This window comes from Megalops cyprinoides, chromosome 8 (assembly GCF_013368585.1).
Source record: "Megalops cyprinoides isolate fMegCyp1 chromosome 8, fMegCyp1.pri, whole genome shotgun sequence".
Lineage (NCBI taxonomy): Eukaryota > Metazoa > Chordata > Actinopteri > Elopiformes > Megalopidae > Megalops > Megalops cyprinoides.
Genome location: NC_050590.1, coordinates 25,194,369 through 25,266,457, shown reverse-complemented (window position 1 = coordinate 25,266,457; position 72,089 = coordinate 25,194,369). Strand labels below are relative to the sequence as shown.

General features: G+C 40.2%; 1 protein-coding gene across 1 annotated transcript; it reads right to left on the bottom strand.

Annotated features, from left to right (window-relative positions):
- Positions 1-20,648: 20,648 nt before the first annotated feature.
- On the bottom strand, positions 20,649-62,241 carry LOC118781585 (C-Jun-amino-terminal kinase-interacting protein 1-like). The gene is made up of 12 exons (XM_036534550.1): positions 62,111-62,241; positions 46,686-46,797; positions 37,632-37,874; positions 30,488-30,569; positions 28,752-29,651; positions 26,218-26,293; positions 24,630-24,802; positions 24,258-24,361; positions 23,906-24,022; positions 21,805-21,875; positions 21,291-21,389; positions 20,649-20,924 (listed from the first exon to the last, which is right to left on the bottom strand). Exons 1-12 carry the CDS (start codon positions 62,191-62,193, stop codon positions 20,852-20,854), a joined length of 2,133 nt encoding a protein of 710 aa, XP_036390443.1. The 5' UTR covers positions 62,194-62,241; the 3' UTR covers positions 20,649-20,851.
- Between the last annotated feature and the right edge of the window lie 9,848 nt (positions 62,242-72,089).

Genomic DNA, 72,089 nt, shown 5'->3' with positions numbered 1-72,089 from the left:
CAGGTCACACTCAGTGCAATGATAGGTCTGAAATTCCTACCCCAGAAGCAGCTCTGTACCACCCTCACATGAAAAGCATAGCTCACAGATTCCCAAGCTTGACCCTACAGCTCCCATCATGCTTCTGATTGGAAGGGACATGATGCAAGTCCACAAAGTGAGGAAACAAATCAACGGCTCACCTGACTCCACCTATGCCCTGAAGCTTGACCTGGGCTGGGTTATTGTGGGAACTGTATATTTACGGGGTGGTCACAAACCAACCACTGTTAACACCTACTACACTAACACTAGAAAACCAACATCCTTCCCTCTTTCAGCCCTGCCCCAATCATTTTGTGGTGAAAGAAAGATTTGGCAACACCTTTCAACCTACTTTCTCTGAACAGTGCCACATCATTACACCTACCTGCAACAAAGATGACCACCTAGGATGTACAGTCTTTCAGAGGACAAAAGAGGATGACACAATTTCTCCCTCCATCAAAGATGGTGCCTTTTTGGAGATCATGAAAGAGATCGCCTACCGAATAACAGAGCACAGGCTCTCCACTGTCTTTTCTCACTCAGGCACAACTTAAATCGGAGGGCAGACGTGAGAGATCACTTTGTGTCATTTATGGAAAAAATCTTCCTGAACAATCATGCTGAAGTTGCCCCCCCCCCCCTCAAAGAAGATGGAGAGCGCTGGTATCTCCCCATATATGGTATATACCACCCAAGAAAGTCAAACCAGATTCAGGTAGTATTCTACTCCAGTGCCCAGCATGACAGAGTCTCTTTGAATGATGTCCTCCTGTCAGGAGCAGATCTTAATAACTCCCTCCTAGGAGTGCTCATCCAGTTCCGTAAGGAGTCCATTGCCATTACAACAGACATCCAGTAAATATTCCACTGCTTCCTGGTAAGAGAAGAGGACAGGAACTTCTTGAGGTTCCTCTGGTACCGGGACAGTGACCTCACCAAGGATATTAATGGAGTATTGCATGAGGATCCAAGTCTTTGGAAACAGTCCATCTCCTGCAGTGGCTATATATGGACTCCATAGGTCTGCTCAAGAAGGTGAAGAAAAATTTGGCTCTGACGTCCACCAATTTGTCAAGAGGGTCTTTTACTTAGATGATAACCTGAAGTCACTGCCCATGCTAATGAGCTGAAGGACCTTGACCTCGGCACTGACACACTTTTCATGCAGCACAGTCTTGTATGACCCCCTGGGCTTTATTGCACCAGTGACCATCCAAGGCAAGGCCTTACTACGGGAACTCACTGTCAAGACATCTGATTGGGACATTCCACTACCCCCAGAGGGACTGGGACTCCCTTAAACAGCTTCAAGATCTCTACATCCTGAGGATGTATACTCCTGTCTCCCACTCTCAAGCTAGTTGAAGATTTCCATCTTGTAGAACCAACCCTGGATGCAGAAATTTGTCCGGAAGTGGCTGTATTCAAAACTACAGTCTTGCCATCTCACCTTGGGTCACAACACACCGAGAGATTTTCTAATTGGAAATCCCTTATCCATGCCATTGGTCGTCTGATGCATGTGGCAAACCACTTCAGGAAACCGCAGTCCTCTGGTGGAGGCAACTGTAATTGCTGGCATTATTGCCAGAATCCACACTCTGTCCAAGAGCTCTCCCAAGCAAAAGAGGCCATTATCAGAGCCATACACAGGAGACATATCCCAGTGAGCTTTAGTGTATCATAAATGGGAGGGATATTCCTGAAGATAGTTGTCTGAGGAAGCTGGATCCCTGCATTGATGAAAAAGGCCTACTCTGGGTTGGAGGACGGATCGCTGAGGTTAATCTGGACAGAGATGAAAGGAACCCCTTGATCATTCCAGGCCGCTGCTATGGCTCAAGCCTTCTCATTTGTCACTATCACAAAGAGACCCACCAAAAGGGATATCTCTTCGTTGAGGGAGCCATACATACAGCAGGTCTGTGGATTGTAGCTGGAAAGAGATGTATAAGTAGTGTCATTTACAAGTGTGTCATCTGCCGCAAGCTCCGTGGCTCACCTAAGCCACAAAAAAATGGCCAACCTACTAGCAGACAGGCTTAGCACTGAACCTCCCTTTACAAATGTTGGTCTCTTAATGTGTTCAGTCCCTGGTCTGTCTTCACACGCCGTACCAGAGGAGGATACTCAAACAGCAAAAGATGGGCTGTCGTGTTTACCTGTATGAGTATCAGGGCCATCCATATTGAAGTCATAGAGTCCCTCATCACTCCAATAAATGCCCTCCGCCGGTTCATGCACTGCAAAAAATGCACTACTAGAAAGAAGCCACATTTTCTTTAATGTGGTAGAAGTCTCTTGTTTCAAGCAAAAAAATCTGCCAATGGGGTAAGCAAATTTTTCTTGGTAAGAACTCTTGAAACTAGCATAAAATTCTAGCCACTGAAAAAAACTAGACAAACTAAAATCCTTTAGTTTGGCTTGTTAGACGCAACTACAATGCAAGTATTTTGAATAAACTTGCTTAAATTGAGTAAATTTGTCTTTTAAGTCACCTGAAAGTAAGTATTTTATTCTTTAAATTATCTTGTATACCACAGGACAAATACTTATAATGAGATGTTATTTCTTAAAAGAAGATGAATATAATTAGTCAAACTGTCTTGAAATGAGATATCAGAGGCTAGTTGCGTAGTTTTACATAATACACCACCCATACGATCATTCTTCAGGTTACATGCCCAATGGCTAAAACAAATGCATCTGAAAAAAAGATGTTCTTGTGTTGTTCCCTTACCTATCTAGATATCTAGAGAGAGATAGAGATGAACTGCAGTTTTGATCAGTCTTTTTCTATTTTTGCTCTCAAATAGCAACAACCATCAATCACCCTCCCCCCCACCCACCTTACATCACAGTTACATCCCACTGTCACCTATAAGAACAAGGTGATCTCCAAATCCTTTACATGATATCCACAATATCTATGGTATGTGTGCTTAACAGGCTAATCTCCTGTAAATTCAGCACCAGGCTAATCTTCAGTAAATTCAACAAAGTGCTTATTCACTCTACTTCTAACATTAGAGTCCATTTAACAAAGAGTTATATGAATGATAGACTGGCTGTATCTTCACTTTGGCAAAGCAGGCCGACAAAGCGGATGAAACTAAAAAGAAACTAGCCTATACTAATATCAATGTGAACATAGAATATGCTGTCGAGAAAAAGAAAAAAGAATAAAAAACAAAACAAAGAGTAATACAGTTATTAGAATGACTGTCTGGGTTCACTCTGGCAAAGCAGGCTAACTTGATATCATTTAAGATGCCAGCAAAGAGAATGTGACAAAAAAAGAGACTAGCCGATCACTGTGACTATAGAACTCACTGTTGTGGAAAAGAGAATTAAAAAAAAAAAACGAAGACTTACACAGTTAGAATGACTGGGTTCTCGAATCAGTGCAGCAGTTTGTAGGCTGTAACTCGATGAATGATTTCCAATCTGAAATTGCTTTCTTGTATGAGGGGGTTGCATCCCTCTCATGGATGGCATCACTCAGTATTTCGGTCTGAAGAGCAGAGAGCAGTGTGGTGATGCATTTTGGGTATGTCAAATGAAATGTGTAATAGCACCCCATTAGATGTACAGTGCCATGCAAAAGTTTGGGCACCCCTGGTCAAAATTTCTCTTACTGTGAATAGTTAAATGAATAGAAGATGAACTGATCTCTAAAAGGCATAAAGTTAAAGATGAAACATTCTTTTCAACATTTTAAGCAAGATTAGTGTATTATTTTTGTTTTGTACAATTTTAGAGTGGAAAAAAGGAAAGGAGCACCATGCAAATGTTTGGGCACCCCGAGAGATTTGAGCTCTCAGATAACTTCTCAGACCTTAATTAGCTTGTTAGGGCTATGGCTTGTTCACAATAATCGCTAGGAAAGGCCAGGTGATGCAAATTTCAAAGCTTTATAAATACTCTGACTCCTCAAACCTTGTCCCAACAATCAGCAGCCATGGGCTCCTCTAAGCAGCTGCCTAGCACTCTGAAAATTAAAATAATTGATGCCCATAAAGCAGGAGAAGGCTTTGAGAAGGTAGCAAATCATTTTCAGGTAGCTGTTTCCTGATTTGGTAATGTAATTAAGTCATCAGAAGATAACCTTTCCTGCGACCTCACCACAAAATTCAGTGTCAGAAGTTTGCAAAGGAACATCTAAACAAGCCTGGTGCATTTTGGAAACAAGTTCTGTGGACAGATGAAGTTAAAATAGAACTTTTTGGCCGCAGTGAGCTAAGGTATGTTTGGAGGAAAAAGGGTGCAGAATTTCATGAAAAGAACACCTCTCTAACTGTTAAGCATGGGGGTGGATTGATCATGCTTTGGGCTTGTGTTGCAGCCAGTGGCATGGGGAACATTTCACTGGTAGAGGGAAGAATGGATTCAATTAAATACCAGCAAATTCTGGAAGCAAACATTACACTTCTGAAAAAAGCTGAAGATGAAAAGAGGATGGCTTCTACAACAGGATAATGATCCTAAACACACCTCAAAATCCACTATGGACTACCTCAAGAGACGCAAGCTGAAGGTTTTGCCATGGCTCTCACAGAATCTCACAGAACTAGAAGCCTTTTGCAAGGAAGAATGGTCGAAAATCCCCCAAACAAGAACTGAGACTCAAAAGCTACAAAAAGTGTTTACAAGCTGTGATACTTGCCAAAGGGGGTGTTACTAAGTACTGACCATGCAGGGTGACCAAACTTTTGCTTCGGGCCCTTTTCCTTTTTTGTTATTTTGAAACTGTAAAAAAATAAAAGTAATCTTGCTTAAAATATTGAAGAAATGAGTCATCTGTAACTTTATGTCTTTTGGAAATCTGGTCATATTTTACTTGCTTAGCTATTCGCAGTAACAGAAATTTTGACCAGGGGTGCCCAAACTTTTGCATGGTACTGTAAGAGTCCTTTGTGGAAGAGATTTCTGGGGAATGTTGAGACAGGAGTGGAGTCAATTGCCAGCAGGCAATTTTGCTCACCCAACAGCACAACTGGACAGCCTAATGATTGGTTTTGGAGGAAAGAATCAAGCTTCTCAGAAGGCCAGAAAACACAGTAAGCAAATGGAGAAAATTAGACACCACCACTTAAGCAACACAGGTCAAGAGGCAGGGGTGTACTGTGGATAATGGCCCAGTTCTTCAAAACCTTTTTAACCACTACATCCATGGTATAACCTGTGCCTTGAGGGCTATATTGCTTTGATAAAACGGTTGCCAGCACTTGTTGCATTTATGCCCATAATAATTTTCTACACAAAAATGTCTTTAATAATGGTCCCATCTTCATCCACTGTAAAATTAAAACAATTTTAATTGCTTAGAAAGACAAGGGGTTGTTAATTTTATTGGCTACAGACCAAAATAAGCGTGTCCAAACTTCCAAACAGTGATGTAGACTGAATGTATTACTCTAACGTTAGCCATCTGTTGAGAGCAAATAACAGTTGTATCTCCCAATTTCACATTGCTTTTTAACTCTGAACACTCCTGATTTAATACTAAACTTAGCTGAGTTACTGGCAAAGATAATTGATGGGAGAGTAGGCAGGTAATGTGAAGTTGAGGTTGTAGCGCTACGCGACGCACAGTAAAATTTTAGGTAACCAGTTAAAAGCATCATAGGTGGGCCTGTACTGTGAATACTGACCCTCTCTGAACGTGTCCCAGCCAATCACAAAACTGTACTTGACCCAACCATGTATAATGAACCCACACAAGGCTACCACTGATTGGAATTTCAGCTGCCCCCACTTTCAGTCAAACCAGAGGTTGCACACACATACACTTGGAACCAGATGGCATGAATTATTTAAAATATATACTTTATTGATAGTTCATAAGCCAGACCCTCCGTTTGCAAGATACAGAGTACAGGATCAAATAACAGGGAGGGGATACCCCACTCAGTGTCTTAAGAAAAAGGCTACCACACATAATAAATAGGCGCAACACAGCAAAACCACCCCAAAGTCACAGTCAATATAAGGCACTACTTCAAACTACAGCCCACCCCACACAACATAACCACCCGGCTAGATGCGCCCCCCCACAATCATATCCAGCCACAGAGAATAGTCTGGGGAAAGTTACACAACAGGCACTGACAAAGACAATACAAAACATTTAAAGAATAGTTAAAAAGGGAACTCTACTATACACGTTCAGACCCTCCCTTGGGTCGTGGCGTTTGTGGACTGCACCTCAGAGACGGGAGCTTTGTCAGGTGTATCAATGGGGAGAGATCGCTAAACTTATACCACAGCAAGCCGAAGCAGGGCGAATAATCACTTAGCAGCGCAGCGCTCCTATCCCGACCCCACTACCTAAACTACGCTCACATTTACTGTCCCTGCCCTAACTAACTATCTTCGTTGGCGGTAGCTCTAGCAACTGCGACCGACTTAGAAACGACCCCAAAAGCCCTGCAGCGCCACACACTCGTCCCAACACCCCTGCTGTTCCCTTATCTCTCCCCCCTTAAAACCACCTCTCAGGTGCGCCTCCTTACTCTGATTACTCCTCCACCACTGTTCAGCACCCCCCATACCATGCCCACAATCAGTTGGCTTGTTCACAGTTCATCACACATGTAAGCACTTTTGCATTAACAACTGCATTACTGTCATTACTGCTTTAAGTCTCACCGTCAAAATGTGGAAAAGAGCCTCGCGGAGGCAACTTCTTGGGGACTGCACTGGCAGACGGGAAGAGCTAAGGCAGGGCAGTGAAAACTGCCATGGCATGCTCCACTGGTTTAAAAGAAAACACACATAAAGGCAGTGCATTAATAAACATTCAATGTGAGATCTCAAACTATTAGGTTTAAGATGTATGAATTGTGAAGTCACCACCATCCAAAGTCCTTGGAGGCTTCATGACTTTTTTCATTACTCTGTAAAACTTCACTTTACTGTAGGTTTCCCATCTATCCTTCATGTTTGCAATGTAATATGCATTCTTGGGATTTATTATCCTGCGCAGCTCATCCATAATCTGAAAAACATATCCACACATACTTTTAAAAATCAGCAGAAACACCTGCAGCTAGTGCTACTCAAACAATTGATGACTGACCTCCCGTCTAAATAGAGTTCTGTAAAGCTCAATGAATATGAGAAACATGGTGTTAAATTACTTCTGAGGAGAGCTGATAATGTGATGACAGCAGAGTGTTTTTAAGGGGAAACTGTTTTGGTAAAACTACTTACATGATCCACTTCTCTGAAACACGGGTAAGCCTCTAGAATCTTGGTTGGTCTGTCTTGCTCCTTCAGTATCTGAAACAATGAAGTGCCTTCTGGACTGGAACTCCAGATCCAGAAGATGAGTAACTGCAGCTTTGTTTGGCTTCTTAGATTTGTACATCTCTTGGAGAGTCCAGTAGTGTCTTGCCTGGGTTTTCTCGCTGTCCAAGCCGCCTCCTGAACCTTCAGTGTAGGCAAAAAAATGTTGTATTTTAGAAGTCCTATTAATACGTTTTCACTTATACAAAGCCATTCTGAGTAAAAAAATTACTATATGCTGTGTAGAGTAAGTTTGACTTGTTTGTGCAGCTACCTCAACTGTTCTGAATGGAAGTCAAATAGCAATCATCCACAGTCTTAAATTTCTCCAATATGCAGTATTGGAATAAGTGGATGAGTGAAAACAACGCCTTAATAGGGTTAAGGTTCAAAAACACTAAACTATTGCTTTAACTAAACAACTGCAGTAACATAATGTCCATACACAGGCCTACAACTCATTCTGTGGAGTCATAACAATATTAAAATACAATTTTGCATAACAAAATTCTAGCAATGTGTATTTCCATGTGGATTATAATGATATTTTCCCAAAAAATCACTTCTGTACAAGTACACTGAGATGCATGTACAGTGTAATATGCCTGTGCATGTTTCATCACTGTTGTCCTTCAGCTGTTTTGGGGTGCTTGTCCTAACCAGCGAGTCTTGCAGAATGACAGTTGATGCACTGGAATTGGCATCATCACTCCTACCAGAATAAGCACTCACATCAGCATCCTCTTCCCAACATTGTATTTTGGCAGGAGGACCCTTGCATTTCACAGGACTTTTTACATTGGAGAGTCTCTTCAACAGCTTCTTAGAAACATACTCCTTCAGGGTACAAATAATGCATTTTAAAAATGTACAGGAACAAGGTTCACCATAAACTTCAAATGGACACCGACAAAAATGGTACGCACCCACTCTCTGTCGGATGACCTGTCCTTGATCATCGGGTATTATTCAACTAAGCGCTTTGCCATGGAGATTACTCCGTGTTTTGTCGGATAGCAGCAACCCTCAGAGGCTCATGTAATCGTTTCAGTAGGATGTGCCTCTCCCTAAAATGTAGGAGTGAACACACATCAATGAAGACATATAAATATTGACATATATTTACTATACAGAGGTGTATCCAAAGTGACTACTAGAAATACACTCCACAAAAATACACTCAACATCACATTTATTATGTACAACAACAATAATAATAAAAATAATTACTATCATTATTATTATTTCTGTTATTAACCCTTTTGCACGTAACTTATTTTATGTTATGTAGCGCGCATGTTACGTTATATGGTTCATTATGTTTTCATTAGTGTTTTAAAAGGGTTCATACACATTTTTACCAATAAATATCCATGACTTTTCCATGACTTTGAGGCAAATTTTCATGACCATACATTCTCTGAAACGTCTGCGTAGACATGAAAAATAAGAATAAAAATCCATGTCAAAATCTACCACAGTATATTTTAACTAAAATTAATGACAAACTATGTGGTTTGATACAAAATAAACATTTATTTAAGTAACGCTGACACACCAGTAAGATGTCTGCAGAATAAAATGTGTCAAACCCTGAGTAAACTCCATTGTGTAGCCCTAATTAACATAAATGACTGGGAGGCAATGATGTTTGAAAAATAAATAAGTAAATAAAAGTGTCCAGTAACACTGACATTAACTTCAGAAGGCATCAGTGTGAGAGAGAAACTGTCACATGTACGGTCACACCAGTGTGATCAGCGGTTTAGCGCGTATGTGTGATTAGAACACGAGATTGGAAAAATTCTAGCTAATTTTACCTGTGAGGAAACAACGATTTAACATTAAAAATATAGCAAATGTGGTGGTGAAAACTATGAAAAGTTTAAAACACTAATGAAGACATAATGAACCATATAACGTAACATGCGCATTACATAGCATAAAATAACTTACGTGTGAAAGGGTTAACCAATATACATTTTTCTCAGTCGATCTTAACTGAACCACATATACTCTATTATACAGGTATTTGTGAAGCAACTTTTCATGACTTTTCCAAAACTTTCTGGGTTTATTTATTTTTCCAAAACTTCTCCAGGCCTGGAAATTGGGTATTTAAAATTTCATGATTTTTCCAGGTTTTTCATGGCCGTACGAACCCTATTTAAGAATTTCTGCATGCCTGGCTGACATCTCCAAATGGATGTCATCCCACCACCTGAAGCTGAACCTCAGAAAAACAGAACTGCTCTTCATCCCAGCCGGCCCTTCCCCACTGCAAGACCTCTCCATCACCATCGATGGCACCACAATACCATCCTCTCATTCAGCAAAGAGCTTGGGCATCATCCTCGACAGTAACCTGGACTTCAAGGAGCACATTGCTCGCACGTCACGGGCCTGCCGATTCCTCCTCCACAACATCAGGAGGATTCGTCCATTCCTGACAACATAGGCGACGCAGCTCCTTATTCAGGCCACAGTTCTCCCTTGACTGGACTACCGCAATGCTCTCCTCGCAGGCCTCCCAGCCTGCACCACCCAGCCTCTGCAGCTCATCCAGAACGCAGCTGCCCGACTAATCTTCAACCTCCCCAAATTCTCCCATGTTACTCCCCTGGTTAAACCCCTCCACTGGCTTCCTGTCACTGCCAGGATCAGATTCAAGACCCTGACCCTCGCCTTCTCTGCAATCAACAGGACAGCCCCTACCTACCTTCAAGAACTCATCCAGCTCAGCAGCAACTGGACGCCTCGCTCCTGGTATGGTCAAGGCAGGAGGTACACGTTCTGCTAGACATCGGCATTTCACCTACATCGCTCCCCAGTGGTGGAACGAACTCCCTGTCCTGTTACGGACAGCTTCTTCACCCCAGTCCTTCAGACGGGGTCTGAAGACGCACCTCTTCAGACTCTACCTGGACTGACCCAGCACACAATTGCTGCCCCCCCCCCACCCAATCAGTGCTGTTGTAAATTGCTGTGTTTTTTTAATTGTTTCTTGTCGCTGCCTTTACTCTGACACTCATTGCACTGTTTGAAGTTGTTGGAGTTTGCTGTTTGAAGTTTGAAAGTTTATCGTATTAGTTGCCCTATACGCTGTAGTTGTACAAATCAGATAATTTGAGTGCAATCCACCCCTGTGGATTGCAATTGCACCCCACTGTATTTTCTTCTTGCATCAAGTCTGCATAAAACTCAAGTTGTTTTATGTTCTATGTGGATAACTTTTTTTTAGAGTTTTTAGAGTATAATAAATAGTTTTATATGCACCTTTTCAGGAAACCTCAGATGTGGCACCACAGGAAATGCCTGAATTTCATGAAATAAGATCAAAATGCCTCTGATATTGGACTCAGTTTTGATTATTGGGCAATGAATGACATATGGGAGTGAGAACCTATATTTTAAACTTAATATTCAAAAGAGTTTTATTTCTCTAGGTTTGTAGTTGCTCAGTGGTCCAGTTCTGCACTGCAAGCCTGAAAATTATTTGTAGGGGAACAGTATGTCAAATGTATTGATGCAGCATGACAGCATTCCAGCCTTTTATGCAGGTGTTTATATGACACACAGAACATTTTAGACAATTTTAGTGTTCAGAACACAATGAACCATATCTAAACTCTGAAGAGTCCTAATTGTCTCTTTCTGGTTTAGGAAAATTTGCTAGATTACCACACCTACATAACATAGCGGGTTAGGTTTTAGGAAGTTGAAGATTTGCTTGACAGGTATGCTTTCAAAAATACACTAAACAATTACTAAATAAACGCAAAACGTACACAAAAGAACTAACCGCTTAACTGCAAGCACACACCTCAGGGGCAGAGCCGATGGCTCATTGCAGAGGGGTTGAGGACCTGTAGTGGGCCCTTACTGCGCTCATACACCAGCAGCGATAACAAGCGACAAAGCGGCTGGAACTCATTCATTTCCAATGGTTGCTGGGCTACACCGAGCAATGTGGCGACTGTCGCTCAGTGTCGCACAGCAACCATTGGAAATGGATGACTTCCAGCTGCTTTGTCGCTCATGGTCGCTGCCAGTGGGAGCGCAGGGTTATACAGCCTGTTATGGGCTGTATGGAGATGCAAGACAGATCAAAGGGGAAATTTACGGAGACGGAAGGGCAGAACGGAGAGAAACGTGGATTACAATGAGGTGTGCTATTTCAGCACACCTCATTGCGTGAGACCACTTTTAAAAACTGCAGCTCCGTCAGCAGTGATGGCAATGGGAAATAAAACAAGAAAGCTGGCAGTCGCCTAGTTCCTATACGTTGGGACTCGAACAGAGGGCGTAATTTTTCTGTTTGTACACTTACAGAAGGGTACTGGACAGCAAATAAAGTTTTCTGTTACTCTATTGTGTCTCTGCTCATCCAAAATAGTTAAATATCGCGTCTCCATCAGCAGTGACGGTGATGGGAAATAAAACAAGATAGCCAGCGATCACCTAGTTCCTATACGTTGGGACTCGAACAGAGGGTTTAATTTTTATGTTTGTACACTTACACAAGGACACTGGATAGTGAATAAAGTTTTCTGTAACTCTATTGTGTCTCTGCTGATTCAAAATAAATATTGCGGCAAGAATCTTAGCTTGGGGTTGGTTGAAACCTTCCACCCTCAGTCTGACTTTTTATTTCATTGCCTCAATCAAGACACACAATCAAACTGTATTCAAAATATTTAACAAAACAACAAAAATGCATGTTCAGTCAGGCAGATTGGGCCCAAGGTGGGCCCCTTTGTAGATGGAAGAGCTGTGGGCCCGGGGCAGCCACACCCTCTGCCCCCTGGCTCGCTCCACTACAGACACACCTGTATTCAATACAGTCTAATTTGACAGATATGGCTCCTATGTCAATGGCGGGTATCTATCTCAGACATTCCTTGTACTCACAATAATAAGATTATTGAATCTGAATTGATTAAATTATTAACACTCTATGGGATCGTACCATCCACAAATCACACAAAGACAAACAACATTTTTAGGAATCAAAGCATCTCATCTAACTTACTTTTACTTTAATATTTTCACATGACTTCTTCTTTATTCAGTCCCATTGTAGTGGAGCATGGGATTAAACTGTGATGTGATTAAACATGTGATTAAACTGTGATTAAACTGTTATTCTGCTGTCCTTGTGAAAACACAAGGACAGCATAATAAGCTTATTTTAAAGTGCAAAATACAAACAAATCCTTTTAGAAAATTATTTTGTGATTCTCTACATTGTTTTCCAGGGTTTTCATGCATTTAGCAAGTAGTTTTGAAAAGAAAAAGACGTTTGTGTGTCTTTTTGTGTCTTATGTGTCATTTGTATGCCATAAGGGGGTAAAAACCTTATTTTAGCATTGTTATGGCTAATGGAAACACAGGTGAGTGCATTTTCAGTGAATATCAGTAGGCTTTATAATAAGGGAAGAGACTGGTGCTTATAAGAACAGCTGAAATGAAGAGGACTGAAAATGTAATCATGATACAGGACAAAAAGTACATTCAATAGGGTTAGGCAGGTGGCTGTATATATAATACTGAATTGATAGCACCATACTTGTAAGAGCACCAGTGTGGGAAATATTTCCATAATAAATGCTGATATAATGAGCACAAACATATACTGCCATTTTGTCAGGGTGAAAAGGTGGGTTTTCAACTTGTATCAGAAAGTAGACAGTGACCCTGCTGTCCTGACTGTTGTTGGCAAGGGTGGAGAGATTAACACTGCTTCCAGGAAGGAGTTACTAGGTGACCAGACGAGTTAATCTGAGCGTGCATTTAGTGCACAGATTGCATGCATGAGGGTACTGTTCCTATTACTGCTCCATAACATAGAACCAGAGTTTTGAATTTTATCTCAGTCATATATTATGGTTATGTCTTGGTTGTGGTGTTTAAATACAAATTAAATTGTTGTTTATCTAGAGTACCAAATAGTTGGGTGGGTGGTGAATATAATATGTGGGAATATATAGGTATGCCTGAATATAATGTATGGGACATTTCAATAAACTATTTAGTGTATTTATATTATATTTAGTATATTTTTAAAGCGAGAACATTTCCTTTTTCCACTGCAGCTGAAACCTCATCCTTTGGAATTATATTCAGACTTCTTAGATAATTCTTTAACCCTCTGGAGTCTGAGGCCTGTCAGCCACTTTTGAGGTAGTTTGACATGCCTATTACTTTTAGTTCTTTTGGATTATTTGAATCACACACATTCTTACTTTTTTAATGCTGTTTCTTATCGGATTACTTTCATCACACTGAATCAATGGCATGGCGGAGGCAAACAAGGGACTTTTTATTTACCCCAGGGACCAGATGATGAGCCCCCGACAGAGAGGTATGAGAGGCTGTAGGCATGAAATCCCTGGGGAGCTAAAGTGGAAATACTGAGGCTATAGAGCTAGGAGGAGACGATGGCTAAGGAAGAGACGGTACAGGCCGTATCTTTTGTCTATCATCGTGGGGAACATCTCCGGCAAATAAGATGGATGAGTTAACATCACTCAGGAAGAGAGAGAGTGTGTTTCGTGAGGGCTGTGTTATGTGTTTCACGGAAACATCGCTGCACGACAACATACTGGACTCCATAATGAGCTTGACCGGTTTTCAGCTGGTGCAAGCGGACAGGAGTTGCAGCGAGAGCAGTAAAAGGAAAGGAGGGGGAATCATGCTCTACGTAAACAACAGATGGTGCAACCCTGGACACACCACAGTTAAAGATCGTCTGTGCAGCCCAGACATTGAACTGCTAGCTGTAAGTCTGCATCCATATTACTTGCCTAGAGAGTTTTCCCTGGCCATTGTTGTCAGTGTTTACATCCCTCCTGTGGCTAACGCGGCACGGGCTGCTGACGTCATTGGCTCAACTATTGTGAGACCACAGATGCAGCACCCCAGTGCCTTCATAGCAATCTCTGGAGAATTCAACCAGGTACGGCTGGTATAAATGGGCTAACAGGGCTAAACCCTCCCTATCTTTTACAATAAAGATGAGAATATTATTGTTAAAAAACCTTAGAATAGTTTTTTAAATTTTGGTGGAACCTAGAGCAGCAACAACACCAAATAGTCACAAGAAAAGCACAGAATATATCTAAATGGGCTTATTTTTTACAGCCCAATCACTGGCATCAGCTTCCATTCATCTTCTGTGTCAAGTGAGTGACATTTGTCGTGGCACACCCCCTTGATTTGCTGATCATTTGGGCTAAATTCATTCAGCCCAGTACTCAGAAGTCTCAGGCAGTCACGTGCCAATTAATTTGAATACTGTTTTCCATCGGAAACTATTGAGAGGTATCCGAGAAAGATCATTTACTGTATGTCTGTACTGTCTGTTTTGCACATTTCTTCTAATAATCACATGATCACGGCAAAAGTAGAGTGGCTAAAAAAAGAGTGGCTGTCAATAGGTAGCTAGTTAATAGCTGACATTAGCTATCACTAGCGCTCTAACTAGATAACCTTTTCACTATTTGTCAACCAACGTTAGCTAGCTAGTATTGTCAAATAGCAGTCAAAAATCAGTCAATCTAATATAGTGATGATATATTGAAGGCTTATTTTGTTGGTTAAAATAAGAGGTGATTTTGGACATATCCCTCAAAGCTTTTAAAAAATGGTAGCTAAATGACGGGAAATACTCCGTTAAATCAATCCCTGACTGTTCTTCAAATTTAGCTTATCGATCTAGCAAGTTGAACATTAAAAAATCAGAATGATTCAACTTTTTACGTGGTTGCTGGATATTTTTTGTTTGGATTATACATCAAAGAACGGCCAACAGTGCTTGTGACTAGCCACTATTAGGAACTATTCGAGCCTTTGGGACTTCATCCAAAATCACCGGACTTCAATGACATGGTGATTACCCTGTTTGCATCCCAGAAAGGTCGTCGATGTGAGCTTCTCTTCAAATAAGGTAGGCCCAAGCCTATAGACCTCTTAAAAGACCATCACACACGTTTCCTTTAGCTTTCCTGTCTACATATTGCCTGTCTGTCTTCTATAATGACCGTTATTTTTGCTGTGGTTACCAAATTGTTTTATTCGGGACATGATGTTTGACACAATGTCTTGCAAAACAGTTCTGATAAAAACAGTTGCAGTATCTATTGGCAGTCGTTACAGTTGGAACACATTTTGTTGTGCATCCCTAGGTGGACCCTTTTCTGACATTGTAGGCTACATGACAGAGCATTCTGTTCTATCATGTAGCCTATCATTCCATCATTCTTGCATATTTTGTTTTTGTTAAAAATGGCATGTGCTATTGTGCTACATATTGCTAATGTGTACAGAGAAAAATAGTCAAATTGTGTGTGTGTGTGTGTGTGTGTGTGTGAGTGTGTGAGAGAGAGGGAGAGAGAGAAAGAGAAAGATAGATACAGAGAGAGTTTTTGGCATCAGGCCATTCTTGTGGGTACTTCTCTATAGTGTTGTTGTAGAGCACTTGGTATAACAAGGTATATAGTGTTGTTGCTGTGACTTGGAATCTCGGATGTGATGCTGCTGTTGCTGCAGCATGAACTATTGATGGGCATAATGCATTTGTTAGCCCACCCACCCAATATCACCACCAGCCATCACTGAATTCAACCATGCCCACCTTTAAACAGTTTGTGGATTGTAACACAAGAGAAAATAAGACATTGGACCTGCTGTATGCTAATGTTAAGGAAGCATACAGCTCCATAGCTCTTCCTCCCTTTGGTCGATTGGACCATAACCTGGTCTACCTCAAGCCGACATACAAACCTGCTGTCCAGCAGAGCACCAGAGCTGCTTTGAGGAGGCAGACTGGGATGTGCTCTGTAATTCATATGGGGAGGACATATATGGACTCACAGACTGCATAACGGACTACATCAACTTGTTGATAACGTGGTCCCCACAAAGACTGTGAAATACTTCCCCAACAACAAACCCTGGGTGACCAAGGACATCAAGGCAGTGCTGAACAGGAAGAAGGCAGCATTCAGGAGTGGAGACAGGGAAGAGATGGGGTAGGTGCGGATAGGATTGAGGGAAAAGATCATGGAGGGCAAGGGGCGCTACAGAAGGAAGCTGGCGAGCAAGCACCAACAAAAGAACACCAGGGAGGTGTGGAGTGGCATGAGAGCCATTACTGGCCAGGGAAAGGTGACTGGCCATGGTATAGAAGGTGGTGTGGATGAGACCAATGAGTTAAATCTGTTTTTTAACAGGTTTGATGATGAGGCTTCTGCCCACCCCTCCCACCCACAAGGCCAATCCTGTGACTCCAACCCTCAACCTGTTTCATATGCTCCACCCCTGCATCTCCTCTCAATGATTCCTTGTACTCCGGACCATCCACCTGCACCTCCCTCCCCCTGCTCCCCTCCTCCATTAGGGCTCGCTAACAACTTTACAGCACCAATCACCTACTCTATGGAGGATGTGAGAAGGGATCTGAGCAGGCTATGCCTGGGCAAGGCAGCAGGTCCTGATGGTTTCAGCCCTAGAGTGCTCAAGGGTTGTGCCACTCAGCTGTGCGGGGTTTTCCAGCACATCTTTAACCTGGGCCATCACTGGACCCCCTGCAATTTGCCTACCGGCCACGCACTGGTGTGGATGACACCATCATCTTTCTGCTGCACAGGGCCTACACCCACCTGGACGAGGCAGGCAGCACTGTGAGGGTCATGTTTTTTGAGCTCTCCAGTGCTTTTAAGACCATACGACCTGCCCTGCTCAGAGATAAACTCTTGAACATGCAGGTGGATGCCCAGCTAGTGGCCTGGATTACCAACTACCTCATGGGTGAGCCACAGTATGTGAGGCTGCAGGGATGCGTGTCGGACACAATCATGAGCAGCACGGGGGCACCACAGAGGACCGTCCTGTCCCCATTCCTGTTCACCCTGTACACATCGGACCTTATATAAAGCTCACAGTCCTGCCATCTGCAGAAGGTGTGAGTGAAATCGCCTGGAACATCAGAAAGTCTAAGGAGCTGGTGTTGGAATGAATAACATTATTTAAATGAAACATGTAGTAGTACCAAAGGATGAAGCTACTGAAAATCACTGCAGCCAAATGTGTGATTGTTCTTTGGTTAGGAGATCTCAATTTTAGCACTTTGAGGTATGCCCAGTTTGTTGACTCTCCTTTGGTTTTTATTTTAAATTGTATGATACAGCACATCTGTAATGTGATACATCATAAATGTTTTACAAGGGCTCCTTTTGATAAAGTATACAGATCAAGTCAATTCTTTTTCATGATTGTATGAAGGCTCAAAAATACTTGCAAATACTGTGACATACATAATAAATACATACTTTATGTCTTAATATTGGAATGTATAATGTAATAATGAAGTCTCAACAGCAATGACAGATCAAATAGTAAAAAATAATATGTGTGATACTTGCACCATTCAAGCAGGTTACAGCTATCTGCGCTATAAAAAAGAACAGGACACATAAATTGCTGTTTTGATTTTTTTTTTAAATAAACAAAAAAGTAAAATTAGATAAAAAACATGAAATAAGACTTCACACATTACAGTATGAACTGGTACAGTGTAATATTGTAATTATGTACATTAAGTACATTTCTCTCATTAGTCCTGATCAGTTTTTCTTCAATAAATAATTAGGCATCATCATGCTTTCAGCTGCTGCAAGGAACTTCTTATTCCCACTTTTGAGTTACAAGATATTCATAAAATATTGCTAACAGCTAGTCAACTGATCATCAGTTTGCAAAGGTTGCACTAGGTTACATACAGTAATGTCTAAGATAAAACATGGAAACATATGAAGATCCTTTCCAGACAGAGAACATTAAAATCTCCATTCAAGAAATCTGTCTGGGTGCCAGGACACTTATTGCAGAATTCCAGTTGAACCTGTTGCCAAGCAAAAGAATGTTGATTCAAGCCCATTACCCAAAGTCAGAACCAGCAGGGAGCCAGTGTAAAGGAAGTCATAAGGAATACTGCTGGGCTTACTTATGTGTAACACCTCTGGCATGGTTATTTATCTTTCTGCTGTAGAGACAGCAGTAGAGGCAGTGCAGTTTCTTGTGCTGAAGACCAAGGTCTTTTGGTGTTGCTGTCTAAAATCTAACTTGTTCCAAAATCTGCCACCATGTCCTGGTTGGGCTACAACATGCTACAGCATGGTTGTGTTGATGAGTAACCTCTGGAGTTACACTGTCAAACTTTAAGTCTGATACGGTTTGGATAGGGTTCCAATAAAGGTCAAAATACCTGTAAGCTCCCTTGTTTTAATTGAACTCATTCCTTGGACAGACAGTAATCACACATGGTAATACATTCTGTCTAAAATCTGCAAGCCTCTGCTGCTCAAGGATTGCAGCTGCCCATCCCTGATCATTAGTTTAAAAAATCTGGGGCCTCATTTATAAAACGCTCTTATGCACAGATTTGATCTTAGAATGTGCGCACGCTCAAATCTGTGTCAAAGTTCAGATTTACAAAAACCGTCTTTGACGTGGAAAAGTACTTACCTCCATGTCAGGTTCCAACTTGGCGTACACACATTTCCTTGTGGCAATGTTGGAGTACTGCAGGTATTCACAAATCTAAGAGCGCCAACCAGGGTTTCCGCTCTGATTTTTTCTTGCCGGACCAGTGTCCGGAAAGAATTTATCGGACAAATTTGAAACTTACTGGTCACGCTTCAATAACAGTCTATGTTACAAATGCAAATATAATGTACACCTAGGTTGATGAAAGAATGGCAGCAACCTCAAATCAGACAATTTAATGAACGGTAACGATTTAGTAATGATTGATATGAATGAATGATAGTAATGATTGAGCAAAACCTCAACATTAGCTGCTAAAATGTAGCTAAAATGTAGGCTACGTTTTGTATGAGCATTATGACATTTTGACCAGAAAGTTTTTAATTTATTGTTTTTTTTAAAATAAATTTTACCTGGCAAAATTACCGGCTAACAGAAACCCTGGCGCCAACATGTCGTCTGCTGCCTAATTGTTTCCTCATTATTATTATTATTATTATTAGTAGTAGTAGTAAGAATAGTAGTAGTAGTAGTAATAACAGTAAATGCTGTTATAGTTGTATTGCCAGAACACATTGCTTAGGCTATATGTAATGGTTTGCACAATAATGTTATCAATAAATTAAAACAACATAAGCTAGGCTACTTGTGGGAAACAAAACAAAAACACACATTGGTTTTCCAAAAATACCCCTATTAGCATAACTGACGCATCCTTGAAGGAAATTTATTTAATATAGGCCTACATGTTATGGTTCCACACGTGCAAAACATTTTGGTCAATCTATAGGCTATTAAATGTCCATTAATGCAGTGGTTTGCAAGAGGAAGAATGGCAGCATTGGCACTTCTCCAAGATATTGCGCAATAAGAAGGGAATGAGTTTTTACAGATCAGGCAGACGTCTTTGCACACGATGACAAGTGGCTGATAAGCATGTACTGTTTGCCGAGAGCTATGCTATTAGAGCTTTGTGCCCAGATGACACGTACTTAGTTTTATTGGTAACACCACTGGAAAGGCTCCCAAACAGCATCCCTGCATGTATCTGTACCTCCGCCAACAGGCCTTTGATTTCAGCCTCACTATTTTTTTTTCTTGCAGCTCGCCATTATCAAGTAGAGGACTTGGGTTTTGATTCGAGCTCCTTTATTTGCTTATGAAATTAATTAGGGGGCGTTTACAAGGCGTTGGTCTAAAACCATTCAGTTACGCACAATTTCAAGATCATTTGTAATTTATAGATTTCACATCTGGGAGAGGGGCGTACGCACGTTTTTTGTGCGTACATTCATTTTCTATGAATCACATGTACGCGCATTTCAGAAATGATCTTAGATCAAATGTAGGATCGTTTCTACGCAACTTTTTTTTATAAATGAGGCCCCTGGAGATGAAGAGTACATTTGGGTGAGGGAAATGAAAACTGCCACACATTTTGCTCTCTACTCCTGTGTGGCTACAGGTTTTCAAGACCTCCCCAGTTTTACTGCATAATCTCACATTATCATTTCACCACAAATCAGCTGATAAAGAGCACTGATGCATCATTGAGGAAAGATCTGATGTGTTCTCCACATTTTCTGGAACACACAGGACACAGCACCATGAGATCGACAGTGTTTTTCATCCTACTGCTTCATATAACAAAAATATATGTCAAAGTTTCTTCCATATCCTCTCAATGACATGAACTAAAATTTTATTTGCACTGAAAATTGTGCTGTGAGGTTGACATGACTGGAAGAACTCTTTGATTAATGAACACGCTACCAAACCCCATGGCGTTTTTTGGGCCGATTCATTTTTTATTCAAGAAAATATATCAGCCAGAAAAAAAATTCTCTCTCTCTCTCTATCTCTCTCTCTCTCCCTCTCTCTATCTCTCCCCCAATCTGTTTCTTAAACATCTTCTTTTCATCCATCATGCAACATGAAATAATTCACAATAGTGTACAAGGACATTAAGCAAGGCAGGGTGGGTGGGCTACTCCAGATAGATGTCTTCTGTAGGACATGTGAATTCCACAAATTCCTTGTAGAATAGCTGGAACGCTCTCCTGTTTACAGGGAAAAAGTGGCATCAGTCATCTAAAGGACAATATAACCAAGTGTTGTGGCAGCCATTATTGATACTTATTCATTGAATGATCCAAAAGCTTACATATGAAAGAGAGACTGAGTGTGAGATTGCGGAACTGATGGAAATGACAATTGTTTTCTGTAGGGGTTTCTACAATTAAATATGTCCAAGAACTTCGTCTGTTTTTATTCTTATACAAACCCATACTGAGCTCATTTTAATCACATTTCCACTGTTATGACATTGTCTGTAGAGTGGTTCCTAAATGATAACAGGATTTGTGAGAATGGGTTATTGTGGACTGTCTGAATGACATAGACTGAATATTTGTTTCAGTACTCACCCTATAGACTCTGCCAGAGGTTTTGTGGAATCTTCCGAGACAAAGACATGACATGCAAATCTCTGATCTGCTGGGTGCTTTGTGATGAATCCAAAATACCTGAAATAAACAGGTACTTTATCATTCATCCTGCTCTTGGTTTAAATAATAGCAAATATGCAGAGCCCCTTCTTATATACATCTGCATCAAAGATGGATTTCTCCATGATACCGTGGCAAGTGGGAGTTTTCAAACAGTCAAAGAGCCGACTTGCCAAAGCTGGGAACCAAACTTTAATCCCCTATGACAGTGGCATTACCACACTGCTTAAGTGTCTGCCTAACAGACATGATTGCTTCTGTACAATACTCTGAAAAGTGGTACCTACTATGAGAGTTGAATAGTCATTTGAAAAATGGAAACCTTCTAGTTGTGGTTCTAACTGTTTTCCCCAGATCAGTCGGTAATTTGAGATTAAATCTTCAATGATGACGCTGGGCGTGGGTTTAAAGGTCATTTTTCATCCATACTCACTTGTTATTCTTCGGATGATAACCACAGAAGGAGATGTTCTTAAGCTGGAAGAAGTGACTGCATTTATTACCCTGTGAAAACACAACCGTGCGCTAATGTCACACTCGATCCGGCCATCTAATTGAGACTTTCACAACCCTTTATGAAGTATGAAGTTAACAACATAAATGGAATGTTGCTATTGGCACTGCAGACAATATTTCTAATATGGAACTTCCACCTCTATCTTCAAAAAGATTATTGAAAATATAATAATATAAATGTGCATGAACTGTTGTATCAGTCTATATAGGCTCAGAGAATACATATAATTTATAAATGATGAGTGCCCCACTATGCAGGAGAGGTGAGTCAGATCAAAGAGACACTCAGTGACAAAAGAGACAACACAAGTAGATATACTAGAAATACACACACAATGTGATTGAAAGCCAACAAGTTAGGTACATACACAAATACATGAGTGTGCACGCACACACACACACACACACACACACACACACACACACACACACACACACACACACACACACACACACACACACAGTTACTGGCACTGGTCTACAGAGATGTGGAAAAAAGTGATATGGTCAGATGAGTCATCCTTCACCACATTCTGGACAAGTGGGCGAGTGCATGTGTGGTGTACACCAAGAGAACGGCACTGGGCTGAATGCTTGACCCCTACAGTGAGGGGGTCTGGTGGCTCTGTTATGCTGTGGGGGGAATTTTGCTGGCATGGTTTGGGTCCATGCAAAGTTGTTCTGAGTGATCACCTTTATCCTATGATGTGGCTCTGTTTTCAAACTGTGGTGATGTCACTGAGTTGTACTGATTCGAATTTTCCGCCTAATGTATCAATTGGACCAAAAGTGTCTGACTTTAAAGATTTTTTAAAATATTTGTTTTATTTTTACGCCAATATTGGCTCTGAAAATACAGACAATATTATGATGTGCACCCTAAGTGACAACTCCAGTAATATTACATACCATATCATGCAGCTGAATGCCATTTAGTCAAGCTCTCCCCACAGCTGGAGCCCAAAGGCTAAGCAAGGCAACTTGCTTTTGACCATCTTACAGTTGGAGTGAAGGAGGCAACTGGGTCATAAGGACCCCTCCCCCGGAGTATTCCTCATTGTCGCTCTTTCAGCTCATTTTTTTTGACAGAATATGCACCAAAGGTCTGAGCACCAAAAGAACCTCTCTGTTCCTAAAGATGAACAGGGTCAGAGACTATGTGCAGAGACTACTCACCCCTCTTTCTGAGGCAAACCTCCCCACCCTTCTGCCCCCACCTGAAAGTTCCTGTAACAGAACAGAGAGCAGCAGTTAAATAAAGAGTCCTGAAAATAGAATTGATTAGAAAATAGTTTCTTTCCCTCTCTCTTTCTTCCTACCAAAGCCATCTCCATTCCCTCTAGAAACATGGACCACACTATGACATGACTGTCATGACATGACAGACACTATTTTGCAACAGGGGACATGCAGACATCACAAGGACAGTTTCAACTAACCGCTGTTAAAACTACTTTGTGAGTCACTAATAATTGCTAGTTATACAGCTTGTTATTTCATGGCCATTAGTACTCCATAATGTCCTCATGGGGGCGACATACTCTTTCTGCGATGAGTTCAGTTTTATTTAAGGTATACAAATGGAAGCAGGTTATTGTTGCTCCAAAATCCTCTTTCTGCACCTCTAGCAGCTTTATTTTAATTGATTCTATATGACCAATCATATGTGTTGTTCACAATATATATGCAGATAATAAAATGCAGACCTGGACAGACCACATGCATATACTATGTAATATTGCTGGTACATTTTTTGACTAGACAATTTCACAATTCCAGGTTGAAGGACTTTTGAGCTGTCATAAAACTTGTACTCTCACATTTGGAGAAACCTATGAGCTGATTTCCTAACTGAATATCCAACGTTTAGTCAGAACAAAACCCATCAGAACCTGTAGCCATCCTAGAGATGTATATTTGAGTGCTGGACTCGGAGTTTTGATTATTAAAGTTTTAATAATGACTGGTGTTCCAGATATCAGAAATTTCAAATTGTTAGATACTGTGAGGGATCTTACAATGTCAAAAGCACTGTAGTCATCTAGAACCACAATTTTCACCCCTTTAATGTTGATCTCCAGTATGCAGGAAGAGGGAGGGTTGAACTGGACTGTCATTCTTCTGTTGGTGGCAATCTGCAAATGCATCATAAACAAGCAAAATATTCAAAAACAGCCCTTTGCTTTATATTCAACATTACAGTAACAGGCCTTCTAATACTTATTCTAAATGTTACCATTTAGACACAGTGAAAATGATTATTTCAGTCTCTAAGAAGATACAGAAATGTCAAAAAGTATATTGCAAATCAGCTTCTATCCAGAGAAAAAAAATCAGTGAGTTCCAGCTGATGGTAGGACCATACCATACCTTTTGCATAGCCGCACAGAGAACTTCATTCCCTTTGTGATATGGCACTTGGACAGAGCCCAAGAACTTCACTCGGAATTTTTCCATCCACTCACTACCTCTTTCTGCATGAGGAAGTGAAAGAAACTGTCATATTATCTGGCTCAAAAAAGAATGACCAAACTAAACATATGCCATGGCACAATATGAGTCAATGTATCATTTTCAAGAGGTTAAGTCCCCTGAAATCAAACTAAAACTAACACAAATTGGACACAAAGGTCATCTCTGGGTTTCAGACATGTTGGGAATTCTAGCAACAAAACAAAACAAAAGTAAAAATGGACACGCAAACAGCTGAAGACCAGAATCATGGAGAGTGAGGTACTGTACCTTTAAACTGATCTGGCTCCTTGGTGACCTCCAGGGCATAGTAGGCAGGGAAGATACCATGGGCACCGGTGCGCATGTTGTAGCCCTCACACCAGAGGTCCTCTGCCTGCACCTCTACCAGTATTGGATCGTCCACCTCCAGCTCCAGCTCATCATCATGGCGCGGGATGAACCTGTGGGAAATATGGTCAGGATTGGTCACAGGTCAGTCTGACACTGCCAGCATCTAACCTTCATATAACTGATCGAAGTTTGCTTTGTTTGATATTCATTGTGGTGCTCTAGTGTGTTTTTATGTGACAAATAAACCTCATGGGTTTATACATATCTCCAGAGGTCTGATGATTCAAAGCCAGACATGAAATCTGTTCTACGAATGAGATACATTACCTTATTTACTCAGTAGGGAGCTCTGTTGTTTGATTTAGTACCAGCCTTGTTCAATCTTAATTGTAGAAGAAAAAACAACAACTTTTCATTGATGGAAGATTACAGCTGTGGTTGTCACAACATGGAGCTTTGCATAATTCAACATCCAAATTTAAAATGTGGTTCTTTCTGGTAGACTGGTCTCACACCTGTCTACTCTGCATTGGCTCAACTAAAAATCCAATCCAACCAAGTCAATAGCCTGAAAATTTCAGGGACAGAAAGAAACCATTTCACTTTCTGAATATCATCTGCATGGTTCAGATACCATGGGAGCTAAGCCATCCCTAGGAGATGTTGCCAGATTAAGATCTTAGTGGAACTCTCCCCACTAATCTTCCTTTGGCAGTCTACAATGGGGTAAAGTTTGCATACGTAATCTACATCACAACAACAAGCCAGTGTGGCCTTAATACTGTCCACTCAATAAAATGAAACCCATTAATATAACCCAAAGCACTTGATGCACAACAGAGATTATCATATACAAGTATACATAACCTTTAATTAATAATTACCAAGATATTTTCAAAAAGATCTTGGATTCTCATGTTTAAAAATCAGCAGAATGATTTTGGTGTAAAAAGTTGATATAACTGGCTATGCATGATCCAAAACACCAAACAGAATAATTAAATGTGGTGCAGTTAACACTTGAAGCACAATGCTAAAGCACAAACCCAGTATTTGCATTCATGTCTTTAACCACGATAACCCTTCATAAATTATGAATCTATTTTCGTGCATGTGTTACTAATCCAAATCCATATCCATAAATAAGCACTTCTCAGTAGATAGATTTTATGCTGTTATTTTTATGGACAGTAAAGCTTTTGACCTCTTCTGCATAAGCCTGAGGACTGAAGTTGCACCTCTCTATACTGTGTATTTGTGTTAATACTGCTCCATCAAATGATTGTGTCATATGTCTAGAATTACTATATCATTAGTGTCATTTGCAAAAAAGCACCTATACAAATATATTTCTTCAAATTGCACAAAATTCTATAGCTATGCATTTTTTTCACCTAATTTTCCTTACCTGTGAGGTAGGTATGGCAGCGTCACATATCTGACAGAACACTTGAATCTAGTTGTATTTATGGCTATGGTCTTAGATATACAGTAAAAATGGACAGAAAAGCAGCTGTGATCCTACCTGAAAACAGCTCGGTGGCTCTGCTCCATGTCCTCCCCATTTAAAACACAGGAGAATAGGCCGAAGGACTCGGCACCTGGAGGAAGGCACCTGATGTCACACAATCCATTTCACTCACTAGGGCACCTTAAGGATTTCTACAGCTCAAACCTGCCACTGCAGTTCCAGCCTCTGAGCCTGATTCACTCTTTCCTTATGCAACATACAAGGAAAGCTTTTCTGTAACAAACCCCTCACATATTCTATGTATTTCTAAATAAGAGAACTGTAGTTGAGGTTGTTGCTGTGTAATATGTCTTACATTATTTGCTAACAGAATGCACAAAGCATGTTTAATATTGAGTTCCTATTTTCCAAAAGTGAAAAATTCCTGAATGCACAAATAATAAGCAGGCAGGCTGTCAGTTCTAAATGTGTTAATATAGCCCTCACATCTGAAAACTACTGGTGATTTATGTGTACTGAAAAACATAAAATAAGTCCAAGTGTAGTGTTGTGAGCAAAATTGCCCATATTCACTCACAGACTCTCCCTCCCTCTACTCCTCTTTCTTTGGCTCTCACTCAGTTAACTCCCCTGTGAACCTATGGAGTCTTTCAAGGCTTCCCAAGGTAAAACTGTCTAAAATATTTACTGATTGCAGCCTCATAGCACCGCTCTACAGGAATGTCTTTCCCAACACTGATTTTGTCAGCACATGGACAAATATCAGTTTCAGATCTGTATCATGTAAGGAAGTGAATCTTAAATTCTCTTTGAGCCTGTCATTGGCTTGAGACAGCTATGAACCTGCTGTTTCCTCACTGCCCTGAGTGACAACAGAATTGGTTGTCAGGCTTCACTGGCAGAGGCGAGCCTCTCTCCTTCTTTCCATCACTGAATACCTATGTCCGGGTATATTGGTCAATAACCAATCACAAACTCATCCTGAGGAAATCCTACTTAAAACAACATTGGACATCACATTATAAAAAATATCAACAGAGGCCTCAAACAGTAGAACTCTAAAACTAAGAAATAGAACTGCAATAAATGTCTCACATTAATGAAAATTCACTTACCACACCACAAAAAAAATCCAATTTCTAACTCTGTTGAACAGTACATAATTGATAAGCAGTTAAAAACACTGAACACCCAAACACTCTAAATTTATGACAGGAATATTTTTGAATAATCCAGACTGAAAAGAAAGCATACAGTGCTACGCCATTTTCATGCCCCAGACTATCAGAGTATCATCAGTAAAATGGCACAGCTATAGATCAAAACATTTGACAAACTAGTACAAAAAAACAAAATGACACCATACATATCAATTGCATTGAAAGCAGATTAAACCATGTACCTCCACCAAGTCTTCCTCTAACATTGAGATAAACATGGATGAAAATGCATAAAAAGTAGGGTCACAAACAAAAACCATGCATTACTCCAAGATAAATCTGTTCAATTCAGCATTAGACAAGATGGAATTTTCAAATCTCTTATTCATGTGATAGCAATAGCATACACTAACTGAGGTATGTTCCCATGTTGAGAGCTGCAAATAACAAAAGACAGAGAATTCAGTCATGCAGAAACACAAGGGTGACAACCAAAGTAGGCCACAACCCAGGCTGCCCCTCCTATCAGTGTGACATCAAACCAGCCCAGATGCCTTATTCATGAGAGAGACCTCAGTGCCCAACCACATGACATTGATCAGGAGAGAAGCTAACCCTTTACTAGGAATGAATCTCCAACAAACAAAGGTGACACACCCACTGCTAACGCCTGGAGGCCCCATGGCCATCAGTCCCTTCTCTCCTACCTTCTCCTGTTGAACTCTGAGGCTCTGGTAGAACTCAAAAGTATGTGGGGATTTCTGATAGAGCGAGTTAGTCCTAATCTCTGTGTGACAGAGTGCTGTCACTACAGTTGAGTATGCGCTCTGACTGCCATACCAACGAGCCAGGCTCTTTGGCGTCGCGGTCAAAGTCGCATGGTTGGTACCCCGTAGACCCGGGTTTGAGGCCGGGTGGGGTGACTGCTCTCGCCCTTCGCTACACTCTGTAAGCAAGAACAAATCTAGCATTTCTGAACTTCTGATCCTGTGTTGTCATATGAGGGTCAACATGCTCCCTTTTATCTTCTAATCATTAGAAAATAAGGTAAAATAGTTTTATGAGCCATTGTTTCTGCATATTTTAAGCATTGTCAATACTACAGATGCAGTCGATAATACTGCAGTTTTTATCTGTAAATCACTTGATTCACAGAAGAAATGAAGTGAGACTTCACTTTAAATCTATACAGTGAAATGATAACTTATTATATTTAAACATATATGTTTATGTTAGTATACTATACTATATGATTTTACATGAAAACTTGAATATTTGATATTTGAAAGATGATTTGGAGCTTGAATGAGATACAATAAAAATAACAAATTTCAGTTGATAACTTAAGTATAAGAATTTTTTTGTAATACTTGTGAAAGCATATAAGCATGGATACAAAATTTTAGCTGTTGCTCGTGGTGAACTTACTGGAGGAGTGTGAGTGCCCATTCATGAATACATTGAGGAACTTCCTTGAGAATGTCATATCAGCCTCAGGGGTGGAATCCTCTGAAAGGCAGGCTGCGTCCCGACTCAGTCCCCCTCCCTCTTCCTCTTCCTCCTCATACTCCTCACCAATAGCCGACTCATAAGGTGAAGAGACGCAGTTGTCGTAGATGGTGCCTGAGTCGCTATCATCGCTGTAGCCCTGGTAGCACTGCCGCAAGCTGACCAGCTCCAACTGGGCATGCTCATCCACCACCAGGGTGTACTTGACTGAGTCATAGGAGAGCCCGCTGGTCTCCGAACCGATGGATGTCCGTGGGACCCCTGGGTCCCCCTGGTGAAAGTCAACCCCCTGGGTCCTGGCAGATCCCACTGTTCCCCTGTACCCAGTCTCCCTCACAGTCACGTCCACTGCAGTGACAGATGAGTAGGGTGGGGGAGGGACCTCATCCTCCTCACTGATAGAGGGGTTTATCCAATCAGGGAGGGGATGGTATGGAGGGGGGCCGCCTGCATCGGAGCTGACGGACATATGGTGGCTGTGTCTGTACTGAGTTATGAAGGGTCTCTCCTGCTCCAGGGGGTCTGAGTTCCTCTGCACGGGGGTCAGGTAGATCTCCTCAGTGGGCTCCAGGCGCACATCCGTGTGATAGCGGATGCGCTCCTGATGCCCCTCCCCTGTAGCCCCCATCTTACATGTTGGTGTGGGTGGATGTGCAGGGGCCTGAGTCTGTGAGGGCTTGTCCTGCATCTTAGAGTGTGTGTCCTTCCGGCACATGGCATCTGTGGAGGTGCCTGTGTCTCTGGTCTGGGCACTGTCACTGTGCTGCACTTTATCCTCGTCACTCAAGCAGATGTGGTCATGTGTTGGAGTCAGCTCTCCTGTCACACACATACGCACAAATGTAGAAACACACACATAAACAGGGATTAGAAGTTAGGTAACCAGCACCAGACAGGAAGGATTATCAGAAAAACCCAGATTACATATGATGTGTTACAGTGCATGGAATAGTGGGAAGATTGTGTCACTTTATCATTTATTTTACCCTGGGTATCAGCAATGCTTCAGCCCTGTTCCTTACTAGTTTCTTATACACTATACAGTGAAAGGTGCACCTTATTTAAGAAAATCCTGAAAAAATGGATACTGAACTTGGAAAGGAAAAAAGGAAAATTTGAGAATATGAACAGAACACATTTTGCATTACTCATGACATCAGACCTGATAACATCACTGTTTTTTGTGCTTCAGTGTTGTTTTTTCAAACCATTCTGAGGCAAACTGGTCATAATAATCCATTTATTACAAGGAACCTCAGTGACTAAGGGTGTAGTCATTAACTGAATACAAATATCAGAATTAGTGGGAACACATAAAAGTAACTAATAATTTGAAATATTTATATTTTTATTTTTTGTCTCCAAAAATGAATTTTGTTCAGACACCTTTGCCATTGATCACAAATAAAAAGCTGGAGAGATGTGAATAAAGAACAAATACTAAAATTTGCAAATCCCTTTCCAAAACCTAATACAGCCACACATGTCTTTTTTGAATACTTGGATGTATATCAGGGAATGACATTGATGTAGGCAGTGGGAAGTTCCACAGTATATCTACACTGAATGGGATTGTGTCACATTATATCAGTGGCTATGGGAAAAGCTGAGACCTCTGTGGCTAATGCATACAGTGATTATTCATACATACTTACCTGCTTTGAGGGGTGAGGAAGAATGTGATACTTTATCCTGCCAGCTGTACTTCTTGCCAAATGAGTTGTTGTTTAGTGTATCCTGTGATGCGATTAGAAGAGAGAAAGTAGACTGACTGTGAGAAAAAAAAAATCACAACAAAGTTTTTATACAGTTGAACAAAGACCTTTTTCTGAACCGTGAAGCATATATATAAAGAGAACAAAACTCCTTTGACTCTATCAAAATCCATCCTTGTAAGCATTCTGACCCTGAGAGAACAAACACACATAAAAACACACACATATTCTCACACACACATTCTGAACTTCCACAGAGGGGGGATTGTTTTAATCTCTGATTGGTGATCAGCATGGGGGAAACTGCTCTCTTTCCTCATTTGAAATACCCATTCCCTGCTCTCCTAATCAGCTTCCTCTTGGCCTTGGGAAAATGCATGCCTTCTATATTGCACTGGATGACTCTAATTTCTGACATGAAGTATGGCTAGACTTTCCATTTTAATGTGTTGCTACATTCTATTCTATTACACTCAAACAACAACAAACAGTTTGCCTATCCACTTTATTCCTAGTCGCGCTACTGTCAAAATGATTACATTTAGATTTACATTTAGGCAGACGCTTTTATCCAAAGCAACTTACTAGTGAGGAACAGCAAGCAAGCTACAGTAGTGTAGGAGACCTTGGAGTAAGCTTTAAGTGCAACCTAAACAACTAAACTCTGCTAAATAAGTCATGAAAAGTAGAAAACAAAGGTAAATGAGGTGAAAACACAAGGATGGACAGGCAGAGGAGACAAACAAGTAGTGACAGGAGAAGGAAGTGCGAGGTAGAAAGTGCGCAGAGATGGAATTGTGTAAGAGTTGTTAGAAGTGTTAGGAGAGGAAGTGCTCTCAGAAGAGCCTGTATGATTGAGCTCAGGTATGTCGGAGCAAACCCAGAGGTCACTGTGTAGGCAAGCATGAGAGACTTGAATTTGATATGGGCAGCCACGGGTAGCCAATGGAGCTTAATGAGCAAAGGGGTGACATGGGTCCTTTTGGGCTGATCGAAAACCAGATGTGCCGCCGTGTTCTGAACCATTTGTAGTGGTTTCACCACACATTATGGGTTTAACTTCCGCTGGACTGATGAAAGTTACAGTCTAGCATTGGGCTGAGCACAATTTAGTTAGTCAGTTCAAAAATATGTTTTTTGTGTTTTTGTGTATTGTTTGTCATACCTGCCATACTGATTTTTGACAGACACACATTTTAATAACCAGGTCAAAATGGCCACTGCATTTGCTAGTAACCACACCACATAATGTTATAGTACCACCTTGAAACCATAGCTTGGCTAATACCATTCATAACTGTTAGTAGTATTTGGCCTCAACTCCACTATCACTGACAAAAGCACTGTAGCCGGAAATTTCAAGTGTTTTAACATTAGCAATCACTTCAGCAGTAAACTGTTATCTAGCTAGTTAACAGCTACTGTTAATGAGCTAACAGTAATTACTATGACTAATGACTGAAGTGAAACAATATTTGAAGAGACATTCGAAGACATTAGACACTATACTGAACATGCAACAAGTCCAAACTTGTTAGCTAGCTGTGTTCAGAATCTTATCAGCGTTCTCCTCACGCAGGCAGTCCAAGGTGAAGTACTTTAGCTATGTGTCGGTCAAACAGGGGTGCATGGTGAATACATAGGAGAATAAATCAAGAAAGATGTTTTCATTGTGCGACCAAAAAAAGGAAGATGTGTGTGGTAAGAAGTGATTAAGTAAAATGTGGTAGCCCAGAGTGAAAATATGAACGTCCTGGGTGTCTGGGTTACCAATTTGTTCACTCCTGATATTAATTCCATCACATTTCAGACCATAAATGAGTTGAAAACGACAACTGGAATGAACAAATCTTCTTCCAGAGCAGTTCACATTTCTGAAAGTTGAGGTTGAGCCAAGCCAGTCTGTCAGTAATCCTAACCACTTAGCATGGGTTATGGTTCAAAAAAACAGTATAATGGAGACAGCTGGATGCTCTTGTATCGCTGGTCCAGGGAGGCCACGCTGCTGTTTGTTATGGAAGGTAATTTACAATGTAGCTAACATTAGCGTAGCTGTCTAGCTAAATACCCAGTGAAAAAATTGATCTTTCTTGTAGTGTTGTCACTACAACCTAGCAAAACCATAAATGACAGTTTAACTTCATTGCTTTTTAACTCCTAAGATTTCAATCGGTGATATTCGATCTAAAGCTGATGTGTCGGTGCAGTAAAAACAGTCGTTAAATGGTCATGATTTGCTACTACGTCAATAAAACTTCCTTTGGCTTAATATGTTTCTGAACATAATCTGTGGCCGCTTCTTTAAATCTTCCTCCCACCCCTCAATAAAGGATGGAAGGGGTATGACAACGTCACACCATTTGAGGTTTGTAAGGTTGTGCTCCCACATAATTCACAAAGGTCACTGAATTAGGTAGCTAGCAGTAGAGGATACTGGTTAGCTAAATGACAGCTGTCAGGACCAGCTGGAAGCTGCTCCCATAATTCGCGCAAGGTATCATGGGTGCTAGGAATAAGGTGGATAGCATGCTCTTGTTAAACTACCACCTTAAACAGTTCTCTTTGATCCCTAAAATTGTTGATTATTCATTTTTAGGAAGCATTACACAGATCAGGACAGGCACATATTGATCCGGCTTCCAAGGAGTAGTGGGTTGGCTCTACTTATTGGCAGCTGGGGTGGCAACAGCCCATGGTGCCCTTGATGCCATTCTCCAGGCCAAAATTAACACCCCACTCAACTCCAATTGATGAGTCACCTCCATGATGCCGCTGGCAGCAACTGTGGTCTATTGGCATGGCAACTACATTGGCAATGATGCAGGAGAACTACTGTCAATGTGACAGCAGGTGACAGATGGCCAGACTGTGTTTGTGTGTATGAGTGTGTGCGTCCATGTGTGTGAGTCACGACTGGCCATTGATTAGCACCAGGGTAATTATCGGTTTTTACCTGGTAAAATTTATAAAAACTGATAAATTAAAAACTTGCTGGTCAAAATGTCTGGCAATAATGATCACACAAAATGTAGCTATAACAAAGGCTATCCCTATGAGTTCAGGGAGCTGTACCCTGGCTGGGCTACACTGGCTAAAATTGCCTGTGTTCTGCCCATGTCAAGAGTGCCAGCAGAGAGGGGCTTCTCTCTGTAGAATTGAATTAAAACGGTGCTGCGAAGTCGTCTGGAGGAGAGAGTCACGCAGCTTATGCACATTGCAAGCTGCAAAGACACATTGGACATGTTTGATTTCAAGTCAGCAGTAGAGGACTTTGCTGCAGTGAAAAAAAGGAGAAAATAAAATGTTACCTGGTAGCTTGTAGGCAACATTTGATGCCATGTAGGCTAGCCTTTTTTTTAAACAGGCTACCGATGTTACAGATGTTTCGTAATAGCCTACATCTTAGCCGCTAATGTTGAGGTTTTGCTCAAACATTACTGTTCATTTTGCTTAATTGTTACTGTTCATTAAATAGTCAAACTGATGGACAGGTGGACATTATATTTGGGTTTGTCACAAATAGACTGTTATTGAAACGTGATCGGTAAATTTCAAATTTGTCCGGTAAAATAAATTCTTTCCAGACACTGGACCAACAAGAAAAAGTCCTACCTGAAACCCTGATTATCACATGTAACACTGACAGTCTGCTTGACCTAAAGATGGTGTCCTGATGAGGGCAATTGTGCGTGCACAGTGGTAGCCTATTTGCACCCTAAAGGAGATACTCCATCCATGCAAAACTATTATAATTATTATAATTATAATAGTTATTATATAACTATTATAATTCTGTTTCTTGATGGTTTAGTTAGAGGATTTATAAAAGGTCCAGATCAATTCCCCAGATTATACAAGTAATTTATAATGTCAGTTTTAACTTGCTACATAATAAACTTGCTTTACATGTACCAGAATTATGTTGAGTAGTACCAGTTATTTTTTTATAATTTAGTGTTTATTGAGAGACCCACAATAACTCATTGCAATGCTTTTACTGTGCTGCCTGAATTTGGGAACTATCAAAAGGAAGAGAGAAGACAAGACTGCTCAAGAGCAGACTGCTTTATCACCGAAACCTTAAAGTACTTTTCTTTTATGACAAAACAAAGATTCTACCATACACCTCACTAATATGCAAGATGTCTAAATGTATTAACTTGGAATATTCAAGGGTAAGTCATGTTATCAAATCTATTTGGTAAAAATAGCTGTATGACAGATACTTATGAACCCATAACTTTAACACTACTCCCAAAGTCTCCAAAGCTCCATTCTGTTATATTAAAGTCACTGTTGCATTGATATAGTTTATTCCAGGCCAATGAGTATTTAATCTAAGAGGCAGTGTGAGTGAATAGATGGAAGCAGGGCCCAGCGTATTACACAAGCAGATCTGACAGTTCCCAGATTAAGGATTAGGGCAGGGATCCCACACAAGATCCATCATGAAGGTTGTTTTCCTTTCCCTGGTTGTCCTCCTTTTGCTAGCTGAGCTGGATATCATTCTTTGATGACCAGTCATTCATTCTTCCTAATTCCTCTAGTGCCGGTGCTGGCCCAACTGTGATATCAGAAGTAGTGCCTTCTGTGTGTAGGACTGGTGCCGGAGTTCCATTTGCTGTTTCATGACAAGGTCTCCAGGGCAGAGTGAGCCAGAAAATTCAGAGATCTATTGGCTAGATGAACATCACAGGTAGTATAGAATACTTTTGCAAGAACTGTCAGAGATGGAGTGAAAATTGTGAATAAACCAAGACCGTATATATCAGCAATGACCTGTATGAATAAACCTAACCCAAATTCTGTGGCTCAATTGTTTTCAGTCCCAGGTTAATATTGCCCATATTCTCACATACCTAAAAAATCAGACCACAGGTAAAACAGACAAATTTACTGCAGAACCTCTCATACATTGAAAACCTAGACAAACATGTTACACCACCTACATCTATCATCAATGCTATCTGTAATTGTATTTTAATATTATGATACAGTGTGGAGAAGCTAACTGATGCTCCTACACTGTCCCTTCATTCCTAAAATAAACGCAGGGAGATCGCTACGCATAGCGAGTGTGCTCAGGCGTACGATGGGTGCCTCACTAGTTGCTAGCCGGTTTCCTACAGCACAGTAGTTTGGTACCATGTAATGTGGTTCCGAATGATTTCCGGGTTTAGTTTTCAGTCCATTAAACAACTCTCCTTCAGTTATCGTTATATTTAGTTATAGTACTTGTTACGTTTTGTTTAGTTTTGTAGTTTAAGTAGGTACCGTGTACATTGGTTGTTTGTGTTCTCTCTCTCTCTCTCTCTCTCTCTCTCTCTCTCTCTCTCTCTCTCTCTTCCGGATGCGCGGTCTCGGTGTGTGGAGGAAGGCAGCTGCTCGGGGAAGGAGGTGGTCAGAGGAAGCGCGCGCCCTGACTACGTCCCTTTTCTGAGGTTTCGCCGTAGGTTTCGCGCGAACTTTAAGGAAGGTTCATCGTAGGAGTGTAGGGGGGAGGAAGGGATATTGGTAGTTTGTTTTATTAGTATATGTAATGTTTGTTTTATTGTTATTTTGGTTGTGGTTGTCATTTTGAATATAATGTTACCTTTTTTGTTTGGTTAAACTGTTATTCAAATGTAATTCATCCAGTTTCTGAATGTAGACTCCCTAGGACTCCCCTGTTCAGGGGGTGTTCGAGTCTATATAAATATGGTCAGCATGATAGACAGAAAGGAGAGTGAGCCGGTGTCTGTGCAGGCCGGCATGCTGCAGCTGGGTGCAGCTGGTTAATTTGAGTTAATTTTGTTTAAGTTATTATTAACTTGTTCTTTTTTGTTCTTCTATTGGAATTTCATTTTGGTTTTTGTGTCTGCACTCCCTCTATGAGGAATGTTGATGGCTACCATTTTTTTTTGCCGTAAATAATAAATAAAAAAAAATCTTTCCCTGGGAATCCTAAGGCCTGCGTGATTACTGCTGAGCTGGTGTGGCCACTTAGCGTCATCCTGGAGACTCAGGTCGTTGCCTAGGTCTCACATACAGGTGTGATAATATTAAGCTACAAAGTGAATGCAGTTCATGTTCTACAGCATTCCATTAGTAAATGGCAGTATAATACAAGTCATTTTCCTATCATCCATCATTTACTTATCAAACCATACAGCACCCCCTGCTGTTCACTTGCATTCCTGTGCGATTGTCATCCAAACAATTGTCATATGGAACGCATCTTAACAGACAGCTTTGGTGCCTTCCTGATACAATGTCATAACCTACCTTAAAGATTTGAAAAGAGTCTTGATCACTGCAGCAGAAACAAATTCATCTACCCATTTAACTTTCATTTCCACATTTAGCACAAAGTCTTTTCACAGGACTACATAACACTGGAGGAAGACTAACTGGGCAATTAATATAATGATTCCCTTTCTACCCCCTACACATGACAGCTCTACTCTCCATTTCTGCTCATAATGTGCCTCCATGAGGATCTCAGAGCTATCAACTTTCAAGGACTCCTAGCTCAGAGCTACATGAAAGTGTGAATAAATAGCCTTTTTGTACACCAAGCCCACTGCTAAATATAGCACAGCGCATATGCAAGCTCACTTCAGAGATGACAGTGTGACAGAGGTGGGGTACTGGGTGGTACAAGGGGGGATGTTTTCTCTCCAATTTATCTCTCTGAACCTTCTCATGTACCAGCCTAAAAACTATTCTCCATGTCTTCTTGTGTCAGGCTCTGACCCAACAACTGTGCTTTCTTCCATGCTTACTACTCACATTGAACAATTATCATTCTCTGAATGATACTCTGTCTAAATTGATTATGCTTCCTGGCAGGAAGGGAATCTAAATTTTAATGGTTTTGTTGAATACAAAAAACACAGACAATTCCTGCATTCATATGCACACCATAACAAACATTCTCTACAGGATATGAATTGTTTCATTTTCAGTTGGGTAGTATATGTCTCAAAGTACTCTTCTCCCTCACAGTTAAATGCTAGTGCTGATCCATCTGTTTGTATTCTGGTTGCACATACAATTTGAACAGGAGGATCTGCCAGAACAGAACAGGTTAACGACAGCTCACCTGACTCCGAGGCACCTGCGGAAAGAGGTTAAGGGTTGTGGGTCTCTTCGGCCGGTAGGTATCCATGGTGACAGAAGTGGGTTCCTTCACTGGGGGCTCCTTGGTGGGCAGAGTGACTCCCTTGTTATGAATCTCATCCACAGCATCGATCAGGTCCAAATGAAGCATCTCTGCCTGCAGCTTGCTGGATGCTATCCCGTCCGCCTTTCTTGCCCCGTTATTGGCCTCTTGCATCACATGACCCTGGGAAGATTGGGCGGCAATGCTTCAGTCAGGAGTGAGCTGCTGGCTGCAGCAGCCGGATGGGGACTGAGTCAGCCAATCACAGTTCTACATGATCATCAGTCTGTAACCCATTCACTGCTGGTGCCATTTCTGTGTATGGTGCTGCTCAAAACACCATCAAGTCAGACAAGAGGAAGGCAAAAACACAAGGTCATGAAGCCTTTTGCCTTTCACATGAAAACATACTTACACCCTTCACCTGTAAATGTTTAAACAGTTTGCTTTCACATGTTGTCTTCAGTAATTCATGACGGGTTGGAATTTTTGTTCTGAGAGATTCTGACACAGTTGGGAGGGAGTGATTATCCTTTTTACCCATCAACCCTTTTTCCAGGCTATACATGGAAAACAGGGATGGGCTTAACTGACACTTAGAGTAAAATGTACTGTTCAGATTTACTGCTATTAAAAAAGGGCTGTACATGATTTTATTATATATTAGAATGTGACTGGAATCGGTATGGTTCTTTACACAAACAATACAGGAGAATTCAACTAACTGAGCGGCCTAAAACATTTGAGCTCATATTCCTGTTCATTAAAATGGCACTTAATTGAAAGTAATTATTATCAAACATAAGTTCTGTAATTGAACTACTATAAAACATATAGATCATGTAATTCATACTAATGACAATTACATACTGCATAGTGGCTGGCTACAACTTGTCAGTATTTGCAGAGAAATAAGCCTCAGCATTCCCTTGACCCAAAAACACACATCCTCAGAAACACATCAAGAATGCAGTGGCAATGTCACACCCTTTTAGTGAGAGAGCACTGTGTAGTGAGTGCTGTGTAGTGTTCATCTGGATATTCCCTGACCTACTCTGCCTCACTCAGACTCACAGAAAACACACCGCTCACGAGACTGTGTTTAGTGTGAAGCATTGAGCCCTCTGATAAAGCTGGGGCTGTCCCTGATGAAATGCGATAAGCATCAGCCCCGCTGGGCTCTGGTGTAAATGTGTGACATTTACACCAGACATTGACATTGTGACTTTTGCCCATTCTGAACTCCATGCCTCTGCTCTTGTTCTTTAATTCTCACTGTCAGGGTATTGTCAGAAGGGGACCACATCACCAAGGAAACATACTGAAGCAGAACTGCTTTGCTAATTTCCTAATAATAATGAAATGCTGATTAGAGCATAACAATTTTAACCAATTATTAAGATCTTGAGAAATTAACTGAGAGATTTTAGAGGAAGGTGCCTAAAACAAATGAACCAAAAATAGCTCCCCGGCAGATGTCTTCACAAACAGCAATGGTATCCAACTTCACAAACAGAACATATCTAATGCCGTATTACTAATGGCTGTTCTTACACGATCAACTAAATCAAACTAAACAGAAAATGATTCATCCCCACTGTAGATTTAACTTTCCTTCATGGTGTTTCACTCAGTGATGAGAGAGTGGGGTTTGCTTGCATACACATTCCTCACTCAGTCTCCACATCCCGCCGCACCAGATTTTGAGACAAGTCTAAAAACCTAGCATCCAGTCACTGAATTCCAGCGTCCCTCCTCCACAGCTCCAAGGGAGCAATCCCTACTGTACATATGTATCTTTCAGATTTCCACAGGTACAGGACATGGTGTTCAATAGCTGAATAGCAAAACAGAAACTATTCCTACTCAAAGGCACCAGTGAACAAACCAGTTCCACCCATTGTTCTTACTGAGTAAATATGTTTTTAAATATGTACAATCACAGACTGAAAACCCTGTAAATTGCATTCGCTTTTGATTCAAACTCAAACCTAGTAGTAAAACAGCACAGCTATGCCCTTAAAATGGATGAGGAGACAGACACACAGACAGACGTGGAGGGAAATGCTCCTATCCTCCAGATGACAGAATGAAAGACATTAATTAATGGCATGCAGATGTCAGCCAAAAGGAAAATGGTTCATTTCAGCCATCAGCCCTGATTAAGTGTGCTAGTGCATTATAAGTGAATGAAATCACTACTAATCCTGTTCTATGGTTGGATATCACAAGAATGCTTGTCTAATCTGTATGTGCAACTATTGCTCAGAAATCAACCCTAATTAGCCAAGTGTGTTCTGCTGCCATTTACCCAGTGGGTGGATTTCAATTTGCCAATTCCAACAAAAAAAAAAAGACTCGTGACACTTCTGTATAACTGTAAGAGCTGTTACTGAATTCTTCTTCATTCACTGTTTTGAATAAATGAGGCCTGCAATGATTAAACTAATCCCCTAATAGAAACAATTGTTCCTTATATCCAGGTCTGTAAGTGCATAAAGTACAAATCTTTTATAAGGCACCTGGCAGGGAGAGGGAGGACTTCAGCAGAAATGCAATGAGACATTATACTCCAAAAACACATGACCTCCTGTTAATGCCTACCAAATACAGCTTCATAAATAGCAAACCAGAGACATAAACATGTCCTTCTTCCCCTCCATGAAAGATAATAATCAATAATATCCCCCTGAAGGAGTACAATGCAACCCTCTATTTTATATGTTGAATTATGCGAGGTCTCTTTAAGAACTTTCGCTTTGTTGCTAAGCGACTGACTGGGGATGGGGTAGGGAGACACTGGTGTAAGATTCTGATGCTCACTTGGGCTGCTTTGGTCCATTAAATGGCCCCGGGGTGATCTGCATCCTACAAGTCTGGGGTCTGCCGCTTGACATGGCATATCCACAGCCAGTGCAATTTGGAAGAGACTGTACAATAATAAGTGAAAATTCTATAATGAAATAGAGAACAGCCGGACGAAATCAAATGTGATATGGCTTTGAATTCTATGCATGCTGCATACAAGAGAAAAATAACTACTCCAACAAAATTCTGAAAATGTGATTACAGTGTCTGATTTTTCAAGACAACAGGGTGATTGACTGGTGTATACATACATCCTTCCAATAAGAGACAGATCACAGTATAATGGCAGAGTCCAACAAAAATCAGTAACTGATAATGTGCAAAGAAACCTAAATAACCTTTAAAAAAATGCAGGCTTTTAAAATACAGGAAACGTGTTATACAGTTTTTAATATATTGTTCATTTGTAATCAAACTTTCAGCAGTTGCAGTTCACCAGATAAAAAATGCATGTATAAATGAATAAATAACTAATAAAATTACATATAAATGACTAATGACAATAAAACCATGCTTACAAAAGGAGAACATGTGTCTTAAATATTTAGCTAATGATGGTAATTCCATAATGTAAAATAAATGGGTAACTTGTGCACTTCATCTATCCCTTAAATCATATACAGTATTTGAAAATATTTAACTGCTGTGCAAACTGCATGAGATATAGGCTCTTGTGCTTCAAGATCCTACACTTCAACACTTAAAGTGTATCAGTGTACACAACAAAATACAGTGAAAATCTGTTTTCGGCAGATTCCTGCAGATACACATAAAACAGCTAAATCCTCTAGGATGCTACTGAGATGCTGCTACAAGGGCTTCCCCCACTGTTCTGGAGACAGGTAAATAATTTCTTAGCCTTCAAATGCAAAGTCATTCCACCACAATCTGCTGAAGCTAGAACAGTTTGCCAGTTCAGACATAAAGCCCATTCACACAGTTGAGCTAATGGCTCGCAGTGCACAGAAGGATCCTACCTCTTCCATTTCCAGGGCCTTCATCCCATTAACAACTTAAGTTTATTAACAGGACCCCTGGCCTGGGATGTCTTGTCAAAAGGGGGGGCATGCAGCCTGTCTGACAGCAGGTCCCCCAGTCCTCGATGCAGATGAGGGGAGAGGGTAAATCGTGAAAGTGCACGGTGCAGGATTACCTCATCTCTGAACTCAGCATCCCCAGTACCCGGTGAGGGTGTGTGAGAAATCTGATCTCATCTATTATTGACTGGCACAGGGGAGAGTGCATCACAAGCAGCAGACTGGGGTGGAGTCTGACAGTGGGCTTGCTTGTAGAACAGTGAGGAAGGTGGGGAATGCCAAAAATATTGACAGAAGTACCCAGAGGAGACTGCATTTCTGGGATAACGAGACCTGGGAGAATTATGCTGTGGGAAAGCACAGACTGGAAGGGCTCACAAGGTAGTGAGCTAAATCAATGTTTGAGTATGTCTACATAAGAAATCTGAGTTGTGAAGTAAGCTGGTTGAACATGTGGCACATGACATTGGGAAAATGGCATTTGTAGTGATACACCACATACATAGTATGCATGGAAATACAGTCAGAAGTGGGTTAAAGACGTGATGCAACATAATAACATTTTATTACCCATTGCAGACACCAAGTTACTCTTCTAATTATTTCATAAAGATGGGTCTTCATCAGCCAGGAGAAAAGGAATGTGAGTGAATCAAAATGCTGGCTGAGGGAAATTATCGCAACTGTCTTTTACCTAAGGTACACATCATTAGTCAACTTGCATCACCATTTGACATTAGGTTTCATTCAAGGTTCTGGCTTGACAGTATGATCTCCTTTAGAAATTAAGCACATCATCCATATGGGTGGATGATAATACTCTACCACCTGCTACCATCTGTCTATTTGAGAGAAACCAAATGAATACTTGTTAGACAAAATTTTACATGTTTAAAAGCATGAGTGACCTATTATTGGGCATTACGTGAAATATCAATGGGAAATTGATCCTTGTCATATTGATACTGACATGTATTGTTTCATTTAAGCCTGGTGTCATAAAAAGTGTACATCCAGCAGTCGTTGTGTCATATTAGGGTTTCTACATAAAATCACATTAGACTTCAAAATGGATTGCCAGCTGTACTGACTTCCCCATTCACTATAATGCAATAGCTATGTTCTTGAAATTAAAATAAGAAGAAGCCATTCATTTATAAATTAAAAAAACAGCCTCCTTCAAAGTGAGCATTTTGGAAGTATGTCCTTTGAGACATTTATGCCAGTAACTGTACTGAGGTTTTGAATCTGAATAATTTCTAGGGAACAACATATGAATTAATAACTATATAATTTCCATAGCTACATTAGCTAACCAAAGGTCAGGGAAATGAGCTGTGGTAGATGAATACAGAAAAAAAGCAGCATTTTCCCAGGAATGCAAAGGAAGCAACAGCATCTCAAAGATCTTAGTTAAAAATATTTACAATTCTTACTGTAAAATAAAGCATAACATACAGACAGAATCACACCAAACAAACACTAATTAAGTGAGCATCAAAGAAGATATGTAATCAGTGGCCTCTAGCAGCAGGCAGCAGTGGGATAGCTTCATCTGAGATATAGAGGAGTCACTGTCACCCTTGACTAGGCTTCCTCATTTCTGCAATTCATTGCAAGAGAGCATGTGAGCTGGAAACGATTTCTCAGTAATTAAAATCCCTGTTTCTGGAGACCTGCCACGCTCACTCAGCTTACTGTCAGTCCTTTGTTGTTAAATATAAGGCAGAAATTTACACACAAGCCAACATATGTTTGAGCAGAAGGAGTAAGTGGGCGGCAGTGTAGCATAGTGGTTAAGGAGCAGGACTCGTAACCGAAAGGTTGCCGGTTCGATCCCCGCTGGGACACTGCTGCTGTACCCTTGGACAGCTGAGTAGCTTAGCACAGTGTTTCTCAATCCTACTCCTGGCAGCTGACTCTCCTGCATATCTTCTGTCTATCCTTGCTCTACCTACCTGACGGAACTCATCAGTGGCACCTGATTTAATCAAGCAGCAAGGATAGATAGAAGGTACACAGGACAGTGGGCTGCCAGGAGAGGTTTGAGAAATGCTGGCTTAGCAATTACGGAGATCAGACGAGTTAACTCTTACTGTAAATTTCAATGAAGAATAAGACACACCATTCTTACCCATGGCCACAGCTAAACTATCAGCAGTGAAACTGTCACAAGACATGATAGAAATGATCTGTTTTCTACAGGTTTATAGTGCTATATCACTGGATACACAATTGCTGTCTGTTCCCAAAATACTTGATCAGTATGTTGACAACTGTGCAGCCCTCAATATCAGTCTACCTGTGTGTTTACATTCTCAACCTGTAAACGGTCAGTTTCTCCATGACCTTTTTATTGAAGATCAAATGACTCTCCAGTGAAATATGTCAGGCACAGATGTACTGATTTGGTTAAAGTCTACTGACTTGAACTCTGTGCTCTAGCTACATTTCCAAATCTCTTTACGTGTACTTGACTCCCTGGACACTATAGCAGTATGAGGATAAAAGGAACCCTCATTACAATAACCAGTGATACATTTTATTACACATTCCAGTCAATACATAACATGTCTTTAAAGACTGCCTCTCACCCCCAGGTTTGATTGCATAATCTTCTTGCTACCAAGCAGACTGGTTTTAAGACTAATACTGCTACGACTACTACTACTATTAATAATAAAAATAATAACATTAATAACAATCATAATTCAAACACATACCATTATATTCCATGCATGATCAAGAGTCTATCCTTGTGAATGAGAATCCGGTTTTATGCAGATTGATCTACTCTGTTCTGACATCAACAAAGCGCTTCTGGGCAAACTGTGACTACAAATGGCCAGCATTCCTGAAATTTGTTTCATCTAGATGCCATATCCCCTGTGTCTACATCCAGACTACATGGTGTGATTGTATGCCATTGCTACTGCTACTGTGAGCCTACCACATGGCATAGTGCTGGTGGAGTTTTGCATAAATACTAGCAGAATCATGAAGATGAATATTACTCAGTGATTTGCATTTACTTGTAACTATTTCAGTCCCATGTGCTGCAGTCACTCAGAACAGAGATATTGGTGTGACCATGGCTCTGCACATCTTCCTCTTCACTTTGTCCACAAAAACTGTTCTGCTACTTATTCCACAGTTGCCTGGGAATGACAGAGAATTGTGCTGTTGCTATACCAACTCCAAGAAAAATGTGCCTCAACTCTTCTGAGCCATTTGGTGTTTGGTGCTTGGTTACACTTCAAAGTGATAGTTTCAGAGCTTTTATGGAAGACATCTATAAAAGTTTTCCTTTACTGTTACTGCAAACTATTTACCTGTACCCAGCATTGCAGCAATCATCACTCTCTTATAACCTTACTAATGTTTCTGGATAAGAACTAAAGATTCAATAGAGTTACTTTAAATAATGATTCTAAAGCAAGCTATGCAAGCAAGCATATGTAATGATGTATGTGACGACAGTATATATGTGACATAAATTGTTCATGAAACTGTGCTGATTATTAATGTAATTTTGACTTTGTTAAGGCAATATGGATGTAGAGTGTATGTGCAAACCCGTCAGTGCAGTGTAAGTAATGCTGTACAATATGTATGAGTTCGAGTTCCACTGGCAGAGTAATTTAAGGGTTGCATCCAACAAATGAAGGTAATCTGTGTGGTTTATCAGGAGTATCTATTACTCGCAGTTCACCTGCAATGTATGAGGTCAGTTTGTCACATTGGTTTTCTTGTGGAGGGGGGATATAAACACTCCACCCAAAAGTGGCCAGTAGGTGTCACCGTGGAGATGGGTGTCAGATTGTTTTGAAAACCTTGAAACAATTTCCGGCATAATTGCTTCGAACGTTTCAGCGTTTCACAAAACCTCACTTTGCCTACCACTATTGAAAACCAATAATTTATTTTAAAACCAAACAGACAAAGAAACCAGCCTATGCAAGCCCATAGCAGGGCAGGGAAAACGTGAACCTTCCCTGCTCCCCAGCCATGCCTGCATTTAATCAGGCTTCCAATAGCAAGGTGTGGCTCGTTATCCAATAAGCTGGTTCCCCCACAAATTAACACCAGTGCACACAATTAAGTGATTAACAATTTACAATTAGGTTCAAGGGAGAGGTGGTAAAGGCTCTCCTTCACAATACTATACAACCACTCTTTTCAATTGACTAGCAAAATAAAAGTTTTAGAGACTGTGAAAAAAAATTAAATCTATTGGACAAATTCTAATTATCGTGCTTTTGATCAACACTAACATCTCAAGGCTGTACAGAGCAAAGTGTTACAAATGGGGCAGCAAGCCTTTGGAGTTTCGCAAAACAGTATTGCTAAACAAACAAATGATTGCAACAATATGCTTTGGAGTCCAGCAACATATGTTTTAAATAGTAGGGGTTTTATTTAATCATCACCTAAATTAAAAAACATCAAGGGGGTGGTATTTGTGTATATATGAAAAGAGTGAATTAAGGTGAGAGCAATATTTGAAACTGTAAACATTTCTCAGATCATAGTGGCAAAAGTTTAATTAGACCCCACACTTTAGTTACCCCACAATAAACATACCTCTGTCATGTCAAACATGTTACACATCAGATTCATTTCAGACTCTGCCCATCCACGTCCCCTCAGAAGTGCACTTAATTGAACGCTTATCAATGGGGATACTGAAGATAGGCAAATTAGAGCTATAAGGTGTTCAAGAATTCCTGTGGAGACTCAGTTTTGATATCTAAAATGCAGTTATAATTTGGATACTGAGCTGGGCCAGTTGTAAAAGTGTCTGTACAGGTAGGCCTTGATGTGCAAGCTACACTAGCAATGTAGGAGTGCCTGAAAAACTGTAAAATCAACAATTAAAGTGAAGCACAGTTTCCAGTAATCTCTACAGTGCAAGCATTCTCCTTGACATCCAGGCTGTTGTTATTGTACAACAGTGAGTACAATAGAGTACAATAGTGTTACCTTAGCACTGATGCTGTTGATAACTTGACTCAGCTGCTGAGTAGGCTCTAATGCCGATATCATTTTGTTCTTGCTGTGTAAAAATACAGGATACTGTACATTTTACCTTGATGTCCACACTGTTGCAGTTGAGGCTCATGCCACAGCCATCAGTGATTTCTGTGATCTCAGACAGGTCCTCATCTTCAAACTGATCCAATCTGATGTCATTTGTCAGCCTGAGGGTATTAGACACACAGATTTACATGAGTGTGTGAATGAACTTTACTGATATATGAATCTCACAGTCATCATTAACCTATTTTTTACACTTTTCTGGAAAAAAAGACTTTGGTAATTTGTGGTAGATGCCATAATTAAAGCAGTAATAACACTTTCAAGTCTAAGCCTCTAAAAAAAAAAAAACGCTCTGCCTTGCTGCTACTGAAGTGTTCCTAGGCAGACTTCTGTAGATGCAGAGTCTGTTATAAAAATACACCGTCCCTGATATTGATTTTCACTGGACAAACTGCCAGATTACATTTGTCCAAGTTGTCTGTGTAGAACCCCAGAGCTGTCGGTGGGCTGAGTAAGAGAGAGCTGGGGTTTCCTGAGCTGTCAGTGGAGGTACGCTCATCAGGACCTAGAGGGTGCTGTCATTCAGTTGGGCTTAACCAGCTCTGACGGCCTGTGGGGGGACTTGAGGAATCTGACCTAAAACAGCCCACACTGGCGCAGCTGAGCCCCAGCTTCAGTCAGCCATGGAATAGCCTGGGTGGACCTCAGCTGACTCGGCAGTCAGTCTGGAGTCAGGGGTAGCAGTCAGGACACAGAGCTCACAGCTGAAGAGTCTTTAATCATACCGCCAGGCAGGACAATACTATTGTACCCTTGAGGCAGAGTTCACCTGAACTGTCTACAAGGGTCCAAAACAAGTTATGGAACATGTCAGAGCCCAGTTAGTCACCATGGTGTAAGATGTCTGTTAACCAGGCACATGTTAATAAATGATAATGTGTCACTGCTTTCAGGTTATAGAGATGCTGGGATGAATCTGACCTCAGTTGTGGCCTGTAGCTCTAAGGACATCCTAAATTTGAGTTCAGCCGGGATCTCTTATTCTCCAAGTCTCACCTGACCTATTGTTGAAGAAATAATTCAGGCGGAGCAGTTGTTCTGATTCAAAGGAGCAAAGCTTTATTCTCGTGCCCGTACTGGGAGAAAGAACACACGCACGCTGGACAGGTGATGTAGTCAACTCTATTATAAAGTTACAAACATTGTCCTATATAGGGTTTTCCTTCTACAGCATACGTGACTCAAGACACGGGACATACACACCCAACATGACACAGGACATACACACCCAACATGGTAGGGCAAGGTGACCCAAAGACTACAGGCACAAGCAGCTAACTATCATCCCCCCGTCGGGAGAGGCCTCGATTATTTCAGCATTGTACACTACATTATACAACAGGGTGAGCAGTAGATTCCCAAGAACAACATTCACACTCACATTATTCTTCCACACCTACATTCACTATTAGGAATAACAACCATGTTTGGAGTCATGTAATGAAATACAGCCATAAAACCTTTTATACATCTGCTTAACACCTACAAACGCGCTCATTTTTGAACGTGTGGGCAGAAAAAAGTCTAAAATCCAGATTGTGCCACGACTGACGAAGATAAATATGTCCATTTAGCAAAGACAAGGATATGAAAGAACAGTGTAAACTTTATACATTGTGTGAAGGATAAGATGCTCACAAAGTCTATGGGGAAGTAATGGTGTATTCAACCAACAGGTTCAGAAAAAAAAGCTGTTGCTTTTTTTCTCTTCTATTTAGAATTTTTGTTGATGCCATAAACCAACTAGGTTAGTTCACTGAGCTGTCCACATTTGGATAATGACTCCACAGTGTCCTTTACCCCATTACAACTGTATAACGTGTTTTTATTTGAATCACACGAGCTATTCATCTATTTCATGTAAGCAATACTGACTGGAACCAGTGAGGTCATTAAAGACAATTGATCTCTTCAAGAGGACCAATTAACAGTTACAAGGACAGACTGGGGAGGAATTTTTCAAACTCTAAACAGCCGGGGGATGGTGAACCTTCTTTTCAGGTCTCTAAGCAATCCAATCCCTCTTGATTATTTAGCACAAATAATAAGTGTTCCAAAGCTGTTCTAATGCTGTTTAGATGTAGAATAGATTTCTTACTCCATAGCACAATCAATGTACTGTTGCTGCTTCACACAACTGACTAGCAGTGTAAACAATAAACAGTGTGTTTATTTCTGTTCTATATAGGCAGCGCACTAACAACAGTAGTGCATCAAGCTTCAAGTGTATAAAATTCATAGAGAAAAAACTCCCTCACATACCCAGCATTGATGATCCAAAGGTCTGTTAAAATACCTTTGCCAGAAAACAGTTTCCTCCAAAGAAACGCAACACTGTAGCAAAAAGTATACATTCAATTAATTAAATATGTGCTCTGTGGGGATGGCACACACACTAACACAGAAAGCTGCTTTTTTAAACTAAGACTTGGTTTGGAAGTAAAGATAACACTGGGTGTAGCAGTATATCCATGATACATGGAGATGTAATGACCTGAAAACAATGTCCAATACACAACAAATGCTGCAAACATGTAACTGGTTACCAAGAGCTGCTTTAAATCATAATGTTACAGAAGAATATGAGTAACAAGTAAAAAGTAAAATGGAGTGTTTATATCCCCCTTCACAAGAAAACCAATGTGACAAACTGACCTCATACATTGCAGGTGAACTGCGAGTAATAGATACTCCTGATAAACACACAGATTACCATTCATTTGTTTGGATGCAACCCTTAAATTACTCTGCCAGTGGAACTCGAACTCATACATATTGTACAGCATTACCTGCACTGCACTGATGGATTTGCACATACACTCTACATCCACATTGCCTTAACAAAGTCAAAATTACATTAATAATCAGCACAGTTTCATGAACAATTTATGTCACATATATACTGTTGTCACATACATCATTACATATGTACAGTGCATTCATAAAGTATTCAGACCCCTTCACTTTTTTCACATTTTGTTATGTTGCAGCCTTATGCTTAAATCATTTAAATTCATTTTTCCCTCATCGATCTACACTCAATACCCCATAATGACAAAGTGAAAACAGGATTTTAGAAATTTTTGCAAATTTATTAAAAATAAAAAACTGAAATATCACATTATTCAGTATTCAGTATTCAGACCCTCTATGACACTTTAAATTTAGTTCAGGTGCATCCCATTTCTCTTGTGTCTACATCTTGATTGGAGTGTACCTGTGGTAAATTCCATTGAGAGGACATGATTTGGAAAATCACACACCTGTCTATATAAGGTCTCTCAGCTAACAATGCACAGTGACCTCTATAATTCTTACATGGAAGAAGTTTGGAACAACTAGGACTCTTCTTTGAGCTGGCTGTCCAGCCAAACTGAGCGATCCGGGTAGAAAGGCCTTGGTAAGAGAGGTGACCAAGAACCCGATGGTCACTCTGGCTGAGCTCCAGAAATCCTGTGTGGAGATGGGAAAAACTTCCAGAAGGACAACCATCACTGCAACACTCCACCAATCTGGGCTTTATGGTAAAGTGGCCAGATGGAAGCCTCTCCTCAATAAAAGACACATAAACGCCCATTTGGAGTTTGCAAAAAAGCACCTAAAGGACCCTCAGGCTGTGAGAAACAAGATTCTCTGGTCTGATGAAACCAATTCTAAGCATTGTGTCTGGAGGAAATCAGGCACCGTTCATCACCTGTGCAATACCATCCCAACAGTGAAGCACGGTGGTGGCTGCATCATGCTATGGGGGTGTTTTTCAGCGGCAGGGACTGGGAGACTGGTCAGGGTTGAGGGAAAGCTGAACAGAGCAAAGCACAGAGATATCCTTGATGAAAACCTGCTCCAGAGCACTAAGGACCTCAGACGGGGCCAAAGGTGGACCTTCCAACAGGACATTGACCCTACGCACACAGCCAGGACAAAGGGTCTGAATACTTACTTCAATATGATATTTCAGTTTTTCATTTTTAATAAATTTTCAAAAATTTCTAAAAACCTGTTTTTGCTTTGTCATTATGGGGTATTGATGACTGATGACTGATGAGGGGAAAAATTTTAGCATAAGACTGAAACATAGCAAAATGTGAAAAAAGTGAAGCGGTCTGAATACTTTCTGAATGCACTGTAGTTTTATTCTATCAACAGACACCCCAAATATGTTATACCTCCACATCACTTGTAATATTAATCATATTGTAACCATACCCGTATAATTTTAATCATATTTAATTTATGATAGTTCCACTGAATATAATAATGTAAGGACAATCAAATTGTCATTTGAAAATTGTAAATGCTCTTCAATTCTACATGAGTCCTTGAATGGAAGCCACTTGTGTTCCCATCTCCTTCAAAACACTAATGCATGTATGGCATAACTGAGCATACTTAATGTGTGTTACCAAATTCCAAAAAACTATTGATACATGTGTCTATTCTCAGCTTCTTAACAGAGACACTAATTGCATGTTGAAAAGTGAAATATTGAAAACCCAGTGTGTACTCTGTCAGTGTCTTTTGTTGCTTTTTTTTCCAGCATTATGAGTGTAACATCCACAAAACATGCTCAACAGACCTATCCTATGCTGTACTTCTTAATATGCACTTTTCCTCCCTCAGTATCAACCAGATTCAACTTACTGGATATCAGCATCCAATTCTACACATATTTTCTGACTTATTTTCAATTAGTTTTGATTCACCTGCTATTCCAGCTTTTTGTACCACAGAGGTAAACCTATGTCGGTATGCTCAGGTCCAAACCACCCTCCTTCCCCAAGTCACATTCAGCTTCTCGCTTTCAAGGGCATCCCTAGTCAACACTGTCAAACAGACAGCTGCAGACTGGCAAAAGAACCAGACACGCTCAAGGTCCCAGGAGCACACTGCTGTCCCACAGGATGCAATGCACCCTGGACTCTTTTCGTGTCCAGACACATCCCTACCATTTTTCCCATTGGTCCTCCATCCAGCTGTATCCTTCCTCGTTGGACTCTATGGTGAAATTGAGCCATTTCAGCTGAGCTGATCTAGGCACTGTGTCTGATCAATTAAACAGGCCAACTGCATCACAACTGCTTATCCTTAGTGCCATCAGGGCTTCCAGAGTCTTCAGGTTTTTTATTATTGTACTTATGTAACATTATTAGTAGTGGTAGTCATAGTAGTATTTGTGGTATTTAATGTTTCTCCCCTTTCTCCAGCTACTAGTATTTTTTGCTTAAACTAAACCAGTTGCATCAAAATTGCTACAAGACTATGGAGAAAAGTGCTGTCCTATTCAAAAAAAGAATAATTGCTCAGCTTCAGTCTTGGCAGAAGGCACTCCTCTAAAAAAGCCTTTATTATTAGTGGCCCAGGCTGATACAGTTCAGGTTGCCCCTCTGTCCGTAAGCACTCCCCTGCCAACATTGTGGAGTGTTGCTGTAATAAATGGGCCTGGTGCTGTTTAAAGATCAGCTCCTTCATTTCAAAATGAAAGGCCCAGGAGTTCAACAGCAACCAAAGCAGTGAGGACCTTAACCCCATACAGTCCTGCATGCCGCACTGACCTACATGCCTCTTGGACACCTCCCAGGGTATGGCAGAGTGGAGCTGCAGCATGAGGGAGCTGCTGCCTATTTGTAGAGCATTGCCTCAAAGTGAGTTTCTTTGCGTGGAACAGAAAGCTGTGTGAAGCATGGGAGGTTATTCTGGCTGGATTTTATTTTGTCTGACACCACCGAGCTTGTTTGTATTAAATCTGGGGCTATACATAGAAGGGGAAACACTGACTTGAAGCCATTAGGACAATCCCAAATTAATATCTAGAGACACTAAGCAGGCATGGCAAGTCAGTGATTTCAGCAAGCGAAGGAGATGTAAGAAATTACAGCATTCTGCTCTAGAATGTGTATTCCACCGGACAAGATCTAATTTGAAGAACCGCGTCATCCCAAACGGGTTGATTATCATAGAGACACTGACAGGATGGTTCACACCTCTGCCTACCCCCTAACAATGGGGTCAAGCGAGACGGTAAACAATTATAGAAAGGGACCGGGAGTGGGCAATCGAGAAGCTTGTCAGACGGGTATCCGGACTTACTCAAACAAATGATATCCTGGCTTACTCAAAACCAGCATTCATTATCATACAGGTGACAGGTCCGGTTCAGTTACATCAAGAACAACCTACACTGTATATATTGGAATTGGTTTTAACAATCAGGGTTCACTCCGACACTGCTTGAACCCAAAGTCAGTGCTTTTCGCTGTTTTTTTTACTGAATTAAAGACAGACTTTTTATCAACATGCATTCTTATTCTCCATCCTCTCTTTTTTTCTTATAGGGAAAATAATAAAGAAAGGGGTTTTTAACAATGGCACTGCAGCCATGTGGTGGTTGGAAAATACTGAAGAATATTTTGCATAAATGTCAAATCAGAATTTCAATTCACTCTCTGTTAAGTTCACAACTGCTACATTTTCTGCAATTTATTTAGCTGTTATCCAGGGCAACTAACAGTGTTTAAATAGTTTTTCTCGTATATGTTGAAGTCATTTAAAAGTATGGATTTTTTCCTATCAAGGTAAACAAAACAGAAGTTGAGTCCAAGTCCTTTCATCCTTACCTCTGCTATAAACTGCTTCCCACTGGAGAAACCCTGGTGTGATGTCCACATGTGATGGTTTGGAGGGCGCTGAACATTGCCTGCAAGCCACTGACACATGACCATGGCACCATGACATCCAGCCAAATCTGCTCTATGACGTCAGCGTCCTCTGAGGTCAATAATTCGAGCAGAGAAAACAGTACTAACATTGTCTTTCTTGAAGTACAGCCTTGTGTGATTCTTAAAAGGGGCCAATGATGGGGCACCCAATGGCAAAAACTGTGACAGTAAACAGGGTATGACATCATTATGGCCTCTGCTTGTCCATTCAAATATTGAATCCAGAGATGAGGCAATATAAAGCCTTGCCCTGTCACAATCAATGATAGTAAGTGTGTGCTTCCTGTGACTCCTCTCATATGGCTGTGTGTACTGAATTTTAGGGAGAAGCTTGGGGGGTTATAAATGAACCTTTTTAGGGCTTCTGTGTGCTTTCTATGTCCAGCTAAACACTCTGAATTATTTATATTTAGTAAGTAGAGACTCTCATTTGGGGCAACATCCTGTGCTTGTACATTTCACAAATTACTCATTTAAGCAACTGGATTTAAGAACTCATTTCAGCAACTGGATTCTTCCAAGAATAATTGGGTGAACCCCATTTCCTACACTGATGTTCTTACTTTGATGTAGATGTAACCATAGAAACACCCCATATGTCTTGTAGCAAAACCAGTGCCCCACACTACCTACTTAATTAATATGCAAACATTTACATTTACAATTTCCATCTGCAGCATTTTTAGTGTCTGAAATTGTGACATTTTTAAAAACAGTTCCTAATTGGGAAAGCTACTTTATATAATAGGCTTCAAAAAAGAACAACCAGTGCTGAATGACATTTGATATCTCCCTCAAAAATGTCTTATACCTTACTAGAAATGCCACCTTATGTAAAAAGGAAGACAGCAGCCACTGGGTCTATTACCCTTGGTAATGTGTATTGGTAACCTGACTGTGACATCACCTCTCTCCCTTTTCTCCAATTGTACTTTGCATGTCATGCACTGATGTGAGGTAATGATATTTATCCAGCTGACTGAATTGCACTGAGTGTTTGTTCCAAGTCGCTGTGGATGGAATATCTAATTTGCTTTTGGGATAGAGCTGCATAAAAAGAAGCCGAGAAGACACTTTACTCTTTGTCCTATTACAACACTACATTTCACATGAAAAGCAAAGGGGGTTGTGGCTGAACACCAAATGACAGATTAGTGAACCAATCTGCAATGTCAAAGTCACAGGAATTCATAATAAACATAACAAAACAGATCTCAAACTCCTTGCTTTATAAATACATCTGCTGGACAGCAATTATCCAAAAATGCTTTGATGTTATGCTAACACTGTGTTAAAATAAAATTCCTTGCAAAATGATGGTAACTGCTGTAAATAGTGCATAGCAAGAGAGCATGTAAAACATTGCTCTGTACTACCTGAACAGAGGCAGCCCAGGCTAAGCTAGCTCCCCTGTACCAAATGGTTTGGGTACAGACATAGATCACATTGGTCAGACTGACTGTATGCATATCCTGGTAGTTTCCAGCATTGCATATCAATAGCGAACAGTAAATAATCAGTAAGAGTGCCAATGGGTCTGGGTTAATGAAATTACAAGCACAATGTTTTTTTACCCCTGTCTTGGAATGGTTTTGATTTAGAGATGAAAGGTGGGAGGGAGGAGGTCCTGATAGAAACTGAAAGCTGGAAGAACAAAATACATGGAGAGAGAGGTTGAGAGGTCAAAATTCAGTAGCCTGCTCAGAGGCATGAAGTCATGAAAATGTCCTGGGAGATTGTTTGTCTTTTTCAGGCTAGCTGGAGCACTGCTTTCTGCTTTTTGTTTTTACTGTTCTTAAAAAGATGAGAACAACAACAACAACAAAAAACTTTCTGTCAGTCTATGCCTTTATTGTCTCCATGGCAACTGTGCCAGTAACACTTCAAGTGTGAATTTGAGCATCCCCTTCATACTTTGGTATGAGATCTTTTAATTAACCTTCTGAAAACAAAGAATGACACAGAGTGTCTGGAAAACCCACTAACACTCCATAGTCTTGGGTGTGCCCTCCCTGCTTCACTCAAGACAAATCTTTCGATGGCCTTACCCCAAAATGTCAAACAAACAACATGGTTGCGGTAATGTTGTAACACTGGATATATGACTTCTGTGCCTGAAGGCATGGTAGAAAGAAAAACCTGATATACTTCATTTCTATGGTGCCTGCTCTGTAAGAGAGGGAAAAAGTGCTATGAGCCCACTGGTTCATTAAACAGCCTATTGCAATATGGGCACTATGTCCTTCATGATTACATAAAATGACCCATGGCAATCCCTGTTCTGCCTGTGTGATTTATCTCCATTCAGTGCTTGCATATGTTTCTGGTATTAGTCACAGGAATAAAGTCACAGACTGTCTGTGGCTAATTTCCTGATACTGCTACTTTGTCAACTGGCAAGACTCATGGCATTTAGATAATGCATTACCTAGGTGGCAGTGATTCAGGTGTTATGGTGTACCACTGTGCTCAAAAACAGGGGTTTCTTCTTGCTTCTTCATTTCACAAATGTTTGTTCTTTTGTTAAAATTATGTTCTACTTAACTGATACTCAGTGAGAAATAATCATAGGAATTGGGTCAAAAGAAGATGAGCTAAATGTGTGATATGATTTGTATATTTTATAAAAATATTTATATGATGATAAAAGAATGCCCATCTGGTCCTGTCATTTTGCTCAATCGCTAATAACGTATAATACTAACACCCTGGAACAATAGATACTGATACAACAAAACAAGTAATAAATCCTAGACCGCAATTGCATGTCTGATATAATTTCATTTATGGCCTCTAAGGTAGTGCTCCCATCTGGATAATAGTCAACCACAATTCAGTACAATCAAGCTTCTCCTCAGTCTATGTTTTCCTGAAGGATGAAGAAGAGGAAGACCTGGTTTGAAGAACCTTAAATGTCCATGATGGCCTTGACAGCGATTTACATGACAACCATCCATGATACATTATGACCTGTCCCCTCCTCTCCACCCTATGCTAAGCCACAGAAGGTCACACACCTCAGACAAACATTTCAGTCAGAGGGAATTCTGGGTGATATGACCACAGAAAAACAAACCTCACTTGGCTTCCGTTAGCAGTGCCAGCAGAGGTATTCTTTAGCATGGCCTTGTACTTGCCAAAAGCCTTAAATCATGTCCACAATATCTCCCTGACAGGTGAAATCTCATTCTGTAACCCCTTAGTTGGTTAAATGAAGTCCCTCATGTCCCCCAATGGATGAGCAATCTGCTTTGGTCCGGCCCTCTCCGTAATGAAGAGGATGAAACTGTGACTGCTGCAGATCACAGGCATCCTCACAGGGAGTGCTTTTCACCCTGAAACTCTGCCACAGAATCAACAACGGAGAATGAACAGATATGCGGCACTCCACTGTGGGTGGTCTTGCCTTCTGAAGATACTTAGTAAATACTCAGCAATGGAACGGGCAATACATCTGTTAAGTCTGTGATCCTATATTTAGTTAAAAACAGATTTTCAACTGAGCTGTCAACGGTTCACAAGGGAGTCAATGTGGGTTTTTGATTTAAGGCTGTAAGATTTTAAAAGAGATGCCTTACTTTGTTTTTTTCCCACTGGGATTACCTGTTGTCATGTTTTATGCACAGTAAAAATGGGAAAAAAGGATCCAGAGCAACACAAAAAGCCATCAAGGATATGCTGCAACTGCATTACAGCCGGAATTTCATCTTGAACATAACTGCATCCATGTCAGTTGCCAAAACCCCTGCAGAGGAAGACTTGAGAGAACTTTAAAACACCAACAGAAAACGGAACAAGAAACAGATGAAGAGAGAATGTATCTGCTAGTTGATAAGAGATTATGAAGATATAACAACAATTTCAGTCAATCAGCCTCAGACTTAAGTCACTTGCAAGTCAAGCAAATAAAAACATTAAATGCTATGCCAAAATAATATCACTTTTACACAAAATGTAAATTACACAAGATAAAAATAGCTTACAAAGTAATATCTCCATGCAGCTCCACAATACATAAAGAACAGCATTGCATGTGCTGGTAATTTGCAAACACAAAGAGCTATGGTTTCAGTGCATGGTTCAGCACGTGATGCTGCTCTGGCTCTGTCTGACTGGACGGCTGAATACAAACTCATTACAGAGACTTGAGAAGGTCGTTTCCTATGTCCTTTGTCAAGACATACTGAGAGGTTGTGAGATATCTGTACTGTAAATAAGTCTATAGCAGTAATTAGGTACTGAACACAATTAAACAAGCACACAATAGTAAACAAAACGATACACACAATTTGCATATAGTGATGCAATTTTGGAGCAGGAGTGGAAGTGTCAGTTATAGGTTTAGAGAAATCTGTAAGTCAGGGAAAGACTCTGGTGAATTAACTAACATATAATTAAAGCAGGCTTTGATTAAAGCTGATTAAATGTAAAGCTACATTTAGACAGGCTCACATATCTGCATTGTAACAACAGTACACAAATATTAAACAATGTTTAATGTAAACATGATACACATTAAATGCAAATTAGGAGAAAGCTAGTATGACTCCATTTCTATTTGTGAGATGTACTTTGGCATTTTGTGTCATTATTAATTCATAATGGTCCTCTGAGCCCACCCACCCCCAGCCACTCAGTGTCTCCTGTCGGATTAGGCTTCATTCATACTAATCACAGCTGTGGCTCTTGTGTTGAGATTCAGATCATATGAATTGCAATAAATTTCTACATTCAACAGAAGCACTGGAGTCTTCTTCATTGCTGTTATTTTTATTAAAGACAGTAAAATCAATCAATCTTTTGAGTGCACTGCTGTGCACAACACTTATTCCATGTTTGAGACAAGAACCATCAGAGGAGAACTATTAATGAAACACATGGCTTTGAGCATGAAACTTGTGTGCCCTGTGAAGGACAAAAATCATGAGAGAGCATGAAGAGAGTAGGAAGGAGGAAGGGGTAGAGATCATGTTGTTATTAACTTCAAGATCCACACCAAGTAAAAACCTTTGCAGAACAGCAATTTATTTCCATTCCTCCTTTCAAATAAAAACTATAATTTATCCTACAGTGTGGCACTCAAATACGTTCAAATTTTAATTCTCTGAGCAGGACTGTAGGGCTCATGTCAAGTAAGTCTTTCATAAAAGAGGTATTTCGAAGTGAGAAGAGAGCTTCATTGGAAAAATCTGATGGATGAAGGTTGACTGGATGAAGTGATGCTCTGCTGTGGCTAATTCTTCAGGAGGTGAGCAGAGGATAGATCTCTCCCTCCATGACTGTTCACTGTTCTTTATAACAATCCATGGAGATTAATCTGTGCCATGCATGTACCATCTGCAGAAAGTGGATTTTTTTCCTTTGAATGAGATAGCTTTGAGCCATCCTGATGCTGTCTCCAGCAGTACACTGTTCCAGCAGTGGGACAGTGCACTATGCTTTATGTATTTTCAGGCTTACAGTTAGGCAGATATAATCAAGTGGAAGTTTAGTTTAACATTACCCCAAATAGGAGGTACATTTAATTAGAGATTAAAGGACAGCAATACAGCTACAACAATCCGGTCTAAGCATTTAGTTATCCCACCAGAATTACAACCAGAGAGCATGCAAAGGTATTCTATTCAAGAGAGCAAGACAGGAATTTAATTTTGTGTGGGGTGAATATTATATCAAAACCGAAATATGCATGCATTTTCATTTTCCTGCCACCCTCAGTCATATTAATAGTTCTCCATCAATGAAAGCAAGGGACAATATTTTGATCAGGAAAATCAAATACAGGCCTGAAGATCTGAGCTTTATCCATCATCAAACACCATTTGTTTAGAGTTGTGCATAGAAAATAGAAATTCTGTGCTTGTGGATGATTATAACTTAAAAAATTTCAACAGATGCCCAACTCTGGGAGTCTGCCAGCCCCTGAAGTCCAGGTATTTTATTGTGGGATAGTTTGCCAACTAAATATACTAAAAAAAGGGAAACTGCTCTGAGCTGATTACTTTTAGAAAGGTCATGCAAGCAGTCAGTGCACCAGTCAAGTGCCATGCTCTGTCCCCTTATAAGTAGGCTAGAAAAAAAATAAACATGTACATAATCAAAACTTATAGGAATCTACCCAGTGAGAAAGCACATTTTATGTAAAACACCTCTTATGAAAAATTATACACATTATAACATTAAAACATTAAACATGAAATGAAACATTAAATATGATGAAATATGGAGTAAACATGTAAGGCATTGCTACTTTCAGATATGTGGGCCTAATTTTATGCATCCCTTGTAAGATTCTTATTAAAATTACAACACATTCTATGATATTAACAAACTAAAAGTTACATTAGTACTTATTCAAAACTACGCAAGTTAAATATTATTAAATTTAATTAAATAGCATATCTAATTTAATGTGAATGTGTGATGAGTAACACAGGCTGCATGTTTTTCTTAAAACATTCTCAAGACCTCTCACAGACCACCAGTAGATCCTGACTGTCAGTTTGGGCACTGCTAATGCAAAACTTCGCTGTACCTACTGTATGCACTTTTGTAAGTCGCTTTGGATAAAAGCGTCTGCTAAATAAATAAATGTAAATGTAAATGTAAAATGGTCATTGTGATCATTATCAGTACTTTAACAGTCCTTTCCCTTGATTTTAATTTAAGATTATGACACTGGGTAAAAGACATCATACTAAAACTGTCTCAAAAGACAACCTTGTCATATTATACATGTTAAAAACAATAACTGAATTTCACTGAAATAAACATTACTGACAATTATCTTTCATTTATGCTTCCTCCTTTAAGGAAAACTGCCTTACATTACACAGGTAAAAATTTGTTTGGCCTGGCAGCCAGAATACATACATACTGAATGTCCATACACACAGAATGTCCATTTATGAATTGGTCACAATGGACTATCATCTTGGACAGTAGGAAGTAGATCACTTGGGAGTACTGACCACAGCCTGACTTCAACCACGCAATCCCACTGAGTGCAAGTTCTCTGAACAAGACATCAGAGTTGGATTTTCCCAAATTCCAGAGCACCCATGGGATACCACCTGGAGCAACTAAGATTCTACACCTAACCTGACCCCATGGTGATCCTTTAGAGAGGACTTTATTCATTTTACACATTTTTGTTAGTTATTTCCTTCACATTCACTGTTTTCCGGGGAAGACTCTGCATGCAATGAATGTTCGTTTTCTTCTGCTGGTAACCACTGGAGTAGTTGTATCTCATCAGAGATTCATTTTAGCCTGATTGGATTTTCACATGTATTATATTAATTAGGTTTCTTATCATAAATAACATATGACCTCAAGTGGCATCCAAAATGAACTAATGGGCTCAAAGGAGTACCATAAAAAGGGGGGCTATGGATATTGCTCTATACATCAGTTAGTTACAGAAATGAAAAATGCTACGTTTTCCTGACTGGAGAGCAATAGAGTGTGGCCATCCAACATTGTATATGCCTTGTCACTACAACAGAGGCATAGCTCAAAGACCGCCTTGAGGCTTAGGCTCTTCATTCAATACTGCAATAGATGTTTATTCCACTGTTTGTAGGCTTTGTTTGAATTCAAGTGCATGTAGAGATAAGGTACCTTTTTAATGCTGTGTATTGTTGATTGTTACTGTGTATTCCTTCTCCTGTGAATGTCAAGGACACTACTCTAGCATGCCTCATCGTCCTTTATAGATCAATTAAATCCTTTCAGATGTCATGCATTCAACGGTTTATTTTAGACAGGAACGAGCTGTGTATGCATTTGACCATACATGATTTATTGCAGTTAAAATCCAATTATACAGTGCAGTAATATATTCATGAAAAGGCATTACTGCATCCAGATAGCTCTTTCTTTAATCTTAAAAAATGTTGGGCAGTTAAATCCCTCTCAGACAACTTGAAGCCCATGGATGTGCAGTAATGTTCTCTAGCATCAACGCATTAAGTATTAATTTTATTCAATTCTCGTTGCTGTAACCAATATCCGTGCGCACATCGCACTCTTTGCATTGCATTTACATTCATTGTAAAGCCTACGTCCTACACACTGTATCATGGAAATTTATTTTCACATACTCATATATACTTTGCAATTCACTCCGGTTTCTAAGTCATTTTCAGTCAACCAGCTCGAGTTCAGAAACATTGCAATGTTCTGACAGTAGTACAGTATGCTTAATTAAAATGCACCCATAAAAAGCATAAAGCTTTTTTTTTTAATCTATACTAATGATCTATACTTCTTAAAAGTATTCCTGACAGCTGTTTACAAAAAGAAACAAATAAAATCCTGCAACTTCCATTCACAACACCCATGCCTGGTACCCATTTTGCTGAGCACTAAAGAGACGTGATAGGCTATTGAACGTCTTAACCTGTGGGAGACTACGCCCTTCGTTTGTGCACGGCAGTAAGCATAACAACAAACAACTGATTCCCGAGCATTTTCAACATTCAGTTTTTTTTTTTTTAAATATAAATTTGTTTTCAGGTCACAGGGATTCAACAAACAGACCGGCCGAGCTCTACAATCGGCGGTATTCCCATCTGCAGTGGCAACCTGGCAGCGGATGCCCTCCTTAGATTTCTGTTTAAACTACTCTCCTGTCAGCGAATCTCGAAAACAAAAATCTGATCATACGCAATCATTTCTCCCCAATCAGACTTACCTGAAATTAGGGGGAGAAACAAACTGCAAGCCCAAGAAAGGAGACCCAGGCGATGAAGGGTTTCTTTTCTCTCCCTCCGCCATTCCGCATCCCTATTCTTCCATGTGTTACCTCCAGTAAAGAAGTACTTCTGTGACGCTTGAGTACGAAGTGAAAACAAGAGGACAAGGAAATACTGGGTAGCAAGCGCAGGTCGAGCAACACCCCGGTTCTATTCCTTTTGACACAGGGCGCGTACAAGGCAACAGCGTACGCCCAAAATGGGGTAAAAAAAAAACAGAATACCGATTTTTTTAATCCTTGTCTCAAAGCATGGATTATAATTTACCTGTCCCAACTGAGATGACTCTAATTTATTTTTTTTCACTCGAATTTATCAAGCGTCTTTGATTAAATTTAATTCACCAATATTATCAAATATGACGTAATTCTGACTGGAGTGACAACTTACATTTAAGTATTGAGTTGTGCTTGTAGGACTGCGTTGTACAAATGGTACTCCCAATAGGGTGAACATCCGTATCGCAACATCATTGCTGAAGATATACCACGACAGGTGCTTGAATTAGTGTTAATAATTCTGTCAAACAGTAGAACAATTTAAGAACTCTGTTCTCTGAGAAATTATCAGTAATTTAACTCATTATTCATTATAGATTTAGCATCAATGAACATTCTTATAATGACAGGGCAGATAAGGGGTATGCACAACAATAAATTTATATATATATATATATATATATATATATATATATATACACACACACAGTGCCTTGAAAAAGTATGTAGGCCCCAATATTGTTTTCACAATTTATTGTCTCAGATTCCAAACAAAAACAAACACAAAAATAAAACTAAAACTTTTAGATTTTAAAAGTATTCATATCCTTCAAAATGGTAAGATTAGAAAATTAATGGATCACCTGTTTTGAATGACTTCGTGAGCATAAATACTTTTTCTCTCTATAAATATAAGGTCGAACAGTGTGGTTGGATTTTCCATTGCACAAGCCAAAACGAAGAGAGAAGAGCATTCAAAACAAGTGAGGGATATAATTGTGGAGAAGCACATATCTAGGGGAAGGATACAAGAACATTTCAAAGGCACTGAAAATACTTAAGAGCACAGTGCAGTCCATCATACAGAAGTGGAAGAAATATGGAACTACATGGGACTGGCAGTCTGGTCAAGATCGATGGGAACATGAATGCTACACAATACATGGAGATTCTGGATAAAAACCTATTCCCCTCTGTCAGAAAGTGTAAACTAGGGAGGAAGTTTCAGTGTGTTTCAGCAGGACAATGACTCAAAACACACTTCCAGAGCAACACTGGATTGGCTTAAAAGGAAGAAAATTTATATCCTTGAGTAGCCCAGTCAGAATCCTGACCTTAATCCCATCAAACAACTGTGGAAAAACATCAAAATTGCTGTCCATTGTCGCTCCCCAACTAACCTGGTACAGCTTAAGCAATTTTGCAGGGAAGAATGAGCTAATATTGTTCCATCACGTTGTGCAAAATTAAGATACTTATCCAAAAAGACTGTTGGCTGTAATCGCTGTAAAAGGTGCTTCAACCAAGTACTAAAGAATGGGGATGAATGCTTATTCATTGTTGGGAGTTGTATCAGTTCTTGATATTTTTATTCTTTAATGGTTTATAATATTTTTTGGGCTGCACTGTTGCAGATTTGAGTGATTCACAAATAAAAAAAATCTAATTAGTCAAAACCTCAAGCTGTGGAAATCATTTGTATGAAAAAAGGGAAAAAATACTTTTTCAAGGCACTATAATGTATGTACGTGTGTGTGTGTGTGTATAAACATCATACCTCTGTATTACGAAACTGAATGTGTGTTAATTGTTAGTTTGTACTGATTGTTAATGACATTTCATCAATTGAATCAAAATCTGTTAATTGTTTCCCTGTTGTCAATGTAATTGTCTGATGTGCATATGAAGCCAGACTGGTTACTTAAGGGTGCATTAAATACAGGTGTGTAGCAACTTGAGCTGCTTTTGGCCAAGGCTGAGTTTATTTGCTTGCATTTTAAAGAAATTTTTTGTAAATTTGTTCTGTTTTATTTTGTGAGAAGTGTTGGCCAGCTTCCTCACATATGGCGTTAGAATTAGGATTCATACCCCCTGCTACAAATGAGTGACACACTGTTTTTGACATGAATGAACAATGAGGGAAGCAGAATAGCAACCAAGGCAGAACACTAGCAGAGTGGAGAAAACCACTGTGGTCCAGCCAGGAGGACCTGAAAGGGATTGTGTCTTGCCTGACTTGTGGTGGCTGGAAGAAGGAACAGCAGTGGCCTGCTTCTTCACACTCCCTATGTTCAATTTGAAGCTGCATGTCATGCTTTCGTTATCAACAGTTACAGTGGCGTGCAAATTTTTGGGCACTCCTGGTCAAAATTTCTGTTACTGTGAATAGCTAAGCGAGTAAAAAATGACCAGATTTTCAAAAGAGATAAAGTTAAAGATGACACATTTCTTTAATATTTTAAGCAAGATTGCCTTTTTATTTCCATCTTTTACAGTTTCAAAATAACAAAAAAGGAAAAGGGCCCGAAGCAAAAGTTTGGTCACCCTGCATGGTCAGTACTTAGTAACACCCCCTTTGGCAAGTATCACAGCTTGTAAACACTTTTTGTAGCTTTTGAGTCTTTCAGTTCTTGTTTGGGGGATTTTTGCCCATTCTTCCTTGCAAAAGGCTTCTAGTTCTGTGAGATTCTTGGGCTGTCTTGCATGCACTGCTCTTTTGAGGTCTATCCATAGATTTTCGATGATGTTTAGGTCGGGGGACTGTGAGAGCCATGGAAAAACCTTCAGCTTGCGCCTCTTGAGGTAGTCCATAGTGGATTTTGAGGTGTGTTTAGGATCATTATCCTGTTGTAGAAGCCATCCTCTTTTCATCTTCAGCTTTTTTCAGAAGGTGTGATGTTTGCTTCCAGAATTTGCTGGTATTTAATTGAATCCATTCTTCCCTCTACCAGTGAAATGTTCCCCATGCCATTGGCTGCAACACAAGCCCAAAGCATGATCAATCCACCCCCATGCTTAACAGTTAGAGAGGTGTTCTTTTCATGAAATTCTGCACCCTTCTCCCTCCAAACATACCTTAGCTCACTGCGGCCAAAAAGTTCTATTTTAACTTCATCTGTCCACAGAACTTGTTTCCAAAATGCATCAGTCTTGTTTAGATGTTCCTTTGCAAACTTCTGACTCTGAATTTTGTGGTGAGGTCGCAGGAAAGGTTTTCTACTGTGCAGGTGTCGCTGCACAGTAGAACAGTGCACAACCACTCCAGAGTCTGCTAAATCTTCCTGAAGGTCTTTTGCAGTCAAACGTGGTTTTGATTCGCCTTTCTAGCGATCCTACAAGCAGTTCTCTCTGTAAGTTTTCTCGGTCTTCCAGACCTCAACTTGACCTCCACCTTTCCTGTTAACTGCCATTTTTTAATTACATTACCAATTCAGGAAACGGCTACCTGAAAACGCTTTGCTATCTTCTCATAGCCTTCTCCTGCTTTGTGGGCATCAATTATTTTAATTTTCAGAGTGCTAGGCAGCTGCTTAGAGGAGCTCATGGCTGCTGATTGTTGGGACAAGGTTTGAGGAGTCAGAGTATTTATAAAGTTTTGAAATTTGCATCATCTGGCCTTTCCTAGTGATGATTGTGAACAAACCATAGCCCTAATGAGCTAATTAAGGTCTGAGACCTTGGTAAAGTTATCTGAGAGCTCAAATCTCTTGGGGTGCCCAAACATTTGCATGGTGCTCCTTTCCTTTTTTCCACTCTAAAATCTTCTACTCACTTAACTATTCACAGTAAGAGAAATTTTGACCAGGGGTGCCCAAACCTTTGCATGGCACTGCATGTATGTACCTTATTTAAGGATTTAAGTGTAGCAAGCAAGATGAAGTGAGCTACAAGATGATTATCTTAGCCAGCTCAAACTGGTCATTATGAGATGGCATAGCGCTATCAGCTTACAAGCTAGTTAGGTTCCATTTGGAAAAGTTACCATTTTTTAAAATAGTATTCAGATGATTTAACTTGCAGTACACAATGGAAAAAATAGAAATGCAAGGTGCCAGCCTATATGTGCTAAATATGGGGAGGAGTGTGGGCTCATTTATGTGTCTGCCTCAAGCAAAATGCAACTTGACTTACTACTGTGGAAGGGCACAAATAAGTAGTAATTTTAGACATTGAGCAGTTGGAGAGGTGTCAGATCATCTCAGTCCTGAACCTTATGCCAACACCTCTTGAGTTAGGATTGGGTGGCGGGGGATACTAAGTTTAGGAGTGCGTACATATGAGTACTGTTCTTTTTTTGGCTACCCATCAACACCACACATTGTCCAATGGTATCTTTGCTGCAGTAAGGAGCCGTGCTTAAGGCACTTGACTTGTTTGAGTGGTAACAGGTAAAATACCAGCAATAAAATCAACAGTTATGTTATGGTGTAAATACATTTAGGTGGTGTTGTTATCTCATTAGTCCATACCAATGCCTGAGTACAATGTTAAAGCATGGCTCATATGGATGCAGCCATGGGTCCCAGACCTTATTATGGAATACAAGAACATGGCGTACCTACCTACTGGACATATCCCACATAGTTATGACTGGATTTGCATCAATGCATCTTTTGTGTGGGCAGTTTTCTCCACAAAAGCCATTACAAAAACTCTGCAGCAAGTGGAGTCTTTTCAGTGCCATAAGAGACATGTTACTTCACATTACTTTACTACTTTAGCATGTGGGTACATGTGACTGTAGCACACTGAACAACAGCCTTGAACACCAGGTGTTTATAGCATACCACTGCTACAATGACAATTCCCACTGAGGTCTGTAACTACTCATATTTTCAGTGTGTGCCATGTTATTTACAGCAATGTATGTAGATGTATATGTCAGGAGCCGCCAACACTGACCCCCGCTACCCCAGCACAGGTTAGTCAATGGATCCGCCTGCCACAGACAACCAGGACACCAGAGGTACAGGCACGAAAATTTTAAGTCTTTCAATAAAAGTACAACAGTTCATAGAGTGGATGGCTCATGCCCTGTGGACCTCCCCTAACCTTCCTTCCCCGCTTCACTACAGCGGCCCTTCCCTCGTCCTGTCCTCTCACCACAAGAGCCTGGCACCAGGAGTGAGACTTCCCCCCACACAACACCACAAGCCTGGGCACACTAAGTAAATATCCCCTGTGCACACACACACACACACACACACACACACACACACACACACACACACCACACAGTGACCACTCTCTGATGTGTCTCCCGTGCCGGCCCCGTGACAGAGGCGAGACCCCTCTTGGCTGCCAAAGGGGAGTACCACACACCAGGGAGGAGATCCCCTCACGCGCGCGCACGCACACACGCACACAAGACAAAAAAGGGTGGGGTGCAACTCGGCCCGCGCCTCTATGCTGGGCCTTGCTTGCATCCCAAAATAAAAAAAGAAAACCCAAACAAAAAAGGATGGAGTGCTGCTGGTGTTCTAGGTCTGGAACAATGCCTCCAGATGCTGGTTTTTGCTTCCCGTCCTCCTCGCGGAGCTCTGGAGCAGGAACTTCAACACCAGGGGGGGGGGGGGGGGGGCGACACACGGCACAGATCACCCTCACTGCTAGGGGGCAGCCTTAAAAATGGGCATGCACACACCACGGTAGCCCCGCCAGTCATGTCCCTTACTGCATAGGGGCACCGCCCTGATCCGCCTCCTTCCCAGCTGGCTCTGCTGCTCTGCCGCTCTCCAGCCTCTCCTCCTTTCTCCTTTCCCAGCTGTCTTCTGTTGTACCGCCGTCACTCGCTCCGCACGTGCACTGTAATTTAAAATGAAATCCCCTCCCGGGATTTTCCCCAAATTAAACCAAAAGGAAACCAGAAAAAAAAAGAATGAAACTAACAAATTATTCACAAAAAAAAGAAAACTGCCAAAAACATCAAACAAAACCAAAACAACCAAAAGCAACGAAAAATAATCAAACAAAAAATAATTCCCCCAACAAAACCAGCTATGCAGAGCCTTCTTTCCCCGAAGCCAGGTTGTAGCCTTCTTATACCTGCAACCCTGGTAATTACAATTCAGAACAGCCACTAGCGGCGGAGGCACTCATTCAATAACCCCGGCTCAACAACGTACCCATGGTTCCCAATTAACATCCCCGAATGAGAGGCTCAACATGGTGGCATACCTCCTGACAGGAGCTTACCTCCTGACATATATACAATTGGCTTTAAACATGTATGCCACATTATGCCACTCTAACTTCAGAAGAAAAGTGGGCCTCCATGAGTTACTGCATTTGTATTGGTGATGTATGATATTGTTGCCCTCTAGTGGTAGAGCTTACGTGCACAGCATATACATGTGTCCAAGTTGTCAGAACATGCAAACCCACAACTAAAGTTACCTGTCAAATTCCTTAAATACTATGTGTAACTGCTACTGAATGCAACAGCAAACATCTGAATAATGGATTTACCTCAGTTTCATCTCATTATGCAAATTATCTCTAAATATGCAAGATTCAATCACAGACAGAGTCACTTGATGGTTACAGAAGCTGCATTTAATTAATTTGCACTTTACAAATTGTGTATAACACACACAAAACAAGATTGTTAATATATCAATTTCACAAAAGTTTATAAAATGTATAACAAAGGAGAAAATCAAACAGATTGAATATCTTCTACTGGAACCACTCAATGCTTCTGATATTTTTGTCTGGACTGAGAGAATCTACACCTTGACCAATCTGCAGATGTACATTCAGCTTAAAGGTACAGTTCACCCCCTCTCAGTAAAGATGCAGCAGTATATCACTTTGCTACAATGTGACAGGGACATTCAGAAAATAAGTAAAATAGTATGCCTGGAAGCTGCCATTTTAGGAACTTGTGTATCAGGATGTGTTCCCAGGGGCATAACTTCACATATATTTGTGTGCCCGTGTCTACAGATTTTTACACACAAACAAACACACACACACACACACACACACACACACGTTCAGATCTGAGTGGCATTACTAATAAGTGACCCATGTCTCTTATTTATATTCTGACAAAGCTGCCATTCAAAATAAACATTTAAAAGTATTAATGAAAATAAGACACACCCAAAATGTTTCCAGAGGACAATTCTGCAAATGAGTATATTGATACAATAAATGTTCAAGCTGGATATACATGTGAACTGATTTGTTTTGCTTGCAGAGATGTAAAAACTAAGTGACATACAGTCAGGTTGCTTTTTGATAAGGCATCCCACAGAGAAATGAGCTGCTTACAGTGGCCTTAAGTGTGTCATGCTCCTATAATGAATGGACTGTGAACAAACAAGCCAAAATAATTGTGCTATCCAATCAGACACTATTACTCATGAAGCAATTAGTAATAGTCCAATTGGCAGATCTGTACCAAACCTGTACAGCCCATAAAAAAATAACCATTTAACTGACAAGCATATCCATTTCGGAGCAAAACTAGACTTTGTCTATAGAATGAAATACTTAAGCACAGCTAATCGACAAGATTTACATAAGTGACCAAATTACTATATAGGAGCTGTAAAACACAGAGCAAGTGCCCACAAATAATTTTTCTTTTCCATCAACCTGAATATTGTGTGGTGGTAGCCAAGATACATATTATCTGCAAGCTTATTCCACCTGATAATATAAACAGAACAACCACTTTGCAGTACTGGAACATTACTGTCATAATTGTCTACTGAAAATGTTGAAAGACTTAACCTGCTTTGTCTTTGTGTTCAGTCCTAGTTTGTAGTTTGATGAAAACATTTCATCTAATGTGTCAAACACACACGTGTATTCACTCTCTGTATATACCCATTACGGACTGCCTTAATCTTCATTAAATTACAGCATTCAGTACTGTACTTGAAGGAGTGCTTAAATTAATTTTGGCCTGTAAACAGTTACAATACAAAATAAATACAACTATTCTACATCTTAAGGACACTTAAATTATAGTGCATATAATGCATATATGTATTTTTCTTGGAATGTGCAGTATGTAGTATTTGGTGATAACTAAAATGCAAATGATGGTTTACAAGTAATAAATAATAAGCCTTACTATCTGAATATAAAAGGTGGCTTCTATTAGTAATTCAAAATGTGTAAAAACAATTATAGGGTTACTCATAGGGCTAAGTGCTTTGATGTGGGTGGCTTTCAGAATTCCAACCATTCAACATTTTTTCACGACAACAAAGTCTTTGATTGTTGAAAATTTCCATTATTTTCAATTAGACCACTTCAGTGATGCATTCACATTTAATTCCTTTTAAATGACTGATTGAGATTAATTGAGAGTAAATTTCTTATATTTACAGAAACGTCAAACATATAGTTTCAATGCTGAAATATTTGTGGAAAAACCTGATTTATTTCTGTGGTGTTCAGGGTTTATACAGAAGTATTGTACTTCACCTGAAAGGAATCCAAGTTAGCCAATATAAACTCCCTTAACCTACATCAGAGCTAGGTACTTTCTTTATATTTTATGTAATACTGAAATTTCCTATTAATTTCAATCATTACTTAAACATTTTATTTACTTTGAAGTATATTCAATTAAAATGTTATTCTAGTGGATACCTACTTGAAATCAATTTTGATATATATTTACAAATGGCAACATTAACCATAATACTTTGAAAGCCCTAATAACAATACATTTATTTTGTTTTACTAGTCTCTCAATCAAGAAAACAAGCATTTCTACACTGAATTGCTTCTCTTCATGAAGAAAAAAGTGAGTTGTTGGAACAACACGCAGCATTTATTTTCCTATTATTTTTCAGTTCCTTTTCCTTTTTCAACTGCAATGCAAGTACCACCAAATCCAGGAATCATTTTGATGACATTTTGGACAACACAGGGATAGAGCTGAAATTATGCGCTAATCTTGTCTTGTTAGCTACATGAGATTTTTTTTCATTCTAAAAATGAATATTCTAAAAAAGAACAGTCGTGATTGCAGTTATCATTTTAAACGCCGTTAACTCAAGATCACGAGTTAATTATCTCGTTATCTTGAGATAACAAAGCATGTTTCCTCTTATTACTTATAATGTTTATCAGACATCAGGAGTGCAGAAGCTGAAAATCAGTCAGGAATACCCATTAGTGATCAAAGCATCAGACTGTACTTCAGTCAAGGTCTATCACAGGCAGAAATTGCATTGTGTCTTTCTGTTAGAGATAACATTCAGATCCTCCCCGACAGTCATGACAGCGATCTTGAAGGCTGAAATCAGGTGTGATCAAATGCAGTGTTTCCCAAAACTCATTATGAACTCCTGAAACTGCTTAATAATAAACCGATCATTTAAAAGCTGTGTTGGAGCAGGGAGAGATCTAAAACATGCAGGACAAGGGGTCCTCCAGGAGAGGTTTGGGAAATGCTGATCAAATGAACCAGACACTCATTTTCGAGTTCTCCATAATTATCCCATGATCTTGAGAAAACAAAAGTCGTTTTCTTGTGATAAATTATCTCATTATCTCGAGATAATGAAAACCCGTTAACACAAGAAAACAAGCTTTGTTATCTCGAGATAATGAGATAAATTAACTTGTGATCTCGAGATAACGGCATAAAAAAAAATTGCAAGCACGGCCGTTCTCGGTGTCCGTACACATTGTCTGTATAACAAAAGACATTTAATTTTGTTTAAATCTTGCTGCATGAAACCAACATTAATGTACAAAGTAAACTTGCATCTGATGTATTTAAATTCCATTGTGTACCAAAGAACCCTGACCTAAGATGACTAAAGACACAGCCCAGTATTCTACATCACAGAGTTGGCAATGAGATAATATGTCTTTGTTGTGTTTTTGTATGTAAGTGTCACAGATGTGCAGTATATAAAGTGAATGAATATAAATCCAAACCTTG

What these genes read in the sequence shown, in the direction of transcription:
- LOC118781585 (XM_036534550.1), bottom strand. Translation starts at nt 62,193, where the DNA reads ATGGCGGAGGGAGAGAAAAGAAACCCTTCATCGCCTGGGTCTCCTTTC. An exon ending in CGCAGGTGCCTCGGAGTCAG is followed by an intron (nt 30,570 to 37,631) that starts GTGAGCTGTCGT and finishes ATCGCATCACAG; the next exon opens with GATACACTAAACAACAACTC. An exon ending in TTCCTCACCCCTCAAAGCAG is followed by an intron (nt 29,652 to 30,487) that starts GTAAGTATGTAT and finishes TGTGTGTGACAG; the next exon opens with GAGAGCTGACTCCAACACAT.